General features: G+C 44.5%; 2 protein-coding genes and 1 pseudogene across 2 annotated transcripts; 1 reads left to right on the forward strand and 2 right to left on the reverse strand.

Moving 5' to 3' along the window:
* Nucleotides 1-34,224: 34,224 nt before the first annotated feature.
* On the reverse strand, nt 34,225-35,100 carry LOC109752432 (1-aminocyclopropane-1-carboxylate oxidase homolog 11-like). Its single transcript, XM_020311332.2, has 2 exons — nt 34,566-35,100; nt 34,225-34,464 (listed from the first exon to the last, which is right to left on the reverse strand). Exons 1-2 carry the CDS (start codon nt 34,899-34,901, stop codon nt 34,225-34,227), a joined length of 576 nt encoding a protein of 191 aa, XP_020166921.1. The 5' UTR covers nt 34,902-35,100.
* Nucleotides 35,101-39,252: 4,152 nt separating this feature from the next.
* On the forward strand, nt 39,253-39,896 carry LOC141040613 (uncharacterized). The gene is made up of 2 exons (XM_073506726.1): nt 39,253-39,339; nt 39,441-39,896. Exons 1-2 carry the CDS (start codon nt 39,253-39,255, stop codon nt 39,894-39,896), a joined length of 543 nt encoding a protein of 180 aa, XP_073362827.1.
* A 1,128-nt stretch (nt 39,897-41,024) lies between these two features.
* On the reverse strand, nt 41,025-53,522 carry LOC109752477 (1-aminocyclopropane-1-carboxylate oxidase homolog 1-like; annotated as a pseudogene).
* Nucleotides 53,523-72,089: the final 18,567 nt, after the last annotated feature.

Consider the following 72,089-nt stretch of genomic DNA (forward strand, 5'->3'; position numbering starts at 1 on the left):
CCAACCACCAAATACCAGAAAAGTATGCTATCTCGGAAATTTGAGATGAAATGAGAAGGGCAGAAATGTCAAGAGATCTGGCTCGTTGGAATCATTTTTCTCGTCGTACAAAAAGGAAGGGCATTTAAGGAATCATGGCATAAAGACTATGATTGGTTGCAGTAGCGATGACAAGGATGCCACATATTGCTTCTATAACTACAACTTAAATGCTTTGAATGACCGTCGAGATCATTTACCGCGAGAACCTCGTGTTATTTTTTCAACTACATCTTAAAGATATACTTCCATCTTATGAAGAGCTACAACTATTATCACATTTGTGCTAAGATCTACATTCATAATTCTTCGTTTCACATGTTGTAGGTGTCACTTGGTTTTGTGGAGTTCTATTATGGCATCAAGTTCACATTGCAAGGAAAAATACTATTTTATTAGTTCCGAAGAACTTTTTTTTTTGCTTTACCTGTTCTTAGTAATTGATTCCATGAGTTTTAGTTATATAAGCTTGCATTTGTACAAAAAGATTTTAGACCCTGAATGTTCGCCCCGACCATGTTCAATTCATGGATCCACCACTGGCCACGACACAAGTTCTTGGAAAACTACAATTCCTCGCATGTATGTGTTGGGAAACGTAGCATGCAATTTCAAAAAAATTCCTACGATCACGCAAGATCTATCTAGGAGATGCATAGCAACGAGAGGAGAGTGTGTCCACGTACCCTCGTAGACCGAAAGCGGAAGCGTTAGTTTAACGCGGTTGATGTAGTCGAACGTCTTCTCGATTCAACCGATCAAGTACCGAACGTACGATACCTCCGAGTTCAACACACGTTCAGCTCGATGACGTCCCTCGAACTCTTGATCCAGCAAAGTGTCGAAGGAGAGTTTCGTCAGCACGACGGCGTGGTGACGGTGATGGTGAAGTGATCCGCGCAGGGCTTCGCCTAAGCACTACGACAATATGACCGGAGGAGTAAACGGTGGAGGGGGGCACCGCACACGGCTAACAATAATTGGTGTGCCCTAGAGGTGCCCCCCGCCCCTGTATATAAAGGAAGGAGAGGGGAGGAGGCCAGCCTAGGGCGCGCCAAGTGGGAGGAGTCCCACTTGGGCTCCTAGTCCAATTCGCCCCCCCCCTTCCTTTTACCGAAGGGGAAAGTGGGAAGGAGAGGGAGGAGGAGAAGGAAAGGGGGGGCCGCGGCACCTCCCCTAGTCCAATTAGGACTCCCCATGGGGGTGGGGGACGCCACCCCATGTGGGCTGCCTGGCCTCCCTCCTATGGCCCATGTGGCCCATATCTTTCCCCTGGGGGTTCCGGTAACCCCCCCCCCCGGTACTCCGATACGTATCCGATACATTCCGAGACACTTCTGGTGTCCGAATACTATCATCCAATATATCAGTCTTTACCTCTCGACCATTTTGAGACTCCTCGTCATTTCCGTGATCTCATCCGGAACTCCGAACAACCTTCGGTCACCAAAACACATAACTCATAATACAAATCATCATCGAGCGTTAAGCGTGCGGACCCTACGGGTTCGAGAACTATGTGGACATGATCGAGACACATCTCCGGTCAATAACCAACAGCGGAACTTGGATGCTCATATTGGTTCCTATATATTCTACGAAGATGTTTACCGGCCAAACCGCAATGACAACATACGTCATTCCCTTTGTCATCGGTATGTTACTTGCCCGAGATTCGATCGTCGGTATCTTCATACCTAGTTCAATCTTGTTACCGGCAAGTCTCTTTACTCGTTCCGTAATGCATCATCCCTTAACTAACTCATTAGTCACATTCCTTGCAACGCTTATCATGATGTGCATTACCGAAAGGGCCCAGAGATACCTCTTCGATACTCAGAGTGACAAATCCTAATCTCGATCTATGCCAACCCAACAAACACCTTCGGAGACACCTGTAGAGCATCTTTATAATCACCCAGTTACATTGTGACATTTGATAGCACACAAGGTGTTCCTCCGGTATTCGGGAGTTGCATAATCTCATAGTCAAAGGAATATGTATAAGTCATGAAGAAAGCAATAACAATAAAACTTAACGATCATAATGCTAAGCTAACGGATGGGTCTTGTCCATCACATCATTCTCCTAATGATGTGATCCCGTTCATCAAATGACAACACATGTCTATGGTTAGGAAACTTAACCATCTTTCACTAGTGCAGAACAGGGCTTTAGCGCCGGTTTGTAAGGGCCTTTAGTGCCGGTTCTGCAACCGGCACTAAAGAGTGGAGACTAAAGCCCCCCCCCCCTTTACTACCGGTTCGGCATGAACCGGCGCTAAAGTGCCACCACGTGGCACGAGCCAGGCCCGGGTGCTGGTAGACCATTAGTACCGGTTGGTAGCACCAACCGGTACTAAATGTTTGGGGGGGTTTTGGTTTTAATTTTTATTTTTCCATTAATTTTGTGTTTTCCATTTAATTCTTTTTTGTTTGCTGGTATTTTACGATACTACATATTGTACACGTTATGCACATATATAAATAGATTTTCTCATAGAACCGATCATATATATATAATCGAATGTCTCACAACCACCATTAATTATTCACACATACACATGTATATATATACAATTTCTCCTACATGTTGCCTTGGTGCCGTCGGAGCACGATGACAAGTGGTTCATGGGGGCGGTAGCGGGTAATAGTATTCTCCTTTGGGATCTATGACCTGGTCGAGCAAAAATCCCGCTATTTCCTCTTGAAGTGCTCGTATGCGCTCCTCTGGTAGGAGCTGGTCCCGCACCTCTTTGAACTGCTAAGAAGGAGATCAATATGCATGTGTATTAGTTGTGTGACTAGATATCGACAATCATGTAAGATTTGTGAATAGTGTTCTGGCAAACGTACCCAGTCCTGTCTATCAGATCTGCTCCTTTCGGACGCCATCATGCGAATGTTCTCGCAAACGTAGTATGCACACAGATCAGTCCCCGACACCTGCTTCAGGGCCTTTACGAGAATCGAATTGAATCAGATAATGATTAATCAAGCATGATAATTAATTAATGGTATTGAAACAAGAATTAAAGAGATGGTAGCTAGCTAGCTAGTACTACTTAATTACTTACCTTGGGTCGATACCAAAATAGATTTTGTCGCCATTTTCCTGGAGTCACCTTGATGTACTTTGCCCAAGCCCTGCCCGCCGGCAAAGAAAATTAATAAAGGGGTTATTAAAAATAGTTCATATCAGGAAATGAAGAACTGAATAGGCCGAGATATAGTTAATAATGATTGAAATAACCTGTCGACTATCCCCTTCACGATGCTGTAGTCACTATCTTTTTTAATTAGTGAGTCCAGTACTTCAACTTTTCCTTCGTCAACTTTAATGTCTAACAAGATCCAGTGGAAGCTGCATGCGCATATGTTTGCATGTATAAATTAAGCGGGCATGTGCATAACACTAATCAACTATAACCCTAAACCCTATACACTTATTAACATCTAGCTAGTAAGCAAAAACAGAATTTGTAGTACAAGACAGTGTGACTCACTCGAAGTTGTAAGGAAATAGTATATCTTCATTGCTATTGAGGCGCTTCAAGAACTCTACCATATTTTTCTCTACATCTTGTCTACACCATTCCAATTTCCATGTGTATTCATTAACGGTATTTGGGTCAATGAACCCAATGCCATAGCATCCAACTTTTTTCATTTCATATATCTTCATCCTGCATAATACCACAGAAAAGAATATATAGTGAGGATATATAATTACAGGTAATTAATGATCAATCAATGAGCACTAGAGCTAGCTTGAGACTTAAATTACAGAAAGAAATCACTTACAGACAATAGCAACTGACGATAGATTTGTCGAGTGCATCTTGATTGAATAACTGAAATAGTTCTGAATACTCAACGGACAGAGCTTTCTTATTGAAGTAATGATCTTCCTCGACTTGCACCATGAGGGACTCTCGATTGGAAATCTTGGTAATTTTCATGTACCAATCATGCAATTCATACATTCTCGTTGGGAGGTTCTTGACCTCCTCGGGCTCGACCAAAGGTTCGCCGCGGACATATTTCCCTTTTATTTCCCCCTCTCTAAGCGGAGACATGGGCTCGATATCGAGGAGTTGTCCAACAGTGATCTTGAGCATTTCAGCCTGCATTATATGCTCCTCGGTTATTACCACATCGCCCAGCTCGGGAACGTAAACGGTTTGCCCACAATAATATTGGGCGCGCGTACTCTCATGTGTTGTTGGCACAACAAGCGGGGGGGTCGATTGCGCCGCCTGTTCTCCCAGCTGGGGAACCGGTTTCCCGCATTTTTTGGCAGCTGCTTGTTGGCTCGAGCTCGAGCTCGCTTCTTTCTGTAGTCGTGCTCGATGTGCCTTCCTGATTTGGCGCTCATAGTCTGAGTCAACAGGCTTGGGAGCTGGTGGTCTAGCCATACGAATGAAGTGGTCAATCTTTTCCTCAGGCACTTTCTCCCTCGGCGGCGTTGCCGGTTTCGGTCGAAAATGAGCGTCCACTTCGGCCCACACTATTGCATTGTTTTGCTCCTCGGTCATGTCGTAAGGCCTCTGAGGAAGAGGAGCGAGGCTGCTTGGACCATATTTATATCGCTTGTCTCCGCCTATACTTTCTGTACTACCTCAACTCGTACCGCTACGCACCATAGCTGCGGCGTGTCTCTTCTGCGATTGCTTAGGCGGCAGAGACGGCTGACGTGGCTTAGTTGGAGCAGGAGGAGTGGCCTGACGCTGTGCCGGACTTGAAGCAGGAGGTGTGGCCTGACACGGTGTCGGACTTGAAGCAGGAGGTGTGGCCTGACGATGTGCCGGACTTGAAGCAGGAGGTGTGGCCTGACACGGTGTCAGACTTGAAACAGGAGGAGTGGCCTGACGATGTGCCGGACTTGAAGCAGGAGTCTGCTCACGCGTTCGTGGACTTGGAGGAGCGGGAGTCTGCTGACACGGTGGCGGACTTCGAGGAGGAATCGGCAGACGCGGTGTCGGTGGACTTCGAAAGATGATGCAATCCTTTTTCCATAGGATGATACGATGTATGGCCTCTCCCAGTGTTTGCTCGTCGTCACCTCCAGGAATGTCAAGCTCTAGCGCCGAATACGGGCCCACCACCTCATCAACCAAGACACGAGCATAGCCCGCTGGAATCGGGGCGCAATGGAAGGTTTCTTCGGGGGTAATTGTAAAAGCAACGGCATCCGCCACCTTCATGGATATGTTCTTCATTTTGAAGTGTAGCTCACAGTTAGTGTTCTCTATGATGTCATCCACAGGGTATGTATCCAGCAGTGCGTCGCCCGGGGCGGAACCAACGCTGCTTCTCGGCATGGATGGGACGGTGCTATCCAATGCTGGATGATCATCCGCTTGCTGCTGCCGCTGCTGAGACCCCCTTTCCTGGCTAAGTGAGTCGATCTGCTGCTGCTGCTGCTGGAATTTGAGTGCCAAGTCCGCGTGCCTTGCTTCTAGGCCTTGAAGGCGTTCCGCGTTCTGCTTCCTCTGCTCCTCCTCCAGCTTCCTCTTCTTCTCCTCCTCCATCTTCTTTCTTGCACGGGTCTTGTAGTCGTCGTTCCATTCCGATAAGCCCTCATACCAGGGAATAACGCCCTTTCCTCGTGTTCTTCCCGGGTGTTCAGGATTTCCCAGGGCGTGCGTAAGCTCGTCGTTCTCTCTGTTGGGCGTGAACACCCCCTTTCGAGCATCTTCTATTGCGTCAAGTAACTTTTGCTCTTCTCCTTTTTGCCTTGCCTTCTTCGAAACCAGGCCTGTCTTCGGGTCCAATGCCCCTCCATGCGCATAGAACCAAGTTCTGCACCTGGGGGGCCAGCTCCTAGTAACCGGAGTGACCCCTGCATCCTCCATCTCTTGCTCAGACTGTTGGGGAACGTAGTAATTTCAAAAAATTTCCTACGCACACGCAAGATCATGGTGATGCATAGCAACGAGAGGGGAGAGTGTTGTCCACGTACCCTCGTAGACCGACAGCGGAAGCGTTATCACAACGCGGTTGATGTAGTCGTACGTCTTCACGATCCGACCGATCAAGTACCGAACGCACGGCACCTCCGAGTTCAGCACACGTTCAGCTCGATGACGTCCCTCGAACTCCGATCCAGCCGAGTGTTGAGGGAGAGTTTTGTCAGCACGACGGCGTGGTGACGATGATGATGTTCTACCGACGCAGGGCTTCGCCTAAGCTCCGCAACGATATTATCGAGGTGTAATATGGTGGAGGGAGGCACCGCACACGGCTAAAATATCGTATATCAACTAGTGTGTAGAGGTGCCCCCCTGCCCCCATATATAAAGGAGCAAGGGGGAGGCCGGCTTCCTTGGGCGCGCCAAGGAGAGGGGGGGAGTCCTCCTCCTAGTAGGAGTAGGACTCCCCTTTCCTAGTCCAACTAGGAAGAGAGGGGGGGAAGGAAAGAGAGGGAGAGGGAGAGGGAAAGAGGGGCTGCGCGCCCTCCCCTAGTCCAATTACGACTCCTCAAGGGAGGGGGCGCGCCACCTCCCGGCTGCTGCCCTCTCTCTCCCCTCAAGGCCCACTAAGGCCCAATACTTCCCTGGGGGGGTTCCGGTAACCCCTCCGGCACTCCAGTTTTATCCGAAACTTCTCCGGAACACTTCCGGTGTCCGAATATAGTCGTCCAATATATCAATCTTTATGTCTCGACCATTTCGAGACTCCTCGTCATGTCCGTGATCACATCCGGGACTCCGAACAACCTTTGGTACATCAAAACATATAAACTCATAATATAACTGTCATCGTAACGTCAAGCGTGCGGACCCTACGGGTTCGAGAACTATGTAGACATGTCCGAGACACCTCTCCGGTCAATAACCAATAGCGGAACCTGGATGCTCATATTGGTTCCCACATATTCTACGAAGATCTTTATCGGTCATACCCATAACAACATACGTTGTTCCCTTTGTCATCGGTATGTTACTTGCCCGAGATTCGATCGTCGGTATCTCGATACCTAGTTCAATCTCGTTACCGGCAAGTCTCTTTACTCGTTCCGTAATACATCATCCCGCAACTAACTCATTAGTTACAATGCTTGCAAGGCTTATAGTGATGTGCATTACCGAGTGGGCCCATAGATACCTCTCCGACAATCGGAGTGACAAATCCTAATCTCGAAATACGCCAACCCAACAAGTACCTTTGGAGACACCTGTAGAGCACCTTTATAATCACCCATTTACGTTGTGACGTTTGGTAGCACACAAAGTGTTCCTCCGGTAAACGGGAGTTGCATAATCTCATAGTCATAGGAACATGTATAAGTCATGAAGAAAGGAATAACAACGTACTAAACGATCGGGTGCTAAGCTAACGGAATGGGTCAAGTCAATCACGTCATTCTCCTAATGAGGTGTTCCCGTTAATCAAATGACAACTCATGTCTATGGCTAGGAAACATAACCATCTTTGATTAACGAGCTAGTCAAGTAGAGGCATACTAGTGACACACTGTTTGTCTATGTATTCACACATGTATTATGTTTCCGGTTAATACAATTCTAGCATGAATAATAAACATTTATCATGATATAAGGAAATAAATAATAACTTTATTATTGCCTCTAGGGCATATTTCCTTCAGTCTCCCACTTGCACTAGAGTCAATAATCTAGTTCACATCGCCATGTGATTTAACATCAATAACTCACATCACCATGTGATTAACACCCATAGTTCACATTGTCCTGTGACCAACACCCAAAGGGTTTACTAGAGTCAATAATCTAGTTCACATCGCTATGTGATTAACACCCAAAGTGTAATAAGGTGTGATCATGTTTTGATTGTGAGATAACTTTAGTCAACGGGTCTGTCATTCATATCCGTAAGTATTTTGCAAATTTCTATGTCTACAATGCTCTGCACGGAGCTACTCTAGCTAATTGCTCCCACTTTCAATATGTATCTAGACCGAGACTTAGAGTCATCTAGATTAGTGTCAAAACTTGCATCGACGTAACCCTTTACGACGAACCTTTTGTCACTTCCATAATCGAGAAACATATCCTTATTCCACTAAGGATAATTTTGACCGTTGTCCAGTGATCTACTCCTAGATCACTATTGTACTCCCTTGCCAAAATCAGTGTAGGGTATACAATAGATTTGGTACACAGCATGGCATACTTTATAGAACCTATGGCCAAGGCATAGGGAATGACTTTCATTCTCTTTCTATCTTCTGCTGTGGTCGGGCTTTGAGTCTTACTCAATTTCACACCTTGTAACACAGGCAAGAACTCTTTCTTTGACTGTTCTATTTTGAACTACTTCAAAATCTTGTTAAGGTATGTACTCATTGAAAAAACTTATCAAGCGTCTTGATCTATCTCTATAGATCTTGATGCTCAATATGTAAGCAGCTTCACCGAGGTCTTTCTTTGAAAAACTCCTTTCAAACACTCATTTATGCTTTGCAGAATAATTCTACATTATTTCCGATCATCAATATGTCATTCACATATACTTATCAGAAATGTTGTAGTGCTCCCACTCACTTTCTTGTAAATACAGGCTTCACCGCAAGTCTATATAAAACTATATCCTTTGATCAACTTATCAAAGCGTATATTCCAACTCCGAGATGCTTGCACCAGTCCATAGATGGATCGCTGGAGCTTGCATATTTTGTTAGCACCTTTAGGATTGACAAAAACCTTCTTGTTGCATCATATACAACTTTTAATAAATCCATTAAGGAATGCAGTTTTGTTTATCCATTTGCCAGATTTCATAAAATGCGGCAATTGCTAACATGATTCGGACAGACTTAAGCATCGCTGCGAGTGAGAAAATCTCATCGTAGTCAACACCTTGAACTTTGTCAAAAACCTTTTTTCGGCAAGTCTAGCTTTGTAGATAGTAACACTACTATCAGCGTCCGTCTTCCTCTTGAAGATCCATTTATTTTCTATGGCTTGCCGATCATCGGGCAAGTCAATCAAAGCCCATACTTTGTTCTCATATATGGATCTTATCTCAGATTTCATGGCCTCAAGCCATTTCGCGGAATCTGGGCTCATCATCGCTTCCTCATAGTTTGTAGGTTCGTCATGGTCAAATAACATGACCTCCAGAACAGGATTACCGTACCACTCTGGTGTGGATCTCACTCTGGTTTACCTACGAGGTTTGGTAGTAACTTGATCTGAAGTTACATGATCATCATCATTAACTTCCTCACTAATTGGTGTAGGAGTCACAGGAACAGATTTCTGTGATGAACTACTTTCCAATAAGGGAGCAGGTACACTTACCTCATCAAGTTCTACTTTCCTCCTACTCACTTCTTTCGAGAGAAACTCCTTCTCTAGAAAGGATCCATTCTTAGCAACGAATGTCTTGCCTTCGGATCTGTGATAGAAGGTGTACCCAACTGTCTCCTTTGGGTATCCTATGAAGACACATTTCTCCGATTTGGGTTTGAGCTTATCAGGATGAAACTTTTTCACATAAGCATCGCAACCCCAAACTTTAAGAAACGACAACTTTGGTTTCTTGCCAAACCACAGTTCATAAGATGTCGTCTCAACGGATTTAGATGGTACCCTATTTAACGTGAATGCAGCTGTCTCTAATGCATAACCCCAAAACGATAGTGGTAGATCGGTAAGAGACATCATATATCGCACCATATCTAATAAAGTACGGTTACGATGTTCGGACACACAATTACACTGTGGTGTTCCAGGTGGCGTGAGTAGTGAAACTATTTCACATTGTTTTAACTGAAGGCCAAACTCGTAACTCAAATACTCTTCTCCACGATCAGATCGTAGAAACTTTAATTTCTTGGTACGATGATTTTCCACTTCACTCTAAAATTATATGAACTTTTCAAATGTTTCAGACTTCTGTTTCATTAAGTAGATATACCCATATCTGCTCAAATCATCTGTGAAGGTCAGAAAATAATGATACCTGCTATGAGCCTCAATATTCATCGGACCACATACATCTGTATGTATGATTTCCAACAAATCTGTTGCTCTCTCCATAGTTCCGGAGAACGGCGTTTTAGTCATCTTGCCCATGAGGCACGGTTCGCAAGCATCAAGTGATTCATAATCAAGTGATTCCAAAATTCCATCAGTATGGAGTTTCTTCATGCGCTTTACACCAATATGACCTAAACGGCAGTGCCACAAATAAGTTGCACTATCATTATTAACTTTGCATCTTTTGGCTTCATTATTATGAATATGTGTATCACTACGATCGAGATCCAACAAACCATTTTATTGGGTGTATGACCATAGAAGGTTTTATTCATGTAAACAGAACAACAATTATTCTCTAATTTAAATGAATACCCGTATTGCAACAAACATGATCAAATCATATTCATGCTCAACGCAAACACCAAATAACACTTATTTAGTTTCAACACTAATCCCGAAAGTATAGGGAGTGTGCGATGATGATCATATCAATCTTGGAACTACTTCCAACACACATCGTCACCTCGCCTTTTACTAGTCTCTGTTTATTCTGCAACTCCCGTTTCGAGTTACTACTCTTCAGCAACTGAACCAGTATCAAATACTAAGGGGTTGCTATAAACACTAGTAAAGTACACATCAATAACATGTATATCCAATATACCTTTGTTCACTTTGCCATCCTTCTTATCCACCAAATAGTTGGGGTAGTTCTGCTTCCAGTGACCAGTCCCTTTGTAGTAGAAGCACTTAGTCTCAGGCTTAGGACCAGACTTAGGCTTCTTCACTTGAGCAGCAACTTGCTTGCCATTCTTCTTGAAGTTTCCCTTCTTCCCTTTGCCCTTTTCTTGAAACTAGTGGTCTCGTCAACCATCAATGCTTGATGTTTTTCTTGATTTCTACCTTCGTCGATTTCAGCATCACGAAGAGCTCGGGAATTACTTTCGTCATCCCTTACATACTATAGTTCATCACGAAGTTCTACTAACTTGGTGATGGTGACTAGAGAATTCTGTCAATCACTATTTTATCTGGAAGATTAACTCCCACTTGATTCAAGCGATTGTAGTACCCAGACAATCTGAGCACATGCTCACTGCTTGAGCTATTCTCCTCCATCTTTTAGCTGTAGAACTCGTTGGAGACTTCATATCTCTCAACTCGGGTATTTGCTTGAAATATTAACTTCAACTCCTGGAACATCTCATATGGTCCATGACGTTCAAAACGTCTTTGAAGTCCCGATTCTAAGCTGTTAAGCATGGTGCACTAAACTATCAAGTAGTCATCATATTGAGCTAGCCAAACGTTCATAACGTCTGTATCTGCTCCTGCAATAGGTCTGTCACCTAGCGGTGCATCAAGGACATAATTCTTCTGTGCAACAATGAGGATAATCCTCAGATCACGGATCCAATCCGCATCTTTGCTACTAACATCTTTCAGCATAATTTTTCTCTAGGAACACATCAAAAATAAACATAGGGAAGCAACAATGCGAGCTATTGATCTACAACATAATTTGCAAAATACTATCAGGACTAAGTTCATGATAAATTCAAGTTCTATTAATCATATTACTTAAGAACTCCCACTTAGATAGACATCCCTCTAATCATCTAAGTGATTACGTGATCCAAATCAACTAAACCATGTCCGATCATCACGTGAGATGGGGTAGTTTCAATGGTGAACATCACTATGTCGATCATATCTACTATATGATTCACGCTCGACCTTTCGGTCTCCGTGTTCCGAGGCCATATCTGCATATGCTAGGCTCGTCAAGTTTAACCTGAGTATTCCGCGTGTGCAACTGTTTTGCACCCGTTGTATTTGAACGTAGAGCCTATCACACCCGATCATCACGTGGTGTCTCAGCACGAAGAACTTTCGCAACGGTGCATACTCAGGGAGAACACTTTTATCTTGAAATTTTAGTGAGAGATCATCTTATAATGCTACCGTCGATCAAAGCAAGATAAGATGCATAAAAGATTAACATCACATGCAATCAATATAAGTGATATGATATGGCCATCATCATCTTGTGCTTGTGATCTCCATCTCCGAAGCACCGTGCTCGTGATCTCCATCTCCGAAGCACCGTCATGATCACCATCGTCACCGGCGCGACACCTTGATCTCCATCGTAGTATCGTTGTCGTCTCGCCAACTTATTGCTTTTACGACTATCGCTACCGCTTAGTGATGAAGTAAAACAATTACATGGCGATTGCATTGCATACAATAAAGCGACAACCATATGGCTCCTGCCAGTTGCCGATAACTCGGTTACAAAACATGATCATCTCATACAATAAAATATAGCATCATGTCTTGACCATATCACATCACATCATGCCCTGCAAAAACAAGTTAGACGTCCTCTACTTTGTTGTTGCAAGTTTTACGTGGCTGCTACGGGCTTAGCAAGAACCGTTCTTACCTACGCATCAAAACCACAACGATGGTTTGTCAAGTTGGTGCTGTTTTAACCTTCGCAAGGACCGGGCGTAGCCACACTCGGTTCAACTAAAGTGAGAGAGACAGACACCCGCCAGTCACCTTTAAGCAACGAGTGCTCGCAACGGTGAAACCAGTCTCGCGTAAGCGTACGCGTAATGTCGGTCCGGGCCGCTTCATCTCACAATACCGCCGAACCAAAGTATGACATGCTGGTAAGCAGTATGACTTATATCGCCCACAACTCACTTGTGTTCTACTCGTGCATAGCATCAACACATAAAACCAGGCTCGGATGCCACTGTTGGGGAACGTAGTAATTTCAAAAAATTTCCTACGCACACGCAAGATCATGGTGATGCATAGCAACGAGAGGGGAGAGTGTTGTCCACGTACCCTCGTAGACCGACAGCGGAAGCGTTATCACAACGCGGTTGATGTAGTCGTACGTCTTCACGATCCGACCGATCAAGTACCGAACGCACGGCACCTCCGAGTTCAGCACACGTTCAGCTCGATGACGTCCCTCGAACTCCGATCCACCCGAGTGTTGAGGGAGAGTTTTGTCAGCAAGACGGCGTGGTGACGATGATGATGTTCTACCGACGCAGGGCTTCGCCTAAGCTCCGCAACGATATTATCGAGGTGTAATATGGTGGAGGGGGGCACCGCACATGGCTAAAATATCGTATATCAACTTGTGTGTAGAGGTGCCCCCCTGCCCCCGTATATAAAGGAGCAAGGGGGAGGCCGGCTGCCTTGGGCGCGCCAAGGAGAGGGGGGAGTCCTCCTCCTAGTAGGAGTAGGAATCCCCTTTCCTAGTCCAACTAGGAAGAGAGGGAGGGGAAGGAAAGAGAGGGAGAGGGAGAGGGAAAGAGGGGCTGCGCCCCCCTACCCTAGTCCAATTAGGACTCCTCATGGGAGGGGGCGCGCCACCTCCCGGCTGCTGCCCTCTCTCTCCCCTCAAGGCCCACTAAGGCCCAATACTTCCCCGGGGGGTTCCGGTAACCCCTCCGGCACTCCGGTTTTATCCGAAACTTCTCCGGAACACTTCCGGTGTCCGAATAAGTCGTCCAATATATCAATCTTTATGTCTCGACCATTTCGAGACTCCTCGTCATGCCCGTGATCACATCCGGGACTCCGAACAACCTTCGGTACATCAAAACGTATAAACTCATAATATAACTGTCATCGTAACGTTAAGCGTGCGGACCCTACGGGTCGAGAACTATGTAGACATGTCCGAGACACATCTCCGGTCAATAACCAATAGCGGAACCTGGATGCTCATATTGGTTCCCACATATTCTACGAAGATCTTTATCGGTCAAACCGCATAACAACATACGTTGTTCCCTTTGTCATCGGTATGTTACTTGCCCGAGATTCGATCGTCGGTATCTCGATACCTAGTTCAATCTCGTTACCGGCAAGTCTCTTTACTCGTTCCGTAATACATCATCCCGCAACTAACTCATTAGTCACAGTGCTTGCAAGGCTTATAGTGATGTGCATTACCGAGTGGGCCCAGAGATACCTCTCCGACAATCGGAGTGACAAATCCTAATCTCGAAATACGCCAACCCAACAAGTACCTTTGGAGACACCTGTAGAGCACCTTTATAATCACCCATTTACGTTGTGACGTTTGGTAGCACACAAAGTGTTCCTCCGGTAAACGGGAGTTGCATAATCTCATAGTCATAGGAACATGTATAAGTCATGAAGAAAGCAATAGCAACATACTAAACGATCGGGTGCTAAGCTAACGGAATGGGTCAAGTCAATCACGTCATTCTCCTAATGAGGTGATCCCGTTAATCAAATGACAACTCATGTCTATGGCTAGGAAACATAACCATCTTTGATTAACGAGCTAGTCAAGTAGAGGCATACTAGTGACACACTGTTTGTCTATGTATTCACACATGTATTATGTTTCCGGTTAATACAATTCTAGCATGAATAATAAACATTTATCATGATAAAAGGAAATAAATAATAACTTTATTATTGCCTCTAGGGCATATTTCCTTCACAGACTTATCCCACTTAGGCATTGCCACCGCGTAGCCACCTGGACCCAGCCTATGGAACTGCGTCTTTTTTGCGGCATTGGCCTTGTTTTTTTCGACCGTTCCTTAGATAATTCTGATTCCTTGAATTTCACGAAAGCGGGCCGGTGTTCTCTTTGCTTCTCCAGTGTTCCCTTGAATTCTAGAGTCTTGCTTTCTGCAGCGAGGTAGTTGGCCCATACAGTTTTCTTGTGGGTGTTGAATGCAATTGCCATCTTCTTAAGAGCAGCGTCCTTGACTTTCTGCACATCTGCATCAGTGAAATAATCGGGCAGGGTGAAATGTTCCATCAGAGATTCCCAAAGCTTTTGTTTTGCTCTGTCGTCGACCCAAGTAACATCTGGGCATTTAGTTCTTGGCTCTTTCCATTCTTGAATGGAGATCGGGAGTTGGTCCTTCACAAGAACTCCGCACTGACGAACGAACTTGTTCGCAATGTTCTTAGGCGTGAGGGGTTCGCCACTAGCTTTGATGGAATCGATGTTGTACTTTACACCCTCCTTCAACTTTTTGCTCGGGCCGCGCTTTATCCTGCTGTCTGTAGAAGCAGATTTGCTCGATCCGGAGGGCTGAAAGAAGAAAGATCGATTCGTTAATATATCTTCAAATAAAAAAACATGTGATGATCACTAGATGCCTGCTTATATAAATATACCTCGCCGGTAGTCTTTGTTATTTCAAGATCAACATTGTATTCGTCATCATAATCATTGTCTGCGTCATCATAATCATAATCATAGTTCATGACTTCATCAGCCCGGTCGTCGAGATCGAATATGTTATCATCACCCTCCCCGGTATTGTTCAGATATTGGGAGCCGTCATTTGCTTCATTCAGATCATCTGGCCTGCTAGGGCTGCGTATGATCTCGAACAGGGCCTCTTCTCCCTCTCTACCGGTATTGTCCGCCATAGCTTTTATTTAACTAATACAGAAGAAATATAAAACAATTTAGTATTCAAATTACAATGCATGGATGCAATCAATAAGGAAAAACTGAATCATATAGTACATAATATGCATCTTCTCGAATAATATATAATCTCGAATACATCGTCTCGAATAATATATAATCTCGAATACATCACTGGCTAGGTATCTAATAAAGATCGAATACTATAGAAGAATCTAGGCCACTCGCGGTTCCTGGCGCGCGGGCGGTGGACACCCAAAGACAACGAACCATCATAGGATCATATCTCCGGTCATCTGCCCAAAGAACCTGCCAGGTATTGGAGAACCTGACGTCCATAGCAGCCATGTAGCGATGGACGTGCTCGTCCTCCTCCCAGACACGACGACGCACCACCTCCGGCGGCGCCGGCTCCCTCTACACCGAATGTGGCCCACGCGAACACCACCAAAGGAGATCAGGGTCGACGACGGGACCCGAGGCCGGGTTCCTCACCAAGCGGCGCGCCGCTCCAGGTAGCACCTCCCAGTGCCAGCCCGGCGGAGCCCAATCCCGGACATGGGTCAGCCAGACGTCGTCGCGAACGGGTCGACGGCGAGGATGCGGGCCGGGCATCGTCGAGAACAAATACTATATGCCCGCAAAAAGTAACATTTTTTAAATGATTGGATTGTGATAACTAAAATTCTATATGCAAATTCTAACAATTTGACATTAATCTAATTCATCTAACTAAAACTAATTCTAAAATTTCTAACATTTCTATATATATAACTAACATTTCTATAACATTTCTAATATTTCTATAACTAAAAAACAGAAAAATTGCTAACATTTCTATAACTAAAATTATAAGAAACTAAAAACTAACATTTCTATAACATTTCTAACATTTCTATAACAATTTGAAATTAATCGAATTCATCTAGCTAAAACTAACATTTCTAAAATTTCAGGGTCGGGCGAGGATGCGCGGCGGCTTCGATTGGAGGGAGGAGAGGGGCCGGGGAGAGGGGCTCACAGCGCGGGCGACGGCGAGGCGACGGGACGGCGGCAGAGGGGACAGCGACGGACGGCGACGGCGACGGGGGCGGCGGCGACGGACGGTGACGGGGACGGCGACGGGGGCGGCAACGAGGGGCGGCGACGACGGGGCAGAGGAGAAGAAGCAGAGGGAGAACGAACTGCCGAATTTTTTTGAAGTGTTTTCTTATATAGAACCCACCTTTAGTACCGGTTGGAGCCAGCAACCGGTACTAAAGGTCTGTTTTGGCCAGGCCAAGCGGCGGGAAGCGCCCCCCTTTAGTGCCGGGTGGTGGCACCAACCGGTACTAAAGACCCCCCTTTAGTACCGGTTGGAGCCATGACCCGGTACTAAAGGGGTGCGGTGGCGCAGGTGCGGTGCGGGCAAGTTTAGTCCCACCTCGCTAGCCGAAGGGCGCCCGCACCTGCTTATAAGCCCCGTCGCGGCAGCTGTCTCGAGCTCCTCTCTATTGCAGGCCTTCTGGGCCTACCTGTTCTGTGCTGCCCTGTGGGCCTATTGGGCCTTTGCGGGCCTGCATCCTGGCCCAACAACAGGTTGGGTTTCTAGTCGTATGCAGGCCGCTTTGGCCCAGTAGGCGGGTTTTTTTATTTTCTTATTTTTTTTGCTTTATTTATTTTTGTTTTATTTATTTTTGAGTTGTTTTTTGCTGTATTTAGAGTTTCTTTGTGAATATTTTTTCTTTAGGTACAAAAAATTACAAACTTTCTATATTAGTGTCGGTAGTTTACAAATTTGAATAGTTTACATTTTGAATTATTTGAAATTTGTGTGAATCACTAGTTTGTGAATAACTTAACTTTGAAAATAGATTTTTCAGTGATTCTTTTTTCTTATGTTTAATATTAGTGTGTTTTATCATTATATTCAATTTGGTAAAGCTTAGGTTATTTAAAAAATGAAATGCCTTTGTAACGGATGATTTTTCATCCGAAACCCTGATACGTCGAAAGAGATTGTCCATTTTATACACGAAGTGCATCTAGTTTTTGCGGTAACCCTCTCTACTTTTTTGCACATGCTATGTGGGTGAAATTATGATACCATGCCAACTTTCAACCTTTTCTGAGTTCATTTGAAATGCTTTTCAATTTCAGGGTCATTTAGCTGAAAAAATCAGTAAATGCATGAAAGAATTTGTTTGCACATAAAATTTCTTCGCGTTTCAAATGCCAAAACACATAACTACCCTAATTATTACAGAGATTCCCTCCTGGGTGTGAAACACAGAAGAAAGTGATGATAGTGAAGCCGATCACATCCCAGATCTTTGGGTGTGAAACTTTTTCTTCGCGTATGTCCCTTTGAGCCGTAGCCATGGAAAATCTTCATCATTTAACTGGATGCTCGGGTCAATATTCACTGTGAATGGAGCAATTTCATCAAACTTTTCATAATCTTCTAACATGTCTGTCTTGTCATCCACTCCCACGATGTTTCTCTTCCCAGAAAGAACTATGTGGCGCTTTGGCTCATCGTATGATGCATTCGCTTCCTTATCTTTTATTTTTCTCGGCTTGGTAGACATATCCTTGACATAGAAAACCTGTGCCACATCATTAGCTAGGACGAATGGTTCGTCTGCATACGCAATATTGTTGAGATCCACTGTTGTCATTCCATACTGCGGGTCTTCCGTTACCCCATATCGTGTCATATTGACCCATTTGCACCGAAACAAACGGACCTTCAAACCACGTCCATAGTCAAGTTCCCATATCTCCTCTATGTAACCATAATATGTTTCATTTCCCGTCTTGGTTGTTGCATCAAAGCGGACACCACTGTTTTGGTTGGTGCTCTTCTTATCTTGGGCGATCATGTAAAATGTATTACCATTTATCTCGTACCCTTTGAAAGTCATTATATTCGAAGATGGTAACTGGGACAGCGAGTACAGGTCATCTTCAATAGAGGCGTCATGCATGGTACGTGTCTGCAACCAGCCGGCGAAACTCCTGGTTTGTTCACGTGTAATCCAGTCATCAGACCGCTCCGGGTGTTTGGAGCGTAGAACATTCTTGTGTTCGTCCATATACGGAGCCACCAAGGCGGAATTCTGTATCACTGTGTAGTGTGCTTCAGTGAGAGAATGTCCGTCCATACATATTTTTTGATTCCCTCCTAGCGTGCCTTTTCCATCCAGTCTGCCCTTATGCTGCGATTCAGGAACACTAATCGGCTCAAGGTCAGGAATAAAGTCAATACAAAACTCAATGACCTCCTCATTTTCATGGCCCTTGGAGATGCTTCCTTCTGGCCTAGCACGGTTATGAACATATTTCTTTAAGACTCCCATGAACCTCTCAAAGGGGAACATATTGTGTAGAAATACAGGACCCAAAACGTTAATCTCTTCGCATAGGTGAACTAGGACGTGCGTCATGATGTTGAAGAAGGATGGTGGGAACACCAACTCGAAACTGACAAGACATTGCACCAAATCATTCTCTAACCTTGGTATGATTTCCGGATCGATTACCTTCTGAGAGATTGCATTGAGGAATGCACATAGCTTCACAATGGCTAATCGAACGTTATCCGGTAGAAGCCCCCTCAATGCAACCGGAAGCAGTTGCGTCATAATCACGTGGCAGTCATGAGACTTTAGGTTCTGGAACTTTTTCTCTACCATGTTTATTATTCCCTTTATATTCGACGAGAAGCCAGACGGTACCTTAATACTGAGCAGGCATTCAAAGAAGATTTCCTTCTCTTCTTTGGTAAGAGCGTAGCTAGCATGACCCTGATGTATGCCGTCTTTTCCATGCATACGTTGCTGGTCCTCCCGTGCCTCAGGTGTATCTTTTGTCTTCCCATACACGCCCAAGAAGCCAAGCAGGGTCACGCAAAGATTCTTCGTCACGTGCATCACGTCGATTGCAGAGCGGACCTCTAGGTCTTTCCAATAGGGCACGTCCCAAAATATAGATTTCTTCTTCCACATGGGTGCGCATCCCTCAGCGTCATTCGGAACAGGTTGTCCACCAGGACCCTTTCCAAAGACTACCTTCAAATCCTTGACCATATCATGTACATCAGCACCAGTACGGTGGCGAGGCTTCGTCCGGTGATCCGCCTCACCTTTGAAATGCTTGCCTTTCTTTCTTACAGGATGCCTGCTCGGAAGAAATCGACGATGTCCCAGGTACACATTCTTCCTACAATTGTCCAAATATATATTGTCGGTATCATCCAAACAGTGCATGCATGTGCGGTATCCCTTGTTTGTCTATCCTGAAAGGTTACTGAGAGCAAGCCAATCATTGATGGTCACGAACAGCAAGACCTTTAGGTCAAATTCTTCCCCCATGTGCTCATCCCACGCACGTACACCTGTTCCATTCCACAGCTGTAAGAGTTCTTCAACTAATGGCCTTAGGTACACATCAATGTCGTTGCCGGGTTGCTTAGGGCCTTGGATGAGCACTGGCATCATAATGAACTTCCGCTTCATGCACAACCAAGGAGGAAGGTTATACAAACATAGAGTCACAGGCCAGGTGCTATGGTTGCTGCTCTGCTCCCCAAAATGATTAATGCCATCTGCGCTTAGACCAAACCATACGTTCCTTGCGTCATCTGCAAACTCCTTCCCGTACTTTCTCTCAATTTTTCTCCACTGCGACCCGTCAGCGGGTACTCTCAACTTTCCGTCTTTATTACGGTCTTCTCTGTGCCATCGCATCGCCTTGGCATGCTCTTTGTTTTGGAACAAACATTTCAACCGTGGTATTATAGGAGCATACCACATCACCTTGGCAGGAATCTTCTTCCTGGGGCGCTCGCCCTCGACATCACCAGGGTCATCGCGCCTGATCTTATAGTGCAATGCACCGCATACCGGGCAAGCGTTCAAATCCTCGTACTCACCGCGGTAGAGGATGCAGTCATTAGGGCATGCATGTATCTTCTACACCTCTAACCCTAGAGGGCAGACAACCTTCTTTGCTTCGTACGTACTCTCGGGAAATTCATTGTCCTTTGGAAGCATATTCTTTATCATTACCAGCAACTTTCCAAATCCCTTGTCAGATACACCATTCTCTGCCTTCCATTGCAGCAATTCCAGTGTAGTGCCCAACTTTTTCTTGTCAGCTTCGCAATTCGGGTACAACAATTTCTTGTGATCCTCTAACATGTGCTGCAACTTCTTCTTCTCCAAATCACTTGCGCAGTTTCTCTTTGCATCGGCAATGGCCCGACCTAGATCATCAGCGGGCTCATCTGATGCCTCTTCTTCAGCTTCTTCCCGCATTGCCAGCTCAGCTTCTTCCCCCATTGTTGTATCATCGTATTCAGGGAACCCATGGCCAGGATAGCTGTCGTCGTCCTCTTCTTCTTCATTGTCTTCCATCATAACTCCTCTTTCTCCGTGCTTGGTCCAAACATTATAGTGGGGCATGAAACCGGACTTAAACAGGTGGATGTGAATGGTTCTTGACGTAGAGTAATTGTGATCATTCTTACAGACTAAACATGGACAAGGCATAAAACCATCGGCCCGCTTGTTTGCCTCCGCCGCAAGTAGAAAAGTTTGCACGCCATTAATGAACTCGGGAGAGCATCGGTCATCGTACATCCATCGTCGGCTCATCTTCATTACACAACACCGAATAGACCAAATTAATACAAGTTCATACATAAAGTTCATACAAGACTTAAATGCAACAAACAAATAACTCTCTAACTAAAGAATTTAAATGCAACAACAAATGCGATCAAGATCGCAACTAAGGTAACAATTGATCCAACAGCATAATGATACCAAGCCTCACTATCAATGGCATATTTTCTAATCTTTCTAATCTTCAAGCGCATTTTCTCCATCTTGATCTTGTGATCATCGATGACATCGGCAACATGCAACTCCAATTCCATCTTCTCCCCCTCAATTCTTTTCAATTTTTCTTTCAAATACTTGTTTTCTCTTTCAACTAAATTTAACCTCTCGACAATAGGGTCGGTTGGAATTTCCGGTTCACAAACCTCCTAGACAAAAATATCTATGTCAACTTGATGGGCATAATTTGTCATAAACATGAAATGCAACAACTAGTTTTAAAAGAGAATATACCACATCCGAATCATAAGAAGGACAAGGGCCGACGGGGACGGATATCAAAACCATGGCACTATGTATAACAAACAACGTACGGGTAAGATAATTATACGAGTAACTATATATCCAAATCACACAAACATCAATTTGGTAATGTAAAACATTCATGAACAAGAGGCTCACCACAAGGTGTTGCCGGCGACGGAACGGTGCGGGCGATCGACTGTGGTTACGACGGAGATTTAGAAGGCACTAAGTAAACCACACCTACATATGCAAACTAAGTGTTAGTTTTGACCACAAATTGCATATAAATCAAATACTAGCACATATATTTTCTACCAAATTACTAAACTCATAAATTAATCACTATACAAAGCATTGCAAGAGCTAATCTAGCAATGAGAGATGAAAGGACAAAGTTGCTAACCTTTGTGATCATTTGAATGGATGGGGGCCTTCAAATCTTGACAAATTTTGGGCAAAATGTGTGATGAGCTCGAGAGGAAGAGGGGAAGAACAGAGAGGAGAGGGGAAAGGGGAAGAACAGAGCGAGCTCGGCTGGACGAAGGGTTTATGTAGGACGACCTTTAGCACCGGTTCGTGCCATGAACCGGTACTAAATGTGCTGGAGGGGCCCCGGACTGACAACATCCTGCCACCACTCACTTTAGTACCGGTCCGTGGCATGAACCGGTGCTAAAGGTCGGCCACGAACCGGTACTAATGAAAGCGGCTGGCTAGCCGTTGGAACCGGCACTAATGCACACATTAGTGCCGGCTCAAAAGCAAACCGGCACTAATGTGCTTGACATTTAACCCTTTTTCTACTAGTGTTTGATTAACGAGCAAGTCTAGTAGAGGCATACTAGGGACACTGTGTTTTGTGTATGTATTCAGACATGTATGAAGTTTCCGGTTAATACAATTCTAGCATGAATAATAAACATTTATCATGATATAAGGAAATATAAATAACAACTTTAGTATTGCCTCTAGGGCATATTTCCTTCAGTCTCCCACTTGCACTAGAGTCAATAATCTAGATTACATTGTAATGATTCTAACACCCATGGAGTCTTGGTGCTGATCATGTTTTGCTCGTGGAAGAGGCTTAGTCAATGGGTCTGCAACATTCAGATCCGTATGTATTTTGCAAACCTCTATGTCTCCCTCCTTGACTTGATCACAGATGGAGTTGAAGCGTCTCTTGATGTGTTTGGTTCTCTTGTGAAATCTGGATTCCTTCGCTAAGGCAATTGCTCCAGTATTGTCACAAAAAAATTTCATTGGACCTGATGCACTAGGTATTACACCTAGATCGGATATGAACTCCTTCATTTGCTGCTTCCGAAGCAGCTATATACTCCGCTTCACACGTAGATCCCTCCACGATGCTTTGCTTGGAACTGCACCAACTGACACCTCCACCATTCAATATAAGTACGTATCCGGTTTGTGACTTAGAGTCTTCCAGATCAGTGTCAAATCTAGCATCAACATAACCATTCACGACGAGCTCTTTGTCACCTCCATAAACGAGAAACATATCCTTAGTCCTTTTCAGGTATTTCAGGATGTTCTTGACCGCTGTCAAGTGATCCACTCATGGATTACTTTGGTACCTCCCCGCTAAACTTATAGCAAGGTACACATCAGGTCTGGTACATAGCATTGCATACATGATAGAACCTATGGCTGAGGCATAGGGAATGACTTTCATTTTCTCTCTATCTTCTGCAGTGGTCGGGCATTGAGTCTAACTCAATTTCACACCTTGTAACACAGGCAAGAACCCTCTCTTTGACTGATCCATTTTGAACTTCTTCAAAACTTTATCAAGGTATGTGCTTTGTGAAAGTCCAATTAAGCGTCTTGATCTATCTCTATAGATCTTGATGCCCAATATATAAGCAGCTTCACCGAGGTCTTTCATTGAAAAATTCTTATTCAAGTATCCTTTTATGCTATCCAGAAATTCTATATCATTTCCAATCAACAATATGTCATCCACATATAATATTAGAAATGCTACAGAGGTCCCACTTAATTTCTTGTAAATGCAGGCTTCTCTGAAAGTCTGTATAAAACCATATGCTTTGATCACACTATCAAAGCGTATATTCCAACTCCGAGATGCTTGCACCAGTCCATAAATGGATCACTGGAGCTTGCACACTTTGTTAGCACCTTTAGGATCGACAAAACCTTCTGGTTGCATCATATACAATTCTTCTTTGAGAAATCCATTAAGGAATGCAGTTTTGACGTCCATTTGCCAGATTTCATAATCATAAAATGCGTCAATTGCTAACATGATTCGGACAGACTTAAGCATCACTACGGGTGAGAAGGTCTCATCAAAGTCAACTCCTTGAACTTGTCGAAAACCTTTTGCAACAAGTCGAGCTTTGTAGACAGTAACATTACCATCAGCGTCAGTCTTGTTCTTGAAGATCCATTTATTCTCTATGGCTTGCCAATGATCGGGCAAGTCAACCAAAGTCCATACTTTGTTCTCGTACATGGATCCCATCTCAGATTTCATGGCCTCAAGCCATTTCGCGGAATCTGGGCTCATCATCGCTTCCTCATAGTTCGTAGGTTCGTCATGGTTTAGTAACATGACTTCCAGAACAGGATTACCGTACCACTCTAGTGTGGAACGTACTCTGGTTGACCTACGAGGTTCGGTAGTAACTTGATCTGAAGTTTCATGATCATCATCATTAGCTTCCTCACTAATTGGTGTAGGCATCATGGGAACGGTTTTCTGTGATGAACTACTTTTTAATTCAAGAGAAGGTACAATTACCTCATCAAGTTCTACTTTCCTCCCACTCACTTCTTTCGAGAGAAACTCCTTCCCTAGAAAGGATCGTGATAACCCACAAATATAGGGGATCGCAATAGTTTTCGAGGGTAGAGTATTCAACCCAAATTTATTGATTCGACACAAGGGGAGCCAAAGAATATTCTCAAGTATTAGCAGTTGAGTTGTCAATTCAACCACACCTGGAAAACTTAATATCTGCAGCAAAGTATTTAGTAGCAAAGTAGTATGGAAGTAACGGTAACGGTGGCAAAGGTAACAGTAGCAGTTTTGTAGTAATTGTAACAGTGGCAACGGAAAAGTAACTAAGCAAAGATCAATATGTGAAAATCTCATAGGCATTCGATCAGTGATGGATAATTATGTCGGATGCGATTCCTCATGCAACAGTTATAACATAGGGTGACACAGAACTAACTTTAGTTCATCAATGTAATGTAGGCATGTATTCCGAATATAGTCATACGTGCTTATGGAAAAGAACTAGCATGACATCTTTTGTCCTACCCTCCCGTGGCAGCGGGGTCCTATTGGAAACTAAGGGATATTAAGGCCTCCTTTTAATAGAGTACCGGACCAAAGCATTAACACTTAGTGAATACATGAACTCCTCAAACTACGGTCATCACCGGGAGTGGTCCTGATTATTGTCACTTCGGGGTTGCCGGATCATAACACATAGTAGGTGAGTATTGACTTGCAAGATAGGATCAAGAACTCACATATATTCATGAAAACATAATAGGTTCAGATCTGAAATCATGGCACTCGGGCCCTAGTGACAAGCATTAACAATAGCAAAGTCATAGCAACATCAATCTCAGAACATAATGGATACTAGGGATCAAACCCTAACAAAACTAACTCGATTACATGATAAACCTATCCAACTCATCACCGTCCAGCAAGCCTACGATGGAATTACTCACGCACGGCGGTGAGCATCATGAAATTGGTGATGGAGGAAGGTTTATGATGACGACAGCGACGGATTCCCCTCTCCGGAGCCCCGAACGGACTCCAGATCAGCCCTCCCGAGAGAGATTAGGGCTTGGCGACAGCTCCGTATCGTAAAACACAATGAATCCTTCTCTTTGATTTTTTTCTCCCCGAACGTGAATATATAGAGTTGGAGTTGAGGTCGGTGGAGCCTCAGGGGGCCCACGAGGCAGGGGGCGCGCCCCCCATCCTCGTGGACATGGTGTGGGCCCCCTGGTGTTGATTCTTTCGCCAGTATTTTTTATTAATTCCAAAAATATTCTCCGTGAAGTTTCAAGTCATTCCGAGAACTTTTATTTCTGCACAAAAATAACACCATGGCAATTCTGCTGAAAACAGCGTCAGTCCGGGTTAGTTCCATCCAAATCATGCAAGTTAGAGTCCAAAACAAGGGCAAAAGTGTTTGGAAAAGTAGATACGTTGGAGACGTATCAGGTCCATTCTTAGCAACAAATATCTTGCCTTTGGATCTGTGATAGAAGATGTACCCAACAGTTTCTTTTGGGTATCCTATGAAGACGCACTTCTCTGATTTGGGTTCGAGCTTATCAGGCTGAAGCTTTCTCACATAAGCATCGCAACCCCAAACTTTAAGAAACGACAGCTTAGGTTTCTTGCCAAACCACAGATCATATGGTGTCGTCTCGACGGATTTAGATGGTGCCCTATTTAACGTGAATGCAGTTGTCTCTAATGCATAACCCCAAAACAATAGTGGTAAATCGGTAAGAGACATCATAGATTGCATCATATCTAATAAAGTACGGTTACGACGTTCGGACACACCATTACGCTGTGGTGTCCCATGTGGCGTGAGTTGTGAAACTATTCCACATTGTTTTAAATGAAGGCCAAAATCGTTACTCAAATATTCGCCTCCGCGATCAGATCGTAGAAACTTTATTTTCTTGTTATGATGATTTTCCACTTCACTCTTAAATTCTTTGAACTTTTCAAATATTTCAGACTTGTGTTTTATTAAGAAGATATACCCATATCTGCTCAAATCATCTGTGAAGGTCAGAAAATAACAATACCCGCCGCGAGCCTCAACACTCATTGGACCGCACACATCGGTATGTATTATTTACAATAAGTCAGTGGCTCGCTCCATTGTGCCGGAGAACGGAGTCTTAGTCATCTTTCCCATGAGGCATGGTTCACAAGCATCAAATGATTCATAATCAAGTGATTCCAAAGGTCCATCTGCATGGAGTTTCTTCATGCGCTTTACACCAATATGACCTAAACGGTAGTGCCACAAATATGTTGCACTATCATTATCAACTTTGCATCTTTTGGCATCAATATTGTGAATATGTGTATCATCACAATCGAGATTCAACAAAAATAGACCACTCTTCAAGGGTGCATGACCATAAAAGATATTACTCATATAAATAGAACAACCATTATTCTCTGATTTAAATGAATAACCGTCTCGCATCAAACAAGATCCAGATATAATGTTCATGCTCAACGCTGGCACCAAATAACAATTATTCAGGTCTAAAACTAATCCCGAAGGTAGATGTAGAGGTAGCGTGCCGACGGCAATCACATCGACCTTGGAACCATTCCCGACGCGCATCGTCACCTCGTCCTTAGCCAATCTTCATTTAACCCGTAGCCCCTGTTTCAAGTTGCAAATATGAGAAATAGAACAAGTATCAAATACCCAGGCGCTACTACGAGCATTAGTAAGGTACACATCAATAACATGTATATCAAATATACCTTTGTTCACTTTGCCATCCTTCTTATCCGCCAAATACTTGGGGCAGTTCCGCTTCCAGTGTCCAGTCCCTTTGCTGTAGAAGCACTCAGTTTCAGGTTTAGGTCCATACTTGGGCTTCTTCCCCGGAGTGGCAACTTGCTTGCCATTCTTCTTGAAGTTCCCCTTATTTCCTTTGCCCTTTTTCTTGAAACTAGTGGTCTTGTTAACCATCAACACTTGATGCTCTTTCTTGATTTCTACCTCCGCAGCTTTGAGCATAGTGAAGAGCTCGGGAATTGTCTTATCGATACCTTGCAAATTATAGTTCATCACGAAACCTTTGTAGCTTGGTGGCAGTGATGAAAGAACTCTGTCAATAACACTATAATCCGGAAGATTAACTCCCAGCTGAGTCAAGTGGTTATGGTACCCAGCCATTCTGAGTATGTCTTCACTGACCGAACTATTCTCCTCCATCTTGCAGCTATAGAACTTGTTGGAGGCTTCATATCTCTCAGCTCGGGCATTTGCTTGAAATATTAACTTCAACTCCTGGTACATCTCATATGGTCCATGACGTTCAAAACATCTTTGAAGTCCCAATTCTAAGTCGTAGAGCATGGCACACTGAACTATAGAGTAGTCATCAGACCGCATCTGCCAGACGTTCAAAGCGTCTACATTAGCGGGAGGGGGCTTTTCACCTAGCGGTGCATCAAGGACATAATTCTTCTATGTAGCAATGAGGATAATCCTCAAGTTATGGACCCAGTCTGTGTAGTTGCTACCATCATCTTTCAACTTAGCTTTCTCTAGGAACACATTAAAATTCAAGGGAAAGGTAGCACGGGCCATTGATCTACAACATAGATATGCAAAAACTATCAGGACTAAGTTCATGATAAATTAAGTTCATTTAATCATATTACTTAAGAATTCCCACTTAGATAGACATCCCTCGAGTCATCTAAATGATCATGTGATCCATATCAACTAAACCATGTCCGATCATCACGTGAGATGGAGTAGTTTTCAATGGTGAACATCTCTATGTTGATTATATCTACTATATGATTCACGGTCGACCTTTCGGTCTCAGTGTGCCGAGGCCATGTCTGTACATGCTAGGCTCGTCAAGTTTAACCTGAGTATTCCGCGCGTGAAAAACTGTCTTGCACCCGTTGTATGTGAATGTAGAGCTTATCACACCCGATCATCACGTGGTGTCTCTGCACGACGAACTGTCGCAACGGTGCATACTCAGGGAGAACACTTATACCTTGAAATTTTAGTGAGGGATCATATTATAATGCTACCGCTGTACTAAGCAAAATAAGATGCATAAAAGATAAACATCACATGCAATCAAAATGTGTGACATGATATGGCCATCATCATTTTGTGCCATTGATCTCCATCTCCAAAGCACCGTCATGATCTCCATCGTCACCGGCTTGACACCTTGATCTCCATCGTAGCGTCGTTGTCGTCTCGCCAACTATTGCTTCTACAACTATCGCTAACGCATAGTGATAAAGTAAAGCAATTACATGGCGATTGCATTTCATACGATAAAGCAACAACCATAAGGCTCCTGCCAGTTGCCGATAACTTTTACAAAACATGATCATCTCATACAATAACGTATATCACATCATAGCTTGACCATATCACATCACAACATGCCCTGCAAAAACAAGTTAGACGTCCTCTACTTTGTTGTTGCACGTTTTACGTGGCTGCTACGGGCTTCTAATAAGAACCGTTCTTACCTACGCATCAAAACCACAACGATGTTTCGTCAAGTTTGCTATTTTAACCTTCAACAAGGACCGGCCGTAGTCAAAATCGATTCAACTAAAGTTGGAGAAACAGACATCCGCCAGCCACCTTTATGCAAAACAAGTTGCATGTCTGTCGGTGGAACCGGTCTCATGAACATGGTCATGTAAGGTTGGTCCAGGCCGCTTGATCCAACAATACCGCCGAATCAAAATAAGACATTGGTGGTAAGCAGTATGACTATCATCGCCCACAAATCTTTGTGTTCTACTCGTGCATATCATCTATGCATAGACCGGCTCGGATGCCACTACTGGGGAACGTAGCATGCAATTTAAAAAAATTTCCTACGATCATGCAAGATCTATCTAGGAGATGCATAGCAACGAGAGGGGAAGAGTGTGTCCACGTACCCTCGTAGACCGAAAGCGGAAGCGTTAGTTTAATGTGGTTGATGTAGTCGAACGTCTTCTCGATTCAACCGATCAAGTACCGAACGTACGGCACCCCGAGTTCAGCACACGTTCAGCTTGATGACGTCCCTCAAACTCTTGATCCAGCAAAGCGTCAAGGGAGAGTTTTGTCGGCACAACGGCGTAGTGACGGTGATGGTGAAGTGATCCGCGCACGGCTTCGCCTAAGCACTACGACAATATGACTGGAGGAGTAAACTGTGGACGGGGGTACCGCACACGGCTAAGAACAATTGGTGTGCCCTAGAGGTGCCCCCCGCCCCCGTATATAAAGGAGGGAGAGGGGAGGAGGCCGGCCTAGGGCGCGCAAAGTGGGAGGAGTCCCACTTGGGCTCCTAGTCCAATTCGCCCCCCCTTTCCTTTTACCGGAAGGGGAAAGGGGGGAGGAGAGGGAGGAGGAGAAGGAAAGGGGGGCTGCGCCCCCTCCCCTAGTCCAATTCATACTCCCCATGGGGGTGGGGGGCCACCCCTTGTGGGCTACCTTGCCTCCCTCCTATGGCCCATATGGCCCATATCTTTCCCACGGGGGTTCCGGTAACCACCCCCGGTACTGTGATACGTACCCGATACATTCCGAAACACTTCTGGTGGCCGAATACTATCGTTGAATATATCAATCTTTACCTCTCGACCATTTTGAGACTCCTCGTCATGTCCGTCATCTCATCCGGGACTCCGAACAATCTTCAGTCACCAAAACACATAACTCATAAAACAAATCGTCATCGAACGTTAAGCGTGTGGACCCTACGGGTTCGAGAACTATGTAGCCATGACCGAGACACATCTCCGGTCAATAACCAACATCGGAACCTGGATGCTCATATTGGTTCCTACATATTCTATGAAGATCTTTATCGGTCAAACCACAATGACAACATACGTCATTCCCTTTGTCATCGGTATGTTACTTGCCCGAGATTCGATCGTCGGTATCATCATACCTAGTTCAATCTCGTTACCGGCAAGTCTCTTTACTTGCTCCATAATGCATCATACCGTAACTAACTTATTAGTCACATTGCTTGCAAGGCTTATCATGATGTGCATTACCGAGAGGGCCCACAGATACCTAGTCTAGTAGAGGCATACTAGGGACACTGTGTTGTGTCTATGTATTCACACATGTATCAAATTTCCGGTTAATACAATTCTAGCATGAATAATAAACATTTATCATGATATAAGGAAATATAAATAACAACTTTATTATTGCCTCTAGGGCATATTTCCTTTAGTATGCAAGTTTACTAACCATTTCTTAGCATTGCATATTGCTCAATTCTTCATATTCTACGTATACATGGTTGTCGTTTGCACCAACAGAGCACAAACTCTCCTTCACATACGACAATTCATAACTCGTAATGAGAAATAGTGATGTCTACTACACAACCTTCTTCTTGTAGACGTTGTTGGGCCTCCAAGTGCAGAGGTTTGTAGGACAGTAGCAAATTTCCCTCAAGTGCATGACCTAAAGTTTATCAATCCGTGGGAGGCGTAGGATGAAGATGGTCTCTCTCAAGCAACCCTGCAACCAAATAACAAAGAGTCTCTTGTGTCCCCAACACACCCAATACAATGGTAAATTGTATAGGTGCACTAGTTCGGCGAAGAGATTGTGATACACAAGTGCAATATGGATGGTAGATATAGGTTTTTGTAATCTAAAAATATAAAAACAGCAAGGTAACTAAAGATAAAAGTGAGCGTAAACGGTACTGCAATGCTAGGAAACAAGGCCTAGGGTTCATACTTTCACTAGTGCAAGTTCTCTCAACAATAATAACATAATTGGATCATATAACTATCCCTCAACATGCAACAAAGAGTCACTCCAAAGTCACTAATAGCGGAGAACAAACGAAGAGATTATTGTAGGGTACGAAACCACCTCAAAGTTATCCTTTCTGATCGATCTATTCAAGAGTCTGTAGTAAAATAACAGGAAGCTATACTTTCCGTTCGATCTATCATAGAGTTCGTACTAGAATAACACCTTAAGATACAAATCAACCAAAACCCTAATTAATGTCACCTCAAGTATCCGTGGGTATGATTATATGATATGCATCACACAATCTCAGATTCATCTATTCAACCAACACAAAGTACTTCAAAGAGTGCCCCAAAGTTTCTACCGGAGAGTCAAGACAAAAACGTGTGCCAACCCCTATGCATAAGTTCACGAGGTCACGGAACCCGCAAGTTGATCACCAAAACATACATCAAGTAGATCACGTGATATCCCATTGTCACCACAGGTAAGTGTTGGGGAACGTAGCAGAAATTCAAAATTTTCTACGCATCACCAAGATCAATCTATGGAGTACTCTAGCAACGAGGGGAAGGGGAGTGGATCTACATACCCTTGTAGATCGCGATGGGGAAGCATTGCAAGAACGCGGATGAGGGAGTCGTACTCGTAGCAATTCAGATCGCGGTTGGTTCCGATCTAAGCACCGAAGAACGGTGCCTCCGCGTTCAACACACGTGCAGCCCGGTGACGTCTCCCACGCCTTGATCCAGCAAGGAGAGAGGGAGAGGTTGGGGAAGACTCCATCCAGCAGCAGCACGACGGCGTGGTGGTGGTGGAGGAGCGTGGCAATCCCGCAGGGCTTCGCCAAGCACCGCGGGAGAGGAGGAGGAGGGAGAGGGGTAGGGCTGCGCCGAAAGAGAGACGTTCTCATGTGTCTTGGGCAGCCCAAACCTCAACTATATATAGGGGGGAAGGGGGTTGCGCCCCCTCTAGGGTTCCCACCCCAAGAGGAGGCGGCCAGCCCTAGATCCCATCCAAGGGGGCGGCCAAGGGGAGGAGAGGGGGGCGCCACTAGGGTGGGCCTTAAGGCCCATCTGGACCTAGGGTTTGCCCCCTCCCACTCTCCCATGCGCCTTGGGCCTTGGTGGGGGGCGCACCAGCCCACCTGGGGCTGTTCCCCTCCCACACTTGGCCCACGCAGCCTTCTGGGGCTGGTGGCCCCACTTGGTGGACCCCCGGGACCCTCCCGGTGGTCCCGGTACATTACCGATATCACCCGAAACTTTTCCGGTGACCAAAACAGGACTTCCCATATATAAATCTTTACCTCCGGACCATTCCGGAACTCCTCGTGACGTCCGGGATCTCATCCGGGACTCTGAAAAACATTCGGTAACCACGTACATACTTTCCCTATAACCCTAGCGTCATCGAACCTTAAGTGTGTAGACCCTACGGGTTCGGGAACCATGCAGACATGACCGAGACGTTCTCCGGTCAATAACCAACAGCGGGATCTGGATACCCATGTTGGCTCCCACATGTTCCACGATGATCTCATCGGATGAACCACGATGTCGGGGATTCAATCAATCCCGTATTCAATTCCCTTTGTCTATCGGTATGTTACTTGCCCGAGATTCGATCGTCGGTATCCCTATACCTTGTTCAATCTCGTTACCGGCAAGTCTCTTTACTCGTTTCGTAACTCACATCATCCCGTGATCAACTCCTTGGTCACATTGTGCACATTATGATGATGTCCTACCGAGTGGGCCCAGAGATACCTCTCCGTTTACACGGAGTGACAAATCCCAGTCTCGATTCGTGCCAACCAACAGACACTTTCGGAGATACCTGTAGTGCACCTTTATAGCCACCCAGTTATGTTGTGACGTTTGGTATACCCAAAGCATTCCTACGGTATCCGGGAGTTTCACAATCTCATGGTCTAAGGAAATGATACTTGACATTAGAAAAGCTGTGAGCAAACGAACTACACGATCTTGTGCTAGGCTTAGGATTGGGTCTTGTCCATCACATCATTCTCCTAATGATGTGATCCCGTTATCAACGACATCCAATGTCCATGGTCAGGAAACCGTAACCATCTATTGATCAACGAGCTAGTCAACTAGAGGCTTACTAGGGACATGGTGTTGTCCATGTATCCACACATGTATCTGAGTTTCCTATCAATACAATTCTAGCATGGATAATAAACGATTATCATGAACAAGGAAATATAATAATAACCAATTTATTATTGCCTCTAGGGCATATTTCCAACAATAAGCACATGCAAGACATACATCAAGTGTTCTCAAATCCTTAAAGACTCAATCCGATAAGATAACTTCAAAGGGAAACTCAATCCATTACAAGAGAGTAGAGGGGGAGAAACATCATAAGATCCAACTATAATAGCAAAGCTCGCGATACATCAAGATCGTACCAAATCAAGAACACGAGAGAGAGAGAGAGAGAGAGAGAGAGATCAAACACATAGCTACTGGTACATACCCTCAGCCCCGAGGGTGAAATACTCCCTCCTCGTCATGGAAAGCGCCGGGATGATGAAGATGGCCACCGGTGAGGGATCCCCCCTCCGGCAGGGTGCCGGAACAGGGTCCCGATTGGTTTTTGGTGGCTACAGAGGCTTGCGGCGGCGGAACTCCCGATCTATTGTGCTCCCTGATGGTTTTAGGGTATATGGATATATATAGGCGAAAGAAGTCGGTCAGGGGAGCCACGAGGGGCCCATGAGGGTGGAGGGCGCGCCTGGGGGCTTGGCGCGCCCCCTGCCTCGTGCTCTCCTCGTTGATTCCCTGACGTGTACTCCAAGTCTCATGGATTGCTTTCTTTCCAAAAATAACTCTCCCGAAGGTTTCATTCCATTTGGACTCCGTTTGATATTCCTTTTCTTCGAAACACTGAAACAAGGGAAAAACAGGAACTGGCACTGGGCTCTGGGTTAATAGGTTAGTACCAAAAATAATATAAAAGTGTTTAATAAAGCCCATAAACATCCAAAACAGATAATATAATAGCATGAATACTTCATAAATTATAGATACGTTGGAGACGTATCAAATAGTAGTTATCGCATCTAACCCAATGGAGTAGTAATGTTTGATGTAATCAATAGCGAGAGTTTCCCTATATAATAGTTGGTTCTCGTCAAACACCAACTCCTTAATTGAACTGTAAATCCTTGTCAAGGTTGGATCGATGTGTGTTCCAAAGAAGTACGCGACTGAGACCCGTGGAGCAACATTCTTCACCAAAATCCTATGTTCAACGCTCCAAAACCCACCATTGGAGATAAACTGCACATTTTTGTAACATAAAAGAAAAAGTTAATGATCAGCCAAAGCTCTTGTGTTGAACAAAACAAATAATTACGGGTAGTTAACCAAGATTTAAATACTTTTAAGAGATCACCGATATTCACAATGAATGCTCGGGGCATTGGCGTGACGTCTACCCACTGATCCTCATTGAAGATCTGGAGGTCGCCGCTTTCACCTTGGAGGAGTATGGTCAGGAAACCACCCTCCGAATGTCGGCCTGCCTCGATGGCGAGTTCAGACTGGGGGCACGGAGGGTAGTAGTGGCATAGGAAGACTTGCCCTTGGTTGCACTCTATATCTGCCAGGTGGCTCGGTTCGAGCCCAAGTGCTTCCGAGAGCAGCTTGAACAAAGTGTTCCCCAAATTCTTCACATGGTCGGCATATTCAAACAACGCGTTGCTGCAAATGAACATTTAAGTGTTGAGTGGTTTACTTCAAACATGTGATTTAAGAAGAATTCCTAAAAATCACAACAGAAAGATGTCCTATGGAATGTAATTTGACTGCACAATTTAGCTCTAATAAATTATTCAACAACCAACTATGAACTCACACAAACAATGCTTACTTCATATAGGTATAAATTATATTACATATATCTATTGTATACTAATAAATGGGGAAGAAAAAATAAAGATGTGCTATACAACAAAACATCCGGTCGAGGATTTGGCGGACCTATCACAATCGTTAGATCTACGTAAATGTAACTAAACAAATTAAATCCATTAGATCTACATAATTGATACATATTATATCTGCTAGTTCTTCATAATTGTAGCACACATCTCATAACAGTTAGTTCTATATAATTGTACTTAAACAGATTGGGCCTTTTGGATCTACAGAACGATACCTAAATATATCGTATCCGTTACATCTACATAACTGATGGCTCGTGTCTACGTCAGTATTTCCCCGAAAAGGAAGGGATGATGCAGCACAGCTACAATAGGTATTTCCCTCAGTGATGAAACCAAGGTTATCGAACCAGTACGGGAACCAAGCAACACTATGTAAAGGGTACCTGCACACAAAGAACAAATACTTGCAACCCGACGCGTAAGAGGGGTTGTCAATCCCTCTCGGGTAAAAGATAGATTGATTTGTATGATTTTGGATAAATAGATCTCGCAATAAAACAAAATAAAATAAATGAAGAAAAAGTGCAGCAAGGTATTTTTTGGTTTCTAGAATAATAGATCTGAAAACAAAAGAAAATAAAAATAGATCTCGAAGCAAATATGATAAATAATAGACCCGGGGGCCGTAGGTTTCACTAGTGGCTTCTCTCGAGAATATAGCATACGGTGGGTAAACAAATTACTGTTGGGCAATTGATAAAAACCTCAAATAATTATGATGATACCCAGGCAATGATCATTATATAGACACCACGTCCAAGATTAGTAGATCGACTCATGTCTGCATCTACTACTATTACTCCACACATCGACCGCTATCTAGCATGCATCTAGTGTATTAAGTTCAAGGAGAAATGGAGTAATGCAATAAGAACGATGACATGATATAGACAAGATCTATTCATGTAGGAATAGACCCCATCTTGTTATCCTTAATAGCAACGATCAATACGTGTCTTGTTGCCCCTTCTATCACTAGGAAAGAGCACCGCACGATTGAACCCATCACAATGCACCTCTTCCCATGGCAAGAAAAATTTATCTAGTCGGCCTAACTAAACCAAAGATTCGAAGAAAAAATACGAGGCTATAAGTAATCATGCATATAAGAGATCAAAACTGAAACAACTTTCATGGATAAAGTAGATCTGATCATAAACTCAAAGTTCATCGGATCCCAACAAACACATCGCAAAAAGAGTTACATCAAATAGATCTCCAAGAGACCAATTTATTGAGAATCAAAAAGAGAGAAGAAGCCATCTAGCTACTGCCTACGAACTCGTAGGTCTACAATGAACTACTCATGCATCATCGGAGAGGCACCAATGAGGATGATGAACCCCTTCGTGATGGTGTCTAGATTGGATCTCGTGGTTCTGAAACTTGCGGTGGCTGGAATTGTGTTTCGTTGACTCCCTAGGGTTTTTGGATTTTTGGGGCATTTATAGAGCAGAGAGGTGGTGCGGGAGGCGGCTGAGAAGGACACAACCAACTAGGGCACGCCTGGGCTCCCAGGTGCGCCCAGGTGGGTTGTGCTCCCCTCGGAGACCCCTCTAGTACTTCTTTGGCCCAACAGGTGTCTTCTGGTCCAGAAAAAATTCCAAAAAGTTTGCTGCGTTTGCACTCTGTTTGGTATTGATTTTTTGCAAAGTAAAAAACAAGCAAAAAAACAACAACTGGCACTGGGCACTATGTCAATAGGTTAGTCCCAAAAATGATGGAAAGTTGCTATAAAATGATTGTAAAACATACAAGAATGATAATATAACAGCACGAAACAATAAAAAATTATAGATACGTTGGAGACGTATCAGTAACCATACCTAAATAGATTGCATATGTTATATTTTCATAACATATATAGATCTTCGTATCTAAAAAGATCACTATTGTAGATCGCCATACTTGCACTTTAGTTAGATCTCACACAATTATTTAAGTGCACATGTTAACTATTAGTTGAAGTAGAAATGGCGAGTACATGTGATTTAACAATGTTAGTCGTCACCCCGAATATCTTGTAAAAAACTACCACCAATGAAAATATCTCTTACCACCCGCGTTATAGCTAAAATATCATGTATTAGAGAATCTAGATGAACTCCTAAAAGGCTTTAACTCCTCAAAAGATTCCTTTTGGTTCTCTTTCGAGGAGTTAATAAAGATCATTTTGACATGCACGTGAACTTCCGGTGTTGGTGTATGTGTAATTCATGTGTTAGTGTATGTACTTTTCATATTATTGCGTGTGTGTACTTCGATGATTATTTTGTATACTTCACATGTTAGTTTTCCTGATACAATATACAAATAGCGAAAGGAATATAGATATTGCATGTGGTTCTTTGTTCCATTATTTTTCATTTATTCAATAAAAAATCTTCTTAAAGTTTCAGGTTATTTGGAGCTCCGGAGAATAGCTATCTTTGTTTTAGCTCTTTTGGGTCCCGAATTCCAGATGCCTGCAATCTCCCTCTTCATGTATAATGATACGTCCAATTTGCATCACGTTTTCCTATTGATATTTATAATGTATTGGTCATTATTTCACTTTATGATGCAATACTTATGCCTTTTCACTCTTAATTTGCAAGATTTATATGAAGAAGGAGATTACCGGTAGCTGAAATTCTGGACCTGAAATAACTATAGTAGATGTACCTATTCTAAAGAGCTCCAAATGAACTAAAACTTCACGAGGACTTTTTATTGAATATATAAAAAATATGGAGGAAAGATATATCAGAGGAGGCCCACCTGTTGCTAGGGCGCAACCACCCACTCGACGCGCCCTGATGCCTTATGGGGCCCACAGCAGGCCTCTGGCGCCTTCCTTATGCTACATAAGGCCATTTACCCTAAAAAAATAGGAGAGGACTTTCAGGATGAAGCGTTGTCGTCTTGAGGCGGAACTTGGGCAGGAGCACTTTTACCCTTTGGAAGAGCGATTCCAGCAGGGATACTTCCCTTCGGGAGGCAGAAATCAAAGCCATCGACATCACCAAGGATCCTCTCATCGTGGGAGGACCAATCTTGATCAACATCTTCACCAACACCATCTCTTCTCAAACCCTAGTTCATCTCTTGTATTTAATCTTTGTCTCAAAACCTCAGATTGGTACATGGGTTGCTAGTAGTGTTGATTACATCTTGCAGTTGATGCTAGTTGGTTTGTTTGGTGGAAGATCATATATTCAGATCCTTAATCATATTCAATACCCCTCTGATCTTGAACATGAATATGATTTTTGAGAAGTTATGGTTGTTCTTGAGGACATGGGAGAACTCTTGTTATAAGTAATCATGTGAATTTGATATTCGTTCGATATTTTGATGATATGTATGTCGTTGCTTCCTTTAGTGGTGTCATGTGAACGTCTACTACATGACACTTCACCATACTTGGGCTTAAGGGAAGGCATTGAGGAGTAATAAGTAGATGATGGGTTGCTAGAGTGACAGAAGCTTAAACCCTAGTTTATGCGTTATTTTGTAAGGGGCTGATTTGGATTCATATGTTTCATGCTATGGTTAGATTTATTTTAATTCTTCTTTCGTTGTTGTGTATGCTTGCGAGAGGGGGTAATCATAAGAGGGTTGAAGTAAGAACAACAACCGAGCACCGGTCCACCCACATATCAAATTATCAAAGTAGCGAACGCGAATCAAATAAACATGAAAGTGACTAGATGATAATTCCTCGAGATCGCTTTGCTTTATATAAGAGACCGTTCCGGCTTGATTTTTTCTATAAAAAGGATTGGGCCACCTTGCTACACTTTTTTTATATTGTTACTTGTTACAAATTATCTTGGTACAAAATTATCTGTTACCTCTACTTTCAGTGCTTGTAGAGAATACCTTACTGAAAACCACTTATCATTTCCTTTTGCTCCTTGTTGGGTTCGACACTTTTACTTATTGAAGGGACTATGATTGACTCCCTATACTTGTGGTTCATCATAGAACTTGCATAATCAGATAGAAAAGGCATTAAAATTGCATCATAAAGTGAAATAATGATAAAAACACTATAAATAACAGTAAGAAACATGATACGAAATGGACTTATCAGTCGTCCGACGGATTGTCTGACGAGGAGGAGTACTCGGATGAGATGGTGTTGATGAAGGCGGTCCTTGAAGACGCGGAGCGTGCGGAGGAGCATGTTCTCAATTTCAAGGGCTCGATCAAGGGCCATCAAGTGCTCAACCGCCAACTGGGTGTGTTGGCCATTTGACACTAATGGCCGACTAGTTTGCCCCTGATGCACTCTTCGTTGACCATTTTCGCCGGCGTTTTCAGATGTGCAAGACTGGCTTCGATCGATTGTACCATAGTGTCCCGTCCTATGATGACTACTTCGTCTTAAAGAAGCACAGCGTGGAACCGATTGGCTTCTCTGGTTGCCGGAAGTGCGCGGCCGCACTACAAATGCTTTCATATGGCATGGCCGCTGATTCATGGGACGAGTACCTATGGATGTCTGAGAGCTCATGCGGAGATGCAGTGGTCAGGTTTGCAATTGCCGTGGTTGAGGTGTTCGGACCTCAGTACCTGAGAGAACCAACTATGGCAGACACCAAGAGGCTCTTGGCAACCTCAGAAGCAAGAAGGTGGATAGGTTTGCTTGGATCTCTTCACTGCATGCATTGGAAATGGAAGAACTACCCGAAGTCTTTACAAGGGCAATATCAGGCTCATGTTAAGAAGCCCACCATCATTGTTGAAGCAGTTGCATCACTGGATCTTTGGATCTGACACGCTTTCTTTGGCATGCCCCGTTTCACAATGACATCAATGGGCTGCAGCGATCACCGTTGTTTCCAAGGCTGACTGAAGGAAAAACTCATCCTTGCCATTATACTGTAAATGAATATGAGTTCAACATGGGCTAGTATCTGGTTGACGGTATCTATCCTCTGTGGGCTACCTTTGAAAGCACCATCTCTAACAAAGTTGGCCAAAAAAAGGCTCACTTAATTTGCCAAAAGACAAGTAGCTAGAAAGGATGCCGAGAGGGCATTTGGAGTTCTGCAGGACCGTTTTGCAGTTTTTCGTGGTCCTGCTAAACAATGGGATCCGAAGACCTTGTGGGAGATGATGACATGTTGTCTGATCACGCACAACATGATCGTCGAGGATGGGGGTGGTAATTCTGCCGCAGCTCTAGAATTTGAAAACAGGGGTGATCCTATCAAACTTTCAGACCAGAATCCAGCCACATTTGAAGAGTTTATTCAAATGCATCAATAAATTTGGTATCGGCCAACTCACGAGCAGCTGAAGGAAGATCTGATTGAGCGTCAATGGGCGGATAAATGGGGCATCAATGTTGGGATGTAATATTTGAACTTTTTTATATTTGAACTTTTTTATATTTGAACTAGTGCTGCATGCGCTATTTAAACATCTGGACTCTATGCATGCGGCTATTTAATCGTGCGGACTTAAAAATATGAGACCACCGTTGAATGGGGGTCTCCCGCATTCGTGTCCACGGACTGGTCCCCCCTGTCCACAGAAGGATGCAGGGGGAAATTTGCGGGTTGCCGTGGAAGATGCCCTAAGACTCTATGTTAGTAGTTTTGAAGTCCTTTTTTCTAATGCTCTTTTCTCCCGATTTGAGTACTTGAATTAAACAAGCTCTGGTTAAGTATACTTGCATTTGTAAAAAAAATACCATTATTGTCCGCGCCCAGGTTAAGTTCAATTCCTAGATCCGCCACTCGCTATCATACTAGTTGTCGGAAAACTGCAAGGCCTAACATGTATGCAATTATACTATCCATTTCTTAGCATTACACATTGCTCAATTATTCATGTTCTAGGTATACATGGTTCTTGTTTGCACCAAGAGAGCACAAGCTCTCCTTCACATATCACAGTTCATAGCTGGTAATGAGAAATAGCAGTTTTTGCATCTAACCCAATGGAGTAGTTATGTTTGATATAATCACTAGCGAGGGTTTCCCTATATAACGGTAGCTTCTTGTCAGACAATAACTCCTTAATTGGACTGTAAATCCTTGTCGATGTCGGATCGATGTGCGTTCCGAAGAAGTTTGCAATCGAGACCCGTGGAGCAACGTTCTTCGCCAAAACTCTATGTTCCACGCTCCTAAACCCATCATTGGAGATCAACTGCACATTTTTGTAACATAAAAGAAATAGTTTAGAATGAATGGCACAAGCCACTGTGTTGCATAAACCAAATAATTAAGGGTGGGTGAGCATGATTTAAATACCTGTAAGAGATCACCAATGTTCACGATGAATGCTCCGGGAGTAGGAGTGACGTCTACCCATTGCTCCTCCTTGATGATCTGGAGGGCGCTGATTTCGTCTTGGAGAAGTATGGTAAGGAAGCCACCGTCTGAATGTCGGGTTGTCCCTATGGCGAGTTCTGGCTGGGGGTAGGGAGGGTAATAGTGGCACAGTAAGACCTGTGCTTGGTTGCACTCTATATCTGCTAGGTGGCTTGGTTTGAGTCCAAGAGCAGCTCGAGCAAAGTGTTCCCCAAATTCTTCAATTAGTGGGCATATTCAAACAACACATTACTGCAAATCAACATTTAAGTGTTGAGTCATTTATTTCAAACATGTGATTTAAGTAGCATTTCTAAAAAATAGCAACAAAAATATGTCCCATTGAAAGTAATTTCAAAGCATAATTTAGCTCTAATCAATTAGTCAATAACCAAGGATGAACTCACACAAACAATGCATACACCATTTAGGTATAAACTATACATCATTTAGGTATAAATATATCACATATCTATTGTATACTAAAAAATGAGAAGAAGAAGTAAAGTCATGCTAGAAATTATCGCACGAAAAGTAAAACATCCCGTCGACGATTTGGTGGACCTATCACAATCGTTAGATCTACGTAAATGTATCTAACACTAGTAGAAAAAGAGGCTTCCATACGCCCCCATTAGTCCCCAAAATAATCGAACCGCGACCAAAGGGGTCTTTAGTCGCGGTTCGGGAGGAGACCCGCGACCAACTATCTGGGCCCAGCGCGCTCGGTCGACAGCTGGCGGACGGGAGGGGCTTTAGTCCCGGTTGGCCTGGCCAACCGGGACTAATGGTCCTCAGGTTGGCCCGAAGGCCTTTAGTCGCGGTTGGCCAGGCCAACCGGGACTAAAGGCCCATCCCTATATAGGACTCAGCTCACTTCACTTAGCCACAATTTGTGCCACTTCTATTCACAATATTCAGAAGGGGGGTGGTGGGTTTGCTTTTTGTTCCTCCTATGCACACAAGGTGTTCGATGAAATGCCCGAGAGCATGAAACAAACATGATATGAAGTGTCCGAGCCACACTTGAGCTTTCTCATTTATTTTTCCTCCGCGATCGCGGTTAGGAACTTGAACCTTTCATGTGTCATTGATAAAATATGCATGTGTGTAGTTCATTGTTTAATTTGTATTATTTCTAGCTAGTTAGTTTAACAAATGCATGATGGTTAATTATATACTTTATATAATAATAATGCAGATGAATCGGCAATGGATGTACGGTACCCGACTCTCCGGCGAGTTCACTACGGGTTTGAAAGATTTCCTCGTAGTGGCAAATGCGAACAAGCAGCGAGGTTTTATTATCTGTCCATGTGCTGTCTGTAAGAATCAGAAGGGTTACTCCTCCTCAAGAGACGTTCACATGCACCTGCTTCGGCACGGTTTCATGCCAAGCTATAATTGTTGGACCAAGCATGGAGAAAGAGGGGTTAGAATGGAAGAAGATGAAGAAGGGGATGATATCGATGACAACTATCATGATCATTTCGGTGATACTTTCATGGAGGATGATGCTGAAGGTGGGGAAGGGTTAGGTGAAGGTGAAGAAGAGGCACATGATGAGCCCGCTGATGATCTTGGTCGGACCATTGCTGATGCACGGAGACGCTGCGAAACTGACAAGGAGAGGGAGAATTTGGATCGCATGTTAGAGGATCACAAAAAGTTGCTGTACCCAGGATGCGATAATAGTGTGAAAAAGCTGGGCTGCACACTGGATTTGCTAAAATGGAAGGCACGGGAAGGTGTAGATGACTCATCATTTGAAAATTTGCTGAAAATGTTGAAGAATATGTTTCCGAAGAATAACGAGTTGCCCGCCAGTACGTACGAAGCAAAGAAGGTTGTCTGCCCTCTAGGTTTAGAGGTTCTGAAGATACATGCATGCATTAACGACTGCATCCTCTACCGCGGTGAATATGAGAATTTGAATGAATGCCCTGTATGCACTGCATTGCGTTATAAGATCAGAGGCGATGACGCTGGTGACGATGTTGAGGGCGAGAAACCCAGGAAGAGGGTTCCCGCCAAGGTGATGTGGTATATATGCTCCTATAATACCACGGTTGAAACGTCTGTTCAGGAACAAAGAGCATGCCAAGTTGTTGCGATGGCACAAAGAGGACCGTAAGTCCGACGGGGAGTTGAGACACCCCGCTGATGGAGCGCAATGGAGAAAGATCGACAGAGAGTTCAAAGATTTTGCAGCTGACGCAAGGAACATAAGATTTGGTCTAAGTACTGATGGCATGAATCCTTTTGGCGAGCAGAGCTCCAGCCATAGCACCTGGCCCGTGACTCTATGCATCTACAACCTTCCTCCTTGGTTGTGCATGAAGCGGAAGTTCATTATGATGCCAGTGCTCATCCAAGGTCCAAAGCAACCCGGCAACGACATCGATGTGTACCTAAGGCCATTAGTTGATGAACTTTTACAGTTGTGGGGCAGACCTGGTGTACGTGTCTGGGATGAGCACAAAGAAGAGGAATTTGACCTACGAGCGTTGCTTTTTGTAACCATCAACGATTGGCCTGCTCTCAGTAACCTTTCGGGACAGACAAATAAGGGATACAATGCATGCACGCACTGCTTACATGAGACTGAAAGTGTACGTTTGGGTAATTGTAAGAAGAACGTGTACCTGGGTCATCGTCGATTTCTTCCCCGAAATCATAACGTAAGAAAGAAAGGCAAGCATTTCAACGGCAAGGCAGATCACCGGCCGAAGCCTGCAGAACGTACTGGTGCTGAGATATTTGATATGGTCAAGGATTTGAAAGTCATCTTTGGAAAGGGTCCTGGCGGACAATCAGTTCCGCGGGGAGTTGACGGGCACGCACCCATGTGGAAGAAGAAATCTATATTTTGGGAGCTACAATATTGGAAAGTCCTAGATGTCCGCTCTGCAATCGACGTGATGCATGTTACGAAGAATATTTGCGTGAACCTGCTAAGCTTCTTGGGCGTGTATGGGAAGACAAATGATACAAAGGAAGCACGGCAGGACCAGCAACTTTTGAAAGACCCAGATGACCGGCATCCGGAATGGTTTCAAGGTCGTGCCAGCTACGCTCTTACCAAAGAAGAGAAGGTCATTTTTTTTGAATGCCTGAGCAGTATGAAGGTCCCGTCTGGCTTCTCGTCGAATATAAAGGGAATAATAAACATGGTGGACAAAAAGTTCCAAAACCTGAAGTCTCACGACTGCCACGTGATTATGACGCAATTGCTTCCGATTGCTTTGAGGGGGCTCCTACCGGAAAATGTTCGAGTAGCCATTGTGAAGCTATGTGCATTCCTCAATGCAATCTCTCAGAAGGTAATCAATCCAGAAGATCTACCACGGTTACAGAACGATGTGGTCCAATGCCTTGTCAGTTTCGAGTTGGTGTTCCCACCATCCTTCTTCGATATTATGACGCACCTCCTGCTCCACCTAGTCGAAGAGATTTCCATTCTCGGTCCTGTATTTCTACACAATATGTTCCCCTTTGAGAGGTTCATGGGAGTATTAAAGAAATATGTTCGTAACCGTGCTAGGCCAGAAGGAAGCATCGTCAAGGGCTATGGAAATGAGGAGGTAATTGAGTTCTGTATTGACTATGTTCCTGACCTTAAACCGATTGGTATTCCTCAATCGCGGCACGAGGGGAGACTAAGTGGAAAAGGCACGATCGGAAGGAAATCAACGATATGTATGGACGGTCATTCTGAAGCACACCACACAGTTCTGCAAAATTACAGCTTGGTGGCTCCGTACTTCGAGCAACACAAGAATATTTTACGCTCGGACAACCCGGGGAAGCCTGAATCCTGGATTAGAAAGGCCCGCATGGAGACTTTCGGCAGTTGGTTGCGAAAACATTTAATGAATGACAATGATGTTGGAGATCAGCTGTACATGTTGGCCAAGACACCATCTTCGACTATAACGACTTTCCAAGGGTACGAGATAAATGGGAATACATTTTACACCATCGCCCAAGATAAAAAGAGCACCAACCAAAACAGTGGTGTCCGCTTTGATGCAGCAACCGAGAATGGGCAAAAGGTCACATATTATGGTTACATAGAGGAGATATGGGAACTTGACTATGGACCCTCCTTTAAGGTCCATTTGTTCCGGTGCAAATGGTTCAAGCTAACAGGAGGTGGGGTAAAGGTGGACGAGCAATACGGAATGACAATGGTGGATTTCAACAATCTTGGTTACCTTGACGAACCATTCGTCCTTGCCAAAGATGTCGCTCAGGTTTTTTATTTGAAGGACATGAGTAGCAAACCGAGGAAACGGAAAGATAAGAAAACGATCAGTACATCATGCGATGATCCAAAGCGCCACATTGTTCTTTCAGGGAAAAGAAACATCGTGGGAGTGGAGGACAAGACAGACATGTCAGAAGATTATAATATGTTTGGTGAAATTCCGCCCTTCAAAGTGAACACTGACCCAAGCATTAAGTTAAATGATGAGGATGCTCCATGGATACGGCACAATCGTAAGCAAGCAGGGACACAAGGGAAGAATTGATGTGTAATAATTTATTATACCAAACTTTGTTGAATGGATCATGTGAATTAAAACGTACGATGGCGAATCCGGATGATTTGTATTTGGTCGATGAACTGAATGATGTATCAAACCTTTTGTCAAACCTTCAAGGGATCGAGATGTAGAACAAAACAATCGGTATCGCCATCATACAGCCCTGCCGTGGCTACTGAGTGCATATATGCATACCAAATGCACGGCAGGACGTATGATGGCGAATCCGGATGATTTGTATTTGGTCGATGAACTGAATGATGTATCAAACCTTTTGTCAAACCTTCAAGGGATCAAGGATGTAGAACAAAACAATCGGTCTGAATTTTTAAAATGAATTAGTTTTATTTTTCTGGATTTTTTGATATATTATTTGTATTTTTAAGATTTTAAAATGAATTAGTTTTATTTTTCTGAATTTTTTGATATATTATTTGTATTTTTAAGATTTTCAAATGAATTAGTTTTATTTTTTGAATTTTTGATATATTATTTGTATTTTTAAGATTTTCACATGAATTAGTTTTATTTTTCTGAATTTTTTGATATATTATTTGTATTTTTAAGATTTTCAAATGAATTAGTTTTATTTTTTTGAATTTTTTGATATATTATTTCTATTTTTAAGATTTTAAAATGAATTAGTTTTATTTTTCTGATTTTTTTGATATATTATTTGTATTTTTAAGATTTTAAAATGAAAAGTATTTGAAAAAGGACCTTTAGTCGCGGTTCGTGACACGAACTGCGACTAAAGGCTCTTTCCGCGCGGGAACGAAAACGGCGCGAAAAAACCTTTAGTCGCGGTTCGTGACACCAACCGCGACTAAAGGTACCCCTTTAGTCGCGGTTGGGGACACCAACCGCGACTAAAGGGTACCTTTAGTCGCGGTTGGTGTCCCCAACCGCGACTAAAGGCTTGCCCTATATATTCTCCGCGGCCCTCGTCTTCTCCGCGCTAAGGACCAAACGCATCCAGGACCTCGTCTTCTCCGCGGCGCCGCCCTCGTCTTCTCCACGCCGCCGCCCTCGTCTTCTCCGCGCCGCCCTCGTCTCCGGTAGGTGCCCGCCGCCGCCTGCCATCCTCCTCGCGTGCCTAGAAGAAGAGGGGACCGCCGCCGTCGTCTTCTCGCCCGCCTTCTCGCCCGCCGCCGCCTGCCGTCCTCCTCGTCGCCGCGTACTGGATGCGCGCCTTGCCAGCCTCGCGCGCGTGCGGAAACGGCGCCGCCGTGCGTGCCCGTGCTGGTGGTCACCGCCGCGTGGGCAAACTAAAAATTGAGCAAGAAAGCAGAGAGAGAGAGAAGGAGAGTGCTCGGGGTCGTGGGGCCCACCCGTCAGCGAGCGAGAGAGAGAGCAGAGAGAGAGAAAGGGACTTGAGCAGTTTCTGTTTATAGATTCATAAATCCATAACTAATTCATAAATTCTCCAATTTGAGTGACTCAAATTTCTATACATTCAGGAACTTGAGCAGTTTCTGTTTATAGAAAAAGTTCAACATGCTTCTGCAATAATGTTTGCACTAAATAATTAAATACAGAAAAGGGAACTAAAAATGGAAACTTGCAAAATTCATAACTTGAATTCTGTTAACTCAAATTGAGCAAACTTGAGCTCTAAAATTTTGTCTTAACAAAATATACACAATGGTATTTTATTTGGGAATAATTGTATAAATTTGACCAAAAAAACATCAATTTTCTGTTCTGGTCATAAAAGAAAAGGAAAAAGAAAATGGCATAACTAATTAAATAATTATCCAAAAATTATGTTTAATACCTCAAAATGTTCAGCGAAACATTTGGCACATGTTTTCAACCTTATACATGCAGTTTGACATCTAAAGTATTTCTGTTTTTGTTGTTTTCCAAAAATGGCTGAAATGAAAGCAAAAATTAATAGCTCTTAATCATTCAACCGTCGCTGGTCCTCCTCTATGTCCCCTTAATCTTATTTTTTAATTCCTTTATACTTAATTAATTTTTACTACATGCAGGAGTGACATATGGCGGACGATAGAGCTGAGCCGCTTAGGGATCCGGAGGTTGAACGTTATTTAATGGGCATCATAAACAACGAGATTCCTTATGTGCCGGGCTCAGAAGATGAGCAAGAAGAGGATGTAGTCTCTTCTTTTCTGAACCTTGACGGTGGAACAGACATTGTCGATGATCAAGAAGGTGAAGGAACGGACATTGTCGACGGAGGTCAACCGTCAACAAACGACGATCTCGAATTGCAAGTAGCAACCACCTCCGGCGAGGTATATATATACATTGAGCCTCTCGTGATACTTACTGAAATGTGAATACATATGTATTAACGCGCGCGACTCTCTTTCTTTTTTTAGCCCTCGGCCGGATCGAGTACGACAAAGCGTGGCAAATCCAAGGCGATGAAAACAGGAGAAACATATACCATTGATTTTGTCAGTGAAACCGGCAAGCCCCTACAGCACACCTCAAAGTTTATCAACCAATGCGGAGTCGTTGTTAGAGACAACGTCCCAATCACCGTCCAGGAATGGAAGGAGCCAAAGAAGGCACGTCTTGGTTTCAGTTTTGTCGACAAGAGAACGAAAAAGGATTGCTGGAGAAAGCTTATGGAACATTTCATTCTACCTCCGGAATACAACAAAGTCGATGAATTCGGTAACGAGGTTCCGGGTGGACGTGAGAGGAGGAGGCTACTTAAAGAGTTCGCTCTTCAGAAGATGGCCGAAGCATTCCGGAACTTCAAGAAAAATTTAACCCGTGACTATGTCAACAAGGGCAAGACTCCGGATTTCAATGGACAACATGAGAAACTGAAAGATGATTGGCCAGAATTTGTGAGGCAAAAGAAATCGGAGCATTTTAAGGAAATATCGAAACAAAATAAGGATAATGCGAGTAAGAAAAAGTACCATCATATTATGGGGCCAGGAGGATACCGCCTTTCGGAGCCTAAGTGGCAGAAGATGGAGGAGGACCTGAGGGTGCGAGGAATCCCTCTAGGTACAGAGAGATGGGACCCAAGGGCCAAAAGCTGGTGGTACGGGCATGGGGGATTGCTAGACCCGGAGACAGGGGTGTGTGTTCACCGGAAGAAAAAGTTTGCTCCCACCCAAGCCCTTATTGACGCAATGACCCAAGATCAAGATGGCTTGATCAAGTTCAACAGAGAGAAAGACGCACTGACAACAGCCCTCGGGAATGATGAACACGGAGGACATGTACGAGGCAAAGGCAGAATTCCGTGGAAAGTAGGGTTTTCCCAGGACAATGACCCGTACTGTTACAGAAGCCGTAAGAGAAAGACGGACCGGGATGCATATCTTTTGGCGAAGTTTGCATCGGAACTCCATGAGTTGAAGCAGACCGTGCATGAACTAGTAAAAGAAAAATCGGCTGCAGGGCCGCATGAAGATCATGAAGCGGATCGCGAAAGCCAGCAGCGGAGAAGCAGCGTGGCTTCCACGGATGCCCCGCCTGGTGCTAATACACCGACGATCGAGATTCGTGCACCGGAGCCTCACTACCCCGTGGATGATGTAAAGGAGATGAAAGAATGTGATCTGCATTATCCCGTGGGGAACGTTTCCACGAAGGTAGCTACCGGCAGTGCTTTACCCTGTACACCTGGAGCACTCCACCACAACAACCCCATTGCATATGGCTATGCTCGTTTCACGGTGGAAGACATAGTCCAAGAGTTTGAGGACCTGGAGATTGACAAAGCTACACCCGAAGGGGAGAGAAGACTTGGAGATGTCAAGCGCCAGATCATTATATGGAAAAAGAAGTACATAGTGTTTCCAGGCGAGGCACCAAGGCTAACAAGTCCACCCCTCCTCCGATGGTGGTGGTGGTGGTGGTGGCGGTGGTGGTGGTCGTGGTGGTTCACCTACACCTCCTTCATGCCATTCGACGCCGTCCCCCGATCCACAACCTCCGGCGGGTAAGCAGCCGCCGCCCCCCAATCCTCCTCCGGCGGGTACGACGCCCCCCAATCCTCCTCCGGCGGGTACGACGCCCCCCAATCCACCTCCGGCGAAGAAGCAGAAGCAGGCGGACAGCAAGGAAACCCGCTCCTGGACTACTAACCCGGACCCTTATGTACCTAAGACCACAACGGTACCGGAGCCATCACTGAAGCCTCTCCTCCCAAGGCCTTGGGAACTTAGTGAAGCTGAAACCAAATTGGCCGCGTCTGCTCATTATGAGAAATGGAAGGCGGATACGAAGGCGATAAAAGAGCCTGAGCCCAAGCAAGTATTCACTGAGAAGCAAAAGAAGTGGGCTAAGGATTTTTTTACGACACCGTCCCAAGCCGAGCTGAATATGCCTGACGACTATGGACATGAACTTCGTAGGCAAGCAGAAATATTGAAGGAGGAGAAAGAAGAAAGTAAAAAAAGCGGGAAACAAGTTGACCAGCTCGGGATGCAGAATAAACAATCGATCCCCCCGCTCATAGTGAAAGCCGGTCCGGAAGAGGACCCCGAGATCATAGCAGCTGCGGCAGCACTTGGATTGACTATAGCGAGTGCCATGAAACAAGCGTCCGAGATGGGTTTGACTCTTCGTGCCTCGTTAGACCTTGAGGATGCGCCAGTATGTGAGATAGCATTACAATATGTGCGGAATGGGCCTCTCGTCGAGCCTGCGCGGGAAAAGAGTCTACCACCACAAATGCGAAATCTGCTACGTTGGTACAAGCACTTCATAACATGGGCCGGCAAAGAATATGTTTATGCGGATGTTACAGAGGAGCATCACACCAAACGGTACTCTGTACAAGTTCATATGAGTGAATTGTTCCAGCTGTTCAATCTGCGCGAGCTCGACAAATCTATCCTGAGTTGCTACGTTCTGTAAGTGATTTATTTCTACCTCATCTCGTTCTTCATTGCCTGCACTATATATATATTGTCCTAACTATATTGTTGCGTACGCTATTATGCAGATTGAAGATTTGGGAATGCAAAATAAGAAACATCCATGATGTTGGGTTCATTGACCCACATATCGTTAATGGACATGTGTTACAAAATCACCCCGAAGACGTGGAGAAAGACTTGTACAAGTTTCTTAGAGATCATCAACTCAAAAGTCATATTCTATTTCCTTACCATTTTGGGTGAGTGTTTCTCTCTTGTGCCCATTCTCTTTTGTTTACTCCATGCATGGTATGTCTAATCGATGAGTTATGCATGACTGTGCATGTAACGTGTCCGCAGGTTCCACTGGATTCTGCTAAATATTGAACTTCACACCTCCAGAGTTCTAATCATGGACTCTATGGATTCGGATTCAAAGCGTTGGGCCGACATGAGAAAAATGCTGCAAAAGTAATTATTTTCAATCATTTGAGCTCTATATCGATCGGTCTCTTTCATTCATTTCCTAATATCAAGTAACTAATAACTCCCTTGTTCATTTAATTTTCTTTACCCTGTAGGGTTTGGAGACGGTTCTCAGAAGAAATTGTCGGTGAATTCAAACATGAGCTAGATTTTAAAAGGTTAGTTAATGTGGATAAGCAGCCACCGGGGACCAATCTATGTGGATACTATGTTTGTGAGAACATCCGGAGACACACATCTGAGCGGAAGGCATCGGATAGCGTGCGGAAGGCAACGGATAACTTGCGGAGGAGGCTTAGTCCAGAAGCTCGCTTCCGACCAATTCAAGATGAATTAGCAGGATTTTTCATGAGGGAAGTCATCAATCCTAAAGGAGAACACTATACCGAGGACGAAGAAATTTATATGCATACCCTTGATTGAAACTTGTTCGAAGTTGTATATGGTCATCCATCCTAATTGTGTATGGAAACTTGTTCGAAGTTGTATATGGTCACCCGAGATTGAATATATATTGAATATATATTATATATTCCTCTTGAATTCTTCTTGTTTGAAATTTCATATGCATGTATATAGTAGCGTAGAATATGTGTACTGAAACTTCATCAAAATTAAAATAAAACACAAAATAAAATATAAAAGAAATAAAACACTACAAATTAAAAAGAAACCAGGTTTAGGGGGGCTAAAACCCTAAACCTGCGGAGGAGGCCTTTAGTCCCGGTTAGCCACGAGAACCGGGACTAAAGGTCCTCCGCCCCGACGGACTCCTGGCGCCCACGTGGACGGGCCTTTAGTCGCGGTTCGTAAGAGGCGCGACTAAAGGGGGGGCTTTTAGTCGCGCATATTTAGTCCCGGTTGCACAGCCGGGATTAATGGCCTTTGCGAACCGGGACTAAAGGCCTATTTTCTACCAGTGTAAACAGATCAGACCCACTAGATCTACATATCTGATACATATTGTATCTACTAGGTCTTCATAATTGTAGCACACAACTCATAACCATTAGATCTCTATAATTGTACTTAAACAAAATGTATCTTTTAGATATACATAACAGTATGAATTAAATCATATATGTTACATCGACATAATTATTTCTAAACATATTGCATATGTTATATCTTCATTACCTATAGATCTTCGTATCTAAAGAAAATTGCTATTGGTAGATCATCGTACTTGCATTTAGTTAGATCTCACACAATTATTTAAGTGCACATGCTAATTATTAGTTGAAATATATATGACGAGTACATGTCATTTAAACATGTTAGTCGTCATCTTGTAAAAAACTGGCGCCAATAAAAATATTTCTTACCACCCGCGCTATGTCTAAAATATCATGCATTATGTTTTCCTTTAACACTGTTATTTTTTTGTTTGCTTTTTTCTCCATGACAGTTCTTTTCTGAAAGTTCCGGCTTAAATAAGCTCTTTTGTTAGGGGTAAAAAAAAACTCTTTTCTAGAAGGGGCAAATCAATCAAAGTGAGTTATATGAAACCCGTAAAAAACAGGTTATACGAAAAATAATATGTAAACAATTTATTAAACAAAACGGGGCCTAGCATTAGCTTGTGCCAATCATAAAACCAAGCTAGGAGGAACTACTGTGATACCGCCAGAGCACTCACCGGCAGCTGTCCGGCAGATCATCGGCGTTAGGCGGGGTGGGCGCCATGCGGAGGTAGAGCGTGTCGCGCCGGTTGGCCACGGGCGACTGGTACAAGTCGAAGTTGCAGTGATACTTGAGCGCCCTCGCTGGCTCACGCGAGTAGAGCCGCGCCTTGTCACTACCCTCACCACCATCGGCCTCGTGGAATGCCCGCACAGCATGGGTCGCCGCGGCCATCACCGTCTCCGGCACCCCATGGCCCGTCACCTGGAAGAATCCCCACTCGGCCGCGGCCCGACGGACGGCAGCCACCACAGCCGTGTGGTCACCGCACCCGAGGTCGATTATCGGGATGGCTGCTAGTTCTTGGCCGGCGGGGACGGTGGTGTGCTGCCGTGGCTCATGGTGCTGGTCAGGGACGCGGAAGATGAGCGGGACGTGGGTGACGTCGGAGGCGACGAGGCCGCGGACGCCGGCGTAGGTGGCGTCCAGCGCGCGGAGCTCAGCTGCGCAGTCGTAGGAGGTGGCCGACATGGTTTGGTGGCGCACGTACGTGATCGTGGATGGGTGGTGGCGTGAATGACAGTGTGATCGGTGGGCTTGGCTGCTCGAGTGCTCTTCTATGTATAGGAGTATTTTCTAGCATGTGAGTGTGCTTCCCGCGAGAGCGACGGGGAAGAAGAAATGCTAAAAACGTGGGTGGCTCCAGAATCCAATACCACGGTGGCCCGTGCATGTCGCATGGCACGACAGAGACGCGGCGACCAGGCCTTGCGCACGCACGACCAGGATACGACCAGGCAATCGCATGACGCAACGTACATGCGTAAGAACTCTTTATTATATATCCGTGGGTCCCATCTACTTTACTGGAATAATTCGTAGAGTGCAATGCAATGCATGCAAGCATCACGTGTGTTAAAGAAAAGATGGCGGCTAATTATTTCACTCTTTTTATTAACCAAGGAGGGTTACACTAGTAGAAAAAGGGGCTTTCGTTCGGGCCTGGCCAGCCCATTAGTCCCGGTTCGTGAGCCCAGGGGGGCGGCCGGGGCCTCGTGGGCATTGGTCCCGGTTCGTCTGGGCCCATTTGTCCCGGTTCTTGGCACGAACCGCGACCAATGGGCCTCGCTCCTGGCCCACAACCATTGGTCCCGGTTCGTGGCAGGAACCGGGACAGAAGGATGGCCTTTAGTCCAGGTTCCGGCCACGAACCGGGACAAATGAGTTGCCTATATATACCCCATCGCCGGCAAGCAGAGCACACCACAGTGCTCTGTTTTTTGCTGGCCGGCGAGGGAGAGGGCATTGGGTGCTCTAGCTCACCTCCTATGCACATGAGGTGTTCGATGAAATGCCCGAGCCACACTAGTTAAGCTTTCTCCTCTCGAAGCTCGACCTCCGAACTCCATTTTTTCCGAGATTTGTCTAGGTTTAGCGGTCCATCACGCCTCGTCCTCGTCTTCACCGCCGTTGATCGCCCGTGCCGATCTCGTCACCGACACCACCGTGGTGAGCCTCTTGTTCTTATCTTCTTTGTGAAAGAAAAAAATTCTTACTTTAGATAGATACTTGTCTAATTTTCTTACTTTTGACACACATAATTATATATAATGCACGCAGATGAACCGGCAATGGATGTACGGTGACAGACACACCTCTGAGTACATTAAGGGCGTGCATAATTTTCTCGAAGTGGCTGAGGCAAACAAGCAGAATGGTTTTATGTGTTGTCCATGCCCTAATTGTGGGAATACGAGGTCTTACTCTGACAAGAAAATCCTTCACACCCACCTGCTTTATAAGGGTTTCATGCCACACTATAATGTTTGGACGAAGCACAGAGAAATAGGGGTTATGATGGAAGACTGCGAAGAAGAGGAGGACGATGACAACTATGTGCCCCCAATACGGTGATGCTGCAACGGGGGAAGCTAAAGATCAAGAGGAAGCTGAAGATCCAGAGGAACCAGACGATGTGCCCGATGATGATCTCCGCCGGGTCATTGTTGATGCAAGGGAAAAGTGCGAAAGTGAAAAGGAGAAGCTGAAGTTCGATCGCATGTTAGAGGATCACAAAAAACGGTTGTACCCCAATTGCGAAGATGGCAACACAAAGCTCGGTACCGTACTGGAATTGCTGCAGTGGAAGGCAGAGAATGCTGTGCCTGACAAAGGATTTGAGAAGCTACTGAAAATATTGAAGAAGAAGTTTCCAAAGGATAACGAATTGCCCGACAGTACGTACGCAACAAAGAAGGTCGTATGCCCTCTAGGATTGAAGGTGGAGAAGATACATGCATGCCCTAATGACTGCATCCTCTACCGCGGTACATACAAGGATTTGAACGCATGCCCGATATGCGGTGCATTGCGGTATAAGATCAGATGAGATGACCCTGGTGATGTTGAGGGCGAGCCCCGCAGGAAGAGGGTTCCTGCGAAGGTGATGTGGTATGCTCCTATAATACCACGGTTGAAACGACTGTTCAGAAACAAAGAGCATGCCAAGTTGACGCGATGGCACAGTGAGGACCGTTAGAAAGACGGGAAGTTGAGAGCACCCGCTGACGGGTCGCAGTGGAGAAAAATCGAGAGAAAGTTCTGGGCTGAGTTTGCAAGTGACCCAAGGAACGTATGGTTTGCTTTAAGTGCGAATGGCATTAATCCTTTCGGGGAGCAGAGCAGCAATCACAGCACCTGGCCCATGACTCTATGTATGTATAATCTTCCTCCTTGGATGTGCATGAAGCGGAAGTTCATTATGATGCCAATTCTTATCCAAGGCCCTAAGCAACCTGGCAACGACATTGATGTGTACCTAAGGCCATTAGTTGAAGAACTCTTACAGCTGTGGAATGGAACAGGTGTACGTGCATGGGATGAGCACATGGGGGAAGAATTTGACCTAAAGGCATTGCTGTTCGTGACCATCAATGATTGGCCCGCTCTCAGTAACCTTTCGGGACAGACAAACAAGGGATACCACGCATGCACGCACTGTTTAGCTGACACCGAAAGTATATACCTGGACAGATGCAGGAAGAATGTGTACCTGGGCCATCGTCGATTTTTCCCGACCAACCATCTATGTCGAAAGAAAGGCAAGCATTTCAAAGGCGAGGCAGATCACCGGAAGAAGCCCGCCATGCGTACCGGTGATCACGTACTTGCTATGGTCTCTCATTTACACGTAATATTTGGAAAGGGTCCCGGCGGACTAGCTGTTCCGAATGACGCTGAGGGATGCGCACCCATGTGGAAGAAGAAATCTATATTTTGGGACCTACCCTACTGGAAAGAGCTAGAGGTACGCTCTTCAATCGACGTGATGCACGTGACGAAGAACCTTTGCGTGAACCTGTTAGGCTTCTTGGGCGTGTATGGGAAGACAAAAGATACACCTGAGTCCCGGGAGGACCTGCAACGTTTGCACGAAAAAGACGGCATGCCTCCAAAGCAGTATGAAGGTCCTGCCAGCTACGCTCTTACCAAAGAAGAGAAGGAAATCTTTTTTGAATGCCTGCTCAGTATGAAGGTCCCGACTGGCTTCTCGTCGAATATAAAGGGAATAATAAATATTCCAGAGAAAAAGTTTCAGAACCTAAAGTCTCATGACTGCCACGTGATTATGACACAACTGCTTCCGGTTGCATTGAGGGGGCTTCTACCGGAAAACGTCCGATTAGCCATTGTGAAGCTATGTGCATTCCTCAATGCAATCTCTCAGAAGGTGATCGATCCAGAAATCATACCAAGGCTAAGGAGTGATGTGGTGCAATGTCTTGTCAGTTTCGAGCTGGTGTTCCCACCATCCTTCTTCAATATCATGACGCACGTCCTAGTTCATCTAGTCGACGAGATTGTCATTCTGGGCCTCGTATTTCTACACAATATGTTCCTCTTTGAGAGGTTCATGGGAGTCCTAAAGAAATATGTCTGTAACCGTGCTAGGCCAGAAGGAAGCATCTCCATGGGCCATCGAACAGAGGATGTCATTGGGTTTGTGTTGACTTCATTCTTGGCCTTAAGAAGATAGGTCTCCCTAAATCGCGGTATGATGGGAGACTGACTGGAAAAGGCACGCTAGGAGCGGACTCAATAATATGCAGGAACGGGCATTCTTGGTCTCAAGCACACTACACAGTTCTACAGAACTCTACCTTGGTGACCCCGTATGTCGATGAACACAAGAACAGTCTGCGCTCCAAACACCCGGAGCAGTGTGGCGACTGGATTACATGTGAACACATCAGGAATTTCAGCAGTTGGTTGGAAACACGTCTCAAAGGTGACACCACTGTTTGTGATGAGTTGTACTCGTTGTCCAGGGGACCATCTTCGACTATATTGACTTACAAAGGATACGAGATAAATGGGAATACATTTTACACGATCGCCCAAGATCAAAAGAGTACCAACCAAAACAGCGGTGTCCGCTTTGATGCAGCAACCGAGAGGGGAAAGGACACATATTATGGTTACATAATGGACATATGGGAACTTGACTACGGACATGATTTTAAGGTCCCTTTGTTTAAGTGCAAATGGGTCAATCTGTCAGGAGGCGGGGTACAGGTAGACCCACAGTACGAAATGACAACAGTGGATCTGAACAATCTTGGATACACTGATGAACCGTTCGTCCTAGCCAATGATCTGGCACAGGTTATCTATGTGAAGGACATGTCTACCAGACCAAGAAAAAGAAAAGATAAGGAAGCGAATACATCATACGATGAGCCAAAGCGCCACATAGTTCTTTCAGGAAAAAGGGACATTGTGGGAGTGGAGGGCAAGACAGACATGTCTGAAGATTATAAAAAGTTTCATGAAATTCCTCCCTTCAAAGTCAAGGCTGACCCAAGCATCCTGATAAACGATGAAGATTATCCATGGTTACGGCGCAATAAGCAAAGCACACAAGCGAAAAAAAAGTGAAGACTTTCTCTCCACAACTATTATGATGATACCATGCCAACTTTCAACCTTTTCGTAGTTCATTTGAAATGTCTGTTGTAACAGACGAGTATCCGTATGAAATCCTGATACTTCGAAACAGATTGTCCGTTTTGTACACGAAGTGCATCCAGTTTTTGCCGTAACCATCTCTACTTTTTTTGCACATGCTATGTGGGTGAAATGAGGATACCATGCCAACTTTCAACCTTTTCATAGTTCATTTCTAGTGAGTTTCAATTTCAGGGTCTTATAGCTCAAAATAATCAGTAAATGCATGGAAAATAACAAATATCATAAAAAATAAATAAGTAATTAGAAACAGAATAAAATAAACTTATATTAAAATATATAAGTAGAAACAAAATAAAATAAACTTTAATAACATAAATAAAATTTATGAAACTAAAATTATCAACGTATTTTCTGTTCAAAACATTATAAGCAACCTCTAGTATTACTGAAACTAAAATTATATAAAATTGATGCAACTAAAATTATCAAAGTTTTTTCTGTTCAAAATCATTAAAAGCAAAAAGAATTTTCATAAAGAACTTTTTTGTTAGAAACTTTAATAGCAAAAAGAATTATCATAAAATAAAATAAATAAGTAATTAGAACAAAATAAAATAAAATAAATAAGTATTTTGTTGCAAGTAGAAACAAAACAAAATAAATAAAGCAAAAAATAAAAGAAATAAACTGGGAAAAAAACCACCTACTAGACCACCACGGCCTGAATACGACTAGAAACCCACCCATGGGCCAGGTTTCAGTCCGTAGAAGGCCCAATAGGCCCACAGGCAGATACAGTGTGTTTAGGCCTGAAAGCCTGTATTTGAGAAGAGCTCGAGAGGGCAGCGGGAGTGGGGCTTATAAACCACTCTCGAGCTCCCTCAGCTAGCGAGGTGGGACTAAACTTTCGTGTCGCGATGCGGGCAGCACAAGGCCTTTAGTCCCGGTTGGTGCCACCAACCGGTACTAAAGGCGTACATTGGTACCAGTTCATGCCAACAACCGGTACCAATGCGCACCCTTTAGTCCCGGTTTGTGCCACCAACCGGGACTAAAGATGTGCTTTGGTCCCGGTTGGTGCCACGAACCGGGACCAAAGGTCTGTCTATATAAGCCACACTTGTGAAATTTTCGGTTCAGTTCTTCTTCCCACTGCCCCGACGCCGTCGCCGCGCGCTCCCCTGCCCCGACGCCGTCGCCGCACCGCCGCCCCCTGCCACAACGCCGTCGCCACGCCGCCCCGCGTCGTTACCGCCCCGGTCCACGTCGCCCCTGCCCCGACGCCGCCCCCAGTGAGCCCCGGCCCCCGCGCCCCTGCCCTGCCCCCCGCCGCCGTCGCCGTGGCCGCCGTAAAAATATATATGATTAGATGATTTTTTTGTTCACAGATGTGATTTTTTTGTTCATATATCATATGATGTTTTTATATTGTTCATAGATGATCGATCATATTTGTTCATATGTATGCAAGCGAAGTCGTTGTAGTTAGTTGTACTGTTTAGGGTTAGGGTCGTCGAGGAAAGAAATTAAGGAAAGAAGAAAAGAGGAAGAAAAGAGGAAGAAGGAAGAAGAAGAAAAATAAGAAGAGGACGAAGAAGAAGAAGAAGAAAAAAAGAGGAGAAGGAGAAGGAATAGAGGAGAAGAAAAAATAGATTAAAATCTATTTTTTCTTCTTCTCCTCTATTCCTTCTTCTTCTCCTTTTTTTTCTTCTTCTCCTCTTTTTTTCTTCTTCTTCCTCTTCTTATTTCTTATCGGGTATGTCGTTGTCGATATACCCTCTCCCCGATAACTTCGACATGAGGGGGGGTCGATAAATAATAGCACTAGTTAAACAAGTTTATTTTTAGTAAGTACTACTTTATTTTATTTATAGTAAGTGCTTAGTAGTTGAACTAGTTGATTTAATAAAACTACTTTATTGTACTATAGAAGTAGTTTATTTTTAGTAAGTACTATTTTATTTTATTTATAGTAAGTGCTTAGTAGTTGAACTAGTTGATTTAATAAAACTACTTTATTTTGCTATATATAGAAGTAGTTTATTTTTAGTAAGTACTACTTTATTTTATTTATAGTAAGTGCTTAATTAGTAGTTGAACTAGTTGATTTAACAAAACTAGTTTATTTTACTATAGAAGTAGTTTATTTTTAGCAAGGAAATTAATAGAACTAGTTTGTTTTTAGTTAAAGCAATTATTCCCGCATCGACGTCGACGATGCCTATCCCACATCCTCGTCGTCGACTCGGCGGAGGAGGCCGGCTTGATCAGAGGGGCCATGTCCGGGACTGGGCTCCGCCGGGCTGGTTATGGGAGGTGCTACCTTCCGGGGGGCGTAGGTTGGTGAGGAGCCAGCCCGTCGTTGACCCGACCCTTGTTTGGTGGCGGTTGCATGGGCCAGTGACGGTGCCGAGGCTTCCGGACACCGCGGAGGTGGTACGTCACCGTGTCAGCGAGGAGGACCAGCACGTCTGTTGCTACATGGTTGCGTTGGAGGGCAGGTCGACAATACCTGGCAGGTTCTTCAGGGATCTCACTGGAGCTATGATCCTGTGATGGTTCCTTCCCTTTGGGTGTCCACCACCTGCGCCGATACCCGTCGGGCGCTACGGTTCTAGCTGTACTGGCGATGCTATGTATGATAGTATTCGAGGTGTATTAGTGATAATATTCGACGATGTACGGATGCATGGAGATGATGTAGTTTTGCTTATAATTGAATGCATCCTAATTTGAATACTACTTTATTTTGCGATTTGATTTTGCTTATTGAATGCTCAAATTGGAAAACTACTCCTACTTTGAATGCTAAAATTGGAGAGCACTATGCAAGGCATATGCATATGATTAGTTGATAGCTTATAGGGTTTTTGTTTTCGCATAAATCTAGGAGCCCCCGGCCCCTCCATCATCCCCGCCGTCATCCCCGTCACCGACCCCCTCCGACATCGAGGTGAGACCAGCCAAATCCTCTTTTAGAAAGATAATTAAACGATATTTCGGGTTGACTTTAAGTCTGTCGAGTCTCCACCATATATGAGAGGACGAAGAATCCCGACTGTTGTCGTGGGGGTAGCTTCTCCTTCGTTCCCGTGTGCTAGACAATTTGGTGTAATGCACTCGGGAACGAAAGGAGGAGCTACCATCACCGACGGTCGCAAATGTCAGAGGGGAATCAGTGAGGGAGAGTTCCATCATATATATATATATATATATATATATATATATATATATATATATATATATATATATATATATATATATATATATATATATGAGAGGACGAAGAATCCCGACTGTTGTCGTGGGGGTCGCTTCTCCTTCGTTCCCATGTGCTAGACATTTTGGTGTAATGCACTCGGGGACAAATGGAGGAGTGACCATCACCAACGGTCGAATGTATACACCACGTGAGCTGAGAGTTTTCAAGAAAAGACTCGACAAACCGATAGTCAACCCGTGATGAATAATAATTATCTAATTTAGTTTTTGTAGTACATATATTTAATTGTACAAGTTTAATCTTTGAATTATGAACGTATGAAATGTCATCATCGGACGACGAAAGTCTCCCGGGGGAGTGCGGGTGGTGCCACGACGATCGAGGTTTGTGCGACAGGCCTCACCTGCACGATGATCCGCGCTTCAGCATTAAGCTCGAGGAGACCTTCGATGTTGAAACGGTACGCAACGGCGACAAGTGTTTTTTTCGTAATTAAGCATGACTTCAACTATTTCAACGTGTAATTTTCATCTTTTACAATTCGAGTATAGCTTATCCCATGCCATGCAAGATGCTATGTCTTGGAGAGGATGGATTTTGAAGACCATGAAAATTTTGAAACAAAGAAAATTCACCTAAGGACCCATCATGATGTGGATCTTGAAGTAAATCTGTATAATGCTGAGAGTGTAACCCATTTTGGTTGCAAAAATTGGGAAGCATTTTGCAAGATGTATGGTTTTGATGAGGGTATGCTTGTCACCATGGATCTTGGTGATCCTGAAATCGAGCAAGACAATATGGACATTTGGGTCCTTGTTGATACGCCTCCAGTTGTACAGCTATGTGAGTTTCTCAAACATAGTCATTAGCTAATTTATATTGTTTATTTCAAAATAGTTGACAGCTTATTTCCATTGACAGCTTATTTTGATTGTTCAAACAATGTGCGGAACATGGTAGACAAAACCCACTACACCGATGGCTCCGAATTAACTTATCAGGAGAAAAATCATCTGGTCGGATTTTGTACTGATATTGAGAATTACAATATCTACAATCAAACTCCTCAACATTATGGTCAATACTTGCCACTAGTGCACGTGTTGAACTACGGTAACTACCATGGAGATACTCTGGTAAGATATTTTACTATTATGACATCCGTGCATCTTTTGCATACTTCTAAAACTAGTACATCATTGCTAACTATGAAGTTATTACTATGTTTTTCAACAGAGAATCCCAGAGGATTGTGTGCCTCATTTGATGTATCAGAATGGCAGCCTTCGTGTTTTGAACATATATCCAGGTCATCCTACGAATCTCAACTGTCCATACCGGATTTCTCAAAGAAGTGGAGACATGCTAATCAATAAATGGAAAAAATGTATGGACAGTCGTAAGGAGGTTCTTGGAAGCAAAAGGAAGCGAAGCGCAAGAATTGGAGACAGGATGATCTCCATTCTCCATAATGGAGAGTCAGGGTCTATATTGTTTTATGCTATTTTACCTTAAAGAGGGTATTTAGATCCTACCTAATACTAATGATCATGTGCTAAGAACAAAGTAGGTTGGTTCGATGACTATCAGGATGATGATCGTATGACTTGTTATTAATAACGAGTAGAAGTTGTATGATGATGATTAGTAGGACTTGTTATTATGATGATGCATGATGCGAGCATGAAGAGTTATTATATATCTGTGAGTGAAATGAACATGGATTGGATTGAAGTGAAGGCAACATGCATGTGGTGCATGTCGAAAGTAGTACAATCCAAACTTGATCAAGTTAGGATTAGTATTACTTTCGACATGCACCACATGTTGCCTCACTTCAATCTAAGTCATGTTTAGGCATAGCAATAGCAGTAGCACGGAGATAAGAAAGGACACATCTCTCTATTAGCTACCTATACCAACCTAAATTAACCCCCAAAACCACCTCCTTTCAAAAAAAACCAGCCGCTGAAATGCTGACGCGTGGAAGCTTATTGGTCCCGGTTGGTGCTACCAACCGGGACCAAAGGCCCTCCTGCCTGGGCTCGGCGGAGCAGCCATGTGGAGGCCCATCTGTCCCGGTTTGTATAAGAACCGGGACTAAAGGCCAAGAGCATTAGTAACGACCTTTTAGTCCCGGTTCCCCAACCGGGACAGATGAGCCTTATGAACCGGAACAAATGGGCCTTTTTCTACTAGTGTTAGTGGCCGGCAGTAATGATGTTTAGCCGCATGGAGTCGCATCGCACATGTATTGCACGTGCATGTTAGTTTGCACACGTGGTATTGCCTATTGGGCACAGCTGCCTGGTTCGGGCAACCTTGCACATGTGGGAAAACGTGCCTACTAGGTCGATCCTCTCAGCCGACAGTTTGTCTCGATCGGCCTATGGACACTTGGTGGTAGAGATCAAGTCGATGATAAATGACAGGGAGTTAGTTCCACAGTTGATGATGAGCAGATGTTCTTTATGTTGTGAGGATTTATTACCTCTCGATTTTAACCATGTGACTTTGAAATAAAACTCCCATCTAATTCGGAAAAGAACACGGTTGTTTTGTTTAGACAGGTGCAAGTACATTTTTTCTAGGAGACGGGTACAAGTTTGGCTGTATGCATCAATTCTTGCAGAGGCCGAGGTATTCCTTTTTTTTTAAAGGGTGCAAGTACATTTATAGATCGCTGGATGTGGGATGGGTTGGGTTGTTTAGTCTATGATGAATGAATATGGCGCACACGATGTTGGATGCTGCTCTATGAGGTCTTAAAAAAAGGATTCAATCTTTTTTCTTTTTGACATGAAGCACATGATTCAATCGGCATGGCCAAACAAGGACCCCCTCGACCGACCGCCTGCTCGCTCGCTTCCCTCGACCGTTAACCGTTGGACCCTTTATGGTTTGCTTGTTGACCATTGATGTTCCAAAAAAAATTAAAAAATTAATTTGAATAAACATCGTGAATAAAAAAGTTCATAAACTTGAAAAAAGATCACAAATTTGGAAAGGAAATGTTCTTGAATTGATAAAAGTTCATAAATTTGAAAAAACTTTGCGATTTGAAAATTTCACAAATTGAAAATTTTCATGAACTTGGACAAAAAATCATGAACATTCACGAATTTGAAATAAAGCTCGGAGCCTCATTTTTTTTGGATTTGAAAAAATGTTCAGGAATTTATAAAATATTCAAGAATTTGAAAAAAACATGGACGTAAAAAAAGATGAATTTAATGATTTGATAAAGGTTCCGGAATTTTAAAAAACTTCGCAAATTGGAAAAATTCATGAGTTTAAGAGTTTGGAAAGTTGGAAAAAGGTTATGAATTTGAAAAGGGAAAAATAAAAAAATAGAAGGTAAAAGAGGGGAGAAATCCAAAAAACTGAACAGATAACCAGCCTAAAAACAGAAGTAAAAAATCCCAGAAAACCAAGGGAACCAACAACAAGAAGAAGAAAACGAGTGCAATACAAGAAGAAACAAGTGTGCGCTGCGAAGCAGTAAATGTGCTATGGCCCAAGGTCGAATGGTGTGTGCATTTTCTATGAAAATAGTAGAAGGAGACGCTTAAGGTATTCAATAGGTTTTGGTTGCTGCTCTTGCGTTCCTGCCAGGGTGCTGCATCGTCGGCCGGCCTTCGCGTCCTGGGGCCTTGGGGCATTTATAGGATACGAGAAACATAAGAAATCCATAGGGTGTTGAAACAACAACAAAATACATTAATTATCTTAGGGCTTGGGGTCTTGGGCTCTTAAGAACTAGGGGCATTCAGTTGTTGAGAAGAAGATGGCAGCTTGAAGATGAACCAACTGATGGCATGTTTCTGAAGAAGACGAAAGAAAAGGATTTTGGGATTGAGTTCATGTGTGGCCTCTCTGCTAATGGGTTGTGCCTGCTTCTTTTGCATACAAATTTTTTTTAGGAAAATCTATCCCTATTTTCTAATTTTTTATTTTTTAATCTATCCCTAATAATAAAGCACGGATTGACTTTGTCGGGTTCACCGTCACAATACGCTTTCTTCCTGTGAATTTACGCTTTCAGTTTGAACTTAAAACATATACACGAGGTGGTACTAAAGCGTAAAAAAAAACGAACCGTTTTTCCTTCGTTCGAGGGTATTATTTTCGGCCGGAATTCACAGCGACAACCTACGTGGCCCATCTACGCTGGCAAAGACCAAAAATATTTTGTGTGGTACATGGGGATCGAACTCACGTCCTCCCACTAAGCCTGTAATACCGAGATCAATTGAGCTAGCAATTGTTACTGTCTTGAAGGAGAGTTCAACTCATGATGAAATAGTCCCACCTCGACTATTTACATCCAGCCACACCAGTTAATATACGTGCAGAATTTGCACCTACCCAGAAGCTGGTTGCTGGATGATTACCACCTAGGTGGTGGCTGATGAGATAATGGATGTATGCAGATTGTCATGGAGTCTACCAGAGACACAATGCTATATGAAAACAAGGCAAGACGTGATACAAGGAAGGAAGATGCATGCTATTCTTGGGAAGGTGAACAACGATGTACAATTTTCATGGGAGATCAGCGGAACTGACAGGTTGAATTAATGTACATTTTGCTCTATCCTTAATACTTGGCACATGACATCTTGACAGCCTGGGGACTCATGAGTGTGAATATACGATTGAACTGCTATCCTGGAATATTCATGTAAAAAAATACTCACGTGCTTATGGATATATACTACATATCACTAGATTATTGATAAAAATACAGCTAAACAATTTTTTTAAATTAACAGATTATGCTTGCTGCAACTATTACTCCTCTTGATTTGTTTGCTTGCTGCTGCAATTATTATTCTAGGTTAGTTTGCTTGGTGCTATTACTTCATATTTATTCAAGTTCAAGAATAAACAAATAATCTAAAGAATGACCTAACAATCAAGAGGTGGTTGTTCAGACAGATCAATTTACTTGAAATCATACCCCATATGCTGATGAAATGAACCAATTTCTTATCATCAGCGAGCGTTGTCCAACACATGGTTCCTTGATCTGGCAGATTCATAGAAACCAGCGTTTTCTCCCGTTGCAACGCACGGGCATTTACTAGTAATATATAATATATAATATATATATATATATAATAATAATAATAAAATACAGATTGACTCCTTGGGTTCACCGTCACAATACGCTTTCTTTCTGTGAATTTACGCTTTCAGTTTGAATTTAAAATATATACGCGAGGTGGTACTAAAGTGTATGAAAAAACGATTCGATTCCTTAAACCTTTGTTCGTCCCCAGCAGTCCGTCCCGGTTAGGCTGGTCGCCCACGCCCGCGCCTCAGCCCATCTATTGTTCGCATAGGCTGGTCGTTCCCACGTGGGCGTTAGCCCATCTATCCCCCAAAACCGCACCGTAGCCCAACTATCACCAGAGACTTGCCAGCTCGCTACGCTGCTGGGCCTTATGGCCGGCAGCCACGCCTCAACTTACAAAGGCCGCAAAAAATAGTTTGTTTACTGCGTGCCGGAGTTGTAGCCGGACATGGCAAGGACGAGACGTGGGGCAGTTCGACACAGCGGCGAAGACAACATGTTGATGCAATCCTGCACGCCGGAGTTGTAGCCGGACACGGCAAGGATGAGACGTTGGGCTGCTCGGACACAGCCGCGAAGACAACATGTTGATGCAATCCTGCACACCGGAGAGGGCGGGACGCCGGGCTGCTCAGACATCCTGCGCGCTCGGACAAGACGCCGAGCTGCTCAGGCATCCTGCACGCTTAGACACAACGCCGGCTGAAGTTGTGTAGGAGGACACGGCAAGGACGAGACGCTGGGCTGCTCAGATACAAGTTGATGCTGCATCATACCTGAGGTTGTAGGCAAGGATAAGACGACGGGCTTCCTCGGGCAGGACGGCAAAAATGAAGTACTGCACGCCGGAGTCGTAGTCTGTACAAACTTCGGTTGGCTGCCTAAACACGTACGTACAACAATGGCCTAGATACAACTTCTAATCATCTGCTTCTTCAATTAATTTTCTACTTATTTCGCCTAAAAGTTCTTAATTAGAAAATAGACAATTAGCTGCCTAGAATCATCTTATGTACATGTTAAGCCTATCTCCCGGTGCACTCATCGCCATGGCCCAGGGACCTGTCCTGACTATGGATAATCGCCAATGTTGAAGGGACCAAAGCTTCTGCAATATTTATGGAGCTATTTCACCAACCATTATTGTGATTTAAACTATCTTGAAGACATGCAGGTTTGTAAAAGAAGAAAAAAAAAGTTGAATCCATGTAGTGCATAAACAATTCTAGAGTAAGATTTCAGCATCATGGCTTTTCGTACACAATGGTCATGTCAACGACGATGTGACAACCTGATTCTGTGCCCCATCAGTGTTGACGGAGATGCTAGATATATGCTGGAGGGAAACGTAGTTGCCGGATCTATTCGTTCCGGTGGCCACATCATGGAGTGGAGCGGTCTCCACTATGTGGCAGAAAATGGCAACTATGAGAAAGGCTACTTCAAGTGCTACACTCAGTGCCGGTCCTGAGATTTGTGGGGCCCAAGGCGAAACTAAAATCTGAGGCCCATTAATACAAAGATGAAGGTAATAATTCACTATACATATTTTTTATTTACTATGATACTGGTGTAAGTAGAAATCGTTTATAGAGAAGAAACATCTGAATGCCTTTAAGATAATGCTTTTACAACATCACCATAATACCATGAAATTGATCATTGAGTTAAACTGACGAGTTCATAAAGAATTTGACACAACATAGCGGTTAATACTGTTTCAGTAGACATCGTCTCATAATCAAGGAACACAAGGGTTGTCCCCCGCTTTATATATAAAGCACCAACACTTACATCCAAGCAACCGATACAAACACACGCCACACACAACCCAAGGCAAGGTACAAGAATGCCGGGCACCGACACACAACCTCAACGGCTACCAAGTATCAACAAAATAAGCAAAAAGAACCGCTTGTAGCCGACGGAGACCACCATCAAGATGAGAGATCATCCGGGAAGAAGTGCAACGGACAACGCCGGACCGAGGGCTCCGAGACGATGCCTCCAAGAAGGGCACGACCACAGACCGTCGCCATCGTCCGATCCAAAGATCAGGTTTTCACCCGGAGCTAGACGGGAGGAGTGGGAGCACCACGACGGAGCCTGCAAGGAGGAACACGACGCCCGCGGACGCCGCAACCGTCGACCCGTGCACGGACATGTAAGTGATGAACCCCGGTGCTCCACCCTTCCGCCGCATCCCCGGCACCAACCACCTGCAGCCATGCCACCCAAGCGGCCATGGTTGCTCGCCCGTATCCGAGTCGCGCAGTCCGCCTACGACCAACGTGACTCCCAATGCCAGGGCCGCCGCCCCGCCACCGGACCACCCCGAGAAGCCCCACCTTGGACAGGATCCACGAGCCCAACCACCTCAGAACCGCCGGCGACCACTGCCTCAAGAGGAACTGTGCCCAGTCGGCCGGGGGAAGGGGGAGGAGGAGGAGCGGCCTACGGCCACGACCGGCACTGCTGCGCCGGCGACGGGGCACGGAACGACGCACCTGTCCCTCCTACCAGCTCCCCCCCTCGAGACCCCCTATCTCGCCCCCGAAGCTGAACCCCCAGATCCGCAGGAGAGCGCCGGCCACCGCCCGCTGCCGAGGAGGAGGGAGCACGGAACCGCCGAGGCCGCAGCCATGAGAGGTCACCAGGGAGGCCCTCCCGCGCCGAGCGCCGCCCTCCAGCCGCAAGGGCCCGGCTGGACGGGGCCGCCCACCTCCACCGCTGCTGCGCCGCCCCTCCACAATAGGTCCACGGTGAGAGGAGCCGCCCGCGACCCGCAGCGCCAGACGTGGCGCTGCTGCGATGCAGCCGCCGCCGACGCAACCCGCCGACCTGCACCATCACCATGCCGCCCGTCGCCCGACGCCACGCTGCCGTCGCGTGTCCACTCCGGAGCGCCGCCGCACCGCTACGCCCGGCATCGAGCGCAACATCCCAGCCTGCGAGATCCGGCCCGCACCGCACCTCCCGTGCAAGGAGACGAAACGGCCCCACCGCCGCTGGCGACGACCGGGCTTCGCCGGCTCGTGCCCCTGTCGGCTGCGAGGGAGGAGGGAGATAATGAGGGGTGTGGCGGTGGCGGCGCTAGGGTTGCCTCCCGGACGCCCGTGGGAGCGTCGCGGGAGGGGAGGGTTAAGAGCATTTGCCTCACTAATTTAGTGACCTAAACGCTCTTATATATCAATACGGAGGGAGTATTTGTCTTTAGATTTGGTAGGCGTTATTGAAGGAAATATGCCCTAGAGGCAATAATAAAGTTGTTATTTATATTTCCTTATATGATGATAAATGTTTATTATTCATGCTAGAATTTTACTAACCGGAAACTTAGTACATGTGTGAATACATAGACAAACAGAGTGTCACTAGTATGCCTCTACTTGACTAGCTCGTTGAATCAAAGATGGTTAAGTTTCCTAGCCATAGACATGAGTTGTCATTTGATTAAATGGGATCACATCAATAGAGAATGATGTGATTGACTTGACCCATCCGTTAGCTTAGCACGATGATCGTTTACTTTGTTGCTATTGCTTTCTCCATGACTTATACATGTTCCTATGACTATGAGATTATGCAACTCCCGAATACCGGAGGAACACTTTGTGTGCTATCAAACGTCACAACGTAACTGGGTGATTACAAAGATGCTCTACAGGTGTCTCCGATGGTGTTTGTTGAGTTGGCATAGATCAAGATTAGGATTTGTCACTCTGATTGTCGGAGAGGTATCTCTGGGCCCTCTCGGTAATGCACATCACCATAAGCCTTGCAAGCAATGTTAATAATGAGTTAGTTGCGGGATGATGCATTACGAAACGACTAAAGAGACTTGCCGGTAACGAGATTGAACAAGGTATTGAGATACCGACGATCGAATCTCGGGCAAGTAACATACCAATGACAAAGGGAACAACGTATGTTGTTATGCGGTTTGACCGATAAAGATCTTCGTAGAATATGTAGGAACCAATATGAGCATCTAGGTTCCGCTATTGCTTATTGACCAGAGATGAGTCTCGGTCATGTCTACATAGTTCTCGAACCCGTAGGGTCCGCACGCTTGACGTTCGATGACGATCGGTATTATGAGTTTATGTGTTTTGATGTACCGAAGGTTGTTCGAAGTCCAGGATGTGATCACGGACATGACGGCGAGTCTCGAAATGGTCGAGACATAAAGATTGATATATTGGAAGGCTATGTTTGGACATCGAAATGGTTCCGGATGAGTTCGGGCATTTACCGGAGTACCGGGGGGTTACCGGAACCCCCCGGGGAGTCTATGGGCCTTATTGGGCCTTAGTGGGAGAGAGAATGAGGCGGCCAAGGTGGGGGCGCCCCCCCCCCCAAGCCCAATCCGAATTGGGGTGGGTGGCTGGCCCCCCTTTCCTTCTCCCTCTCTCCTCCTTCCTTCTTCTCCTACTCCAACTAGGGAAGGGGGAATCCTACTCCCACCGGGAGTAGGACTCCCCCCTTGGGCGCACCATGAGAGGGCCGGCCCTCCCCTCCTCCACTCCTTTATATACGGGGGAGGGGGCACCCCATAGACACACAAGTTGATTGTTTAGCCGTGTGCAATGCCCCCTCAATAGATTTCCACCTCGGTCATATCGTTGTAGTGCTTAGGCAAAGCCCTGCGTCGGTAACTTCATCATCACCGTCATCACGCCGTCGTGCTGACGAAACTCTCCCTCGGCCTCAGCTGGATCTAGAGTTCGTGGGACGTCACCGAGTTGAACGTGTGCAGATCGCAGAGGTACCGTACTTTCGGTGCTAGGATCGGTCGGATCGTGAAGACGTACGACTACATCAACCGCGTTGTCATAACGCTTCCACTTTCGATCTACGAGGGTACGTGGAAAACACTCTCCCTCTCGCTGCTATGCATCACCTAGATGGATCTTGCGTGTGCGTATGATTTTTTTTTTAATTACTGTGTTCCCCAACAGTGGCATCCGAGCCAGGTCTATGCGTAGATGTTATATGCACGAATAGAACACAAAGAGTTATGGGTGATAATAGTCATACTGCTTATCAGCATGTCATACTTTGATTCGGCGGTATTTTTGGATGAAGCGGCCCGGATTGACATTACGCGTATGCTTATGCGAGACTGGTTCTACCGACGTGCTTTGCACACAGGTGGCTGGCGGGTGTCAGTTTCTCCAACTTTAGTTGAATCGAGTGTGACTACGCCCGGTCCTTGTTGAAGGTTAAAACAGCACACTTGACAAAAAATCATTGTGGTTTTGATGCGTAGGTAAGAACGGTTCTTGCTCAGCCCGTAGCAGCCACGTAAAACTTGCAACAACAAAGTAGAGGATGTCTAACTTGTTTTGCAGGGCATGTTGTGATGTGATATGGTCAAGACATGATGCTAAATTTTATTGTATGAGATGATCATGTTTTGTAACAAAGTTATCCGCAACTGGCAGGAGCCATATGGTTGTCGCTTTATTGTATGCAATGCAATCGCCCTGTAATTGTTTTTACTTTATCACTAAGCGGTAGCGATAGTCGTAGAAGCAATAGTTGATGAGACGACAACGATGCTACGATGGAGATCAAAGTGTCGCACCGGTGACGATGGTGATCATGACGGTGCTTTGGAGATGAAGATCAAAGGCACAAGATGATGATGGCCATATCATATCACTTATATTGATTGCATGTGATGTTTATCCTTTATGCATCTTATTTTGCTTAGTTCGGTGGTAGCATTATAAGATGATCTCTCACTAAATTTCAAGGTACAAGTGTTCTCCCTGAGTATGCACCATTGCGAAAGTTCGTCGTGCCGAGACACCACGTGATGATCGGGTGTAATAAGCTCTACGTT

Source organism: Aegilops tauschii, chromosome 2 (genome assembly GCF_002575655.3).
Source record: "Aegilops tauschii subsp. strangulata cultivar AL8/78 chromosome 2, Aet v6.0, whole genome shotgun sequence".
NCBI lineage: Eukaryota > Viridiplantae > Streptophyta > Magnoliopsida > Poales > Poaceae > Aegilops > Aegilops tauschii.

Bases quoted from the DNA above. Each gene is read 5' to 3' on its own strand.
- LOC109752432 (XM_020311332.2), bottom strand. From the start codon at position 34,901: ATGTTCATTTGCAGCAACGCGTTGTTTGAATATGCCGACCATGTGAAG. The intron at 34,465-34,565 runs GTATTTAAATCT...AAAAATGTGCAG, and splicing joins ATATCGGTGATCTCTTAAAA to TTTATCTCCAATGGTGGGTT.
- LOC141040613 (XM_073506726.1), top strand. From the start codon at position 39,253: ATGGTGTTGATGAAGGCGGTCCTTGAAGACGCGGAGCGTGCGGAGGAG. The intron at 39,340-39,440 runs GTGCTCAACCGC...CGGCGTTTTCAG, and splicing joins GCTCGATCAAGGGCCATCAA to ATGTGCAAGACTGGCTTCGA.